Source organism: Benincasa hispida, chromosome 1 (genome assembly GCF_009727055.1).
Source record: "Benincasa hispida cultivar B227 chromosome 1, ASM972705v1, whole genome shotgun sequence".
Taxonomy (NCBI): domain Eukaryota; kingdom Viridiplantae; phylum Streptophyta; class Magnoliopsida; order Cucurbitales; family Cucurbitaceae; genus Benincasa; species Benincasa hispida.
The window spans coordinates 51024598-51096686 of record NC_052349.1 but is presented as its reverse complement, the minus strand read 5'-3'; the positions used below and the strand labels follow the sequence as shown (position 1 = coordinate 51096686).

The 72089-nt window shown below is 34.0% G+C and overlaps 1 protein-coding gene across 6 annotated transcripts; it reads right to left on the bottom strand.

Moving 5' to 3' along the window:
• Positions 1–33200: 33200 nt before the first annotated feature.
• Positions 33201–39938, bottom strand: LOC120068987 (uncharacterized FCP1 homology domain-containing protein C1271.03c-like). 6 transcript variants are annotated; one of them, XM_039020672.1, is made up of 7 exons: positions 39506–39925; positions 34986–35348; positions 34808–34889; positions 34594–34660; positions 34220–34405; positions 34007–34067; positions 33201–33783 (listed from the first exon to the last, which is right to left on the bottom strand). In XM_039020672.1, exons 2-7 carry the CDS (start codon positions 35323–35325, stop codon positions 33611–33613), a joined length of 909 nt encoding a protein of 302 aa, XP_038876600.1. In that variant the 5' UTR covers positions 35326–35348; positions 39506–39925; the 3' UTR covers positions 33201–33610. The 6 variants fall into 6 exon arrangements, with proteins under 6 accessions (XP_038876600.1, XP_038876594.1, XP_038876587.1 ...); XM_039020666.1 differs by adding an exon at positions 38621–38740 and having other exon boundaries at positions 33606–33783; positions 34007–34405; positions 34986–35378; positions 39506–39938; XM_039020659.1 differs by adding an exon at positions 38621–38743 and having other exon boundaries at positions 33606–33783; positions 34007–34405; positions 39506–39937.
• Positions 39939–72089: the final 32151 nt, after the last annotated feature.

Genomic DNA, 72089 nt, shown 5'->3' with positions numbered 1-72089 from the left:
TCAGCTGCAAAGTGGTTCTTTTAAGGGTGGTTCGGTTCGAGCAGTTCAAGATCCGATTCACCTGTTCCAAACCGGTTGACTCAAATTTTGTAATAGTTAGCCTTTTATTCTCTCTTTTTTAGTGGTCCTATCTCAGTCCATTAACTGTTAGATTAAATATACACGTGATGTATGTTTTTTCTCATATGTCATAATGTATGTCATATAGTTTTAAAACCCACCATAGGTTATGCATTTATTTTCATGCATCATTTATATTATAAGTGTTATAATATATGTATATGCATGATTTAATTTATAGCATGCTCATGCATCATATAATATAAGCATTATACTATATGCTTGCATACATAAATAACATAGTCATGCATCATTTATATTATAATCGTTATAATATATAGTTTGAATGTATGCATGTGTTGTATGTTATTTAATTTCATTACGTTGATATATATAAGTGTTATGTATATGTAGCAATGAAATGAACATTGCATGATGCATGACATTACTTTAGTTAATCTTATAAGAATTATAATTTTATAAAGTATGTCAATGCTTGCAATGTCGGTTTTAATTTGTTTCATTTACTTTATAAGAGTTATAAATAAATGAAATTAGAAATTAATAATTAATAATTAAGAGTTGCATGCAAACTTAGGTAAAATAATTTTTTAAAATAGTTTTAAAATATGATTGAGATAGACCAAAGTTCACGAATTTCTAATGAGATTAGAAATTAAATTAATCTTTTAAATCGGTTTAATAAGATTAAATTGATTTCAATAAAAGATTAAATTTGTAGCAAATATATCTATAAGGGTCCTTTTGTCTTGACCTTGAGGTGCCCTGGGAGCGTTCCCCTTCAGGTGGTGTTTGCATGGGTCAATATCAAGGTGAATGGAGAGAATATTTATAGTAAATGGGAGAAGGATGTGTGTCAACATGTCCTACGGTCTCTTTCATTGGTTTGCATTGTAAGACCTTCTTGCACAGCCTCGAGGCACCCTGGGAGCGTCCCCCTTCGGATGGTTTGTGCAGTTGGTCAATATCAAGGCGAACTCCAGAAATGGATAGGATCGCTTTAGTTTTTTCCCCAATCGATTTTTCTCTTGCCTCATTGGAGTAGAACTCTAGGATCTAAAATGAAGAGTCACACTTACGGGAAATTATTAAGCAAGTTAATGATTTCTTGACCAAATAAATGATGATTGATCATTATAGAAATAAGAGTTATTTTAGTGTAATGATTGGTTGAGAGTGTCTCAATTCAGTGAAGGGAGAAACTGACTACCCTTCGGTGGCATTTGTCCTAAATCACTGAAGCGTCATTGCAAAATTAGATGTTAAATGGGGTTCATTTAGATTTTGCTAAAATTGATTGGATTTTTTTATTAAGAGTTATACTAAAATCTAATATAGATCAATATGTTTGTTTTTTAAGCAAAATGTCAAATAGAGATTTTCCGTTAGTTGCCTTTTCTAGTTTGACCAATTTCAATTACATGACATGGAAAGAGTCTTAACGGTTTTCGTGGTACACGACCTCAAAATTTTCATGAATGAGGATTGTTCTCAAGTCCCAACTCCTGATGCACCACAAAATATTCGTAATGCATATGAGGTGTGGATGAAGGCTAATTTGAGGGCCCGAGTTCACATTTTGGCAAGCATACCTGATGCATTGTCCAAAAGGTTTGAGAACATGGTCATTGCACATAAGATCATAGAGTTGATGCGAGAATTGTTTGAACGTAAGTTCTCACTATTCAATAAAAACGAGATTGATGACAATGAAACTAGTAGTTTTAGTTCCCAAAATAATTTCCAGTCCATATTGAATGTCAAGGGACTAACAGAGAAAGCAATCGTTGCTAACTCTGATGAAGTTCATCGACGAGGATTGTCCTCTGAGATGAAACTTGGAACTTATGATATAAGTTCTGGTACTGATCCCACTACTTTCTAGAAAACGAAGAACTCAAAAGAAAATGAATATGATTTATTTGTCTTAGAGACGTGCTTAGTAGAGAAGGATGATTCTGCATGGATAGTTGATTCAGGAGCTACTAACCACGTGTGTTCTTCCCATCAAGGATTTAGTTTCTGGAAACAGTTGGAAACTAGAGAGATGACTCTTAGAGTTGGTACTGTTGAGGCCATTTCAGTTATTGCTGTAGGTAAGTTTAAGTTATTTTTGGACAAGAAACGATATACGTCATTAGATAATGTATATGTAGTTCCTCATATCAAGAGGAACCTAATTTTTGTTTCCTGTATGATTGAACAAAATTATTCCATATCATTCTATGAGAATAAAGTATTTATTTTTAAGAATGGAATGGAGTTAGGTTTTGGTTCAATGGAAAATAACTTTTATATACTAAGGTCGTTAGTCATAAAAGCTGTGCTCAATACTAAAATGTTCAAAACAGCAACAACTGTAAAAAGACCAAGAATTTCTCCTAAAGAAAATGTCCATATTTGGCATCTAAGGTTAGGTCACATAAATCTCAATAAGATTGAGAATTTGGTGAAAGTGGACTACTAAATGGTTTAGAAGAAAACTCTTTACCAGTATGTGAATCATGCCTTGAAGGCAAAATGACCAAACGACCTTTTACTGAAAAAGGCTATAGAGCCAAAGAAACCTTGGAGCTTATACATTCTGACCTCTGTGGTCCGATGAATATAAGAGCACAAGGTGGGTATGTATATTTCATCTATTTCATAGATGATTAATCTAGATTTGTGTATCTATACCTAATGCAACATAAGTCTGAAGCTCTTAAAAAGTTCAAGGAATACAGCTTGTTAGGTAAAAAGATAAAAACACTACGATATGATCGTGGTGGAGAGTATATGGACTTAAAATTCCAAAACTATATGATAGAACATGGAATCACGTCCCAACTCTCAGCCCCAGGTACACCTTAGGAGAATGGTGTATCAGAAAGGAGAAACAGAACCTTGTTGGACATGGTTCGGTCTATGATGAGTTATGCTCATCTTCCTGACTCGTTTTGGGGATATGCAGTAGAGTCCACGTTTTATATTTTGAACAATGTTCCCTCAAAGAGTGTTTCTGAAACACCTTTTGAGTTATGAAGAGATTATAAAGGTAATTTACGCCACTTCAAGATTTGGGGATGTCCAGCCTATGTGCTAAAGGCAAACCCCAAAATGTTGGAACCTCGTTCAAAAGTGTGCCTATTTGTAGGTTACCTCAAGGAAACGAAAGGTGGATACTTCTATGATCCAAATGAGAATAAAGTGTTTGTGTCGATAAATGCTACCTTCTTGGAAAAAGATCACATGAGGGATCATAAACCACGAAGTAAACTTATTTTAAATGAGATTTTTAATGAGGCTGCTGAGACTTCAACAAGAGTTGTTGAACAAGCAAATAGATCAACTAGTCATCCATCTCAAGAGTTGAGATTTCCTCAACGTAGTGGGAGGGTTATGAATCCACCTGTATGCTATATGAGTTTAACAAAATCCCAAAACATCATATCTGATGATATAGTTGAGGATCCATTGTCTTATAAGCAAGCAATGGAAGATGTTGACTAGGATGAATGGATTAAAGCCATGAATTAAGAAATGGAGTCCATGTATTTCAATTCTATCTGGGAGCTTATAGATCAACCTGATGAAGTAAAACCTATAAGGTATAAATGAATCAAGAGGAAAATAGGTGTAGATGGAAAGGTACAGATCTTTAAAATTAGACTGGTGGAAAAGGATTATACCCAGGTTGAGAGAGTGGACTATGAAGAAACTTTCTCACCTGTTGTCATGTTAAAGTCTATCAGGATTCTCTTATCCATAGCCACATATTATGACTACGAGATATGACAAATGGACGTCAAGACTGCTTTTTTGAATGGTAATCTTGAAGAGACCATCTACATAATTCAACTAAATGGATTCATTGAGCAAGATCAAGAGCAAAAGGTTTGCAAGCTTAATCGGTCCATTTATGGACTGAAACAAGCATCTCGATCTTGGAATATAAGATTTAATACAGTGATCAAATCTTATGGTTTTGATCTGAATGTTGATGAGCCTTGTGTTTACAAGAAAACCATCAACAGCTCAGTAGCTTTCCTCGTGCTGTATGTGGATAATATCCTACTCATTGGGAATGACGTAGGTTTTCTGACTGATGTAAAGAAATGGCTAGCCGCCCAATTTCAAATGAAATATTTGGGAGAGGAACAGTTTGTTCTAGGGATCCAGATTATAAGAGATCGTAAGAATAAAATGTTGGCCATGTCTCAGCCATCGTATATTGATAAGATGCTTGTCATATATTCGATGCACAATTCCAAGAAGGGTTTACTATCTTTCAGGCATGAAATTGTATTGTCTAAGGAACAGTGTCCTAAGACTCCTCAAGAGGTTGAGGAAATGAGACGGATACCCTATGCATCGACTATTGGTAGCCTTATGTCTGCAATGTTATGTACTAAACCTAACATTTTCTATGCAGTAGGGATTTTCAGTTGATATCAGTCCAATCCAGGATTAGATCATTGGACGGCGGTCAAAACAATCCTCAAGTATCTTTGGAGAACGAGAGATTATATGCTCGTGTATGGAGATAAGGATTTGATCCTTATAGGATACACAAACTCTGACTTTTAGACTAATCGGGATTCTCGAAAATCCACATCAGGGTCAGTGTTTACTCTTAATAAAGGAGCTATAGTCTGGCGAAGCATCAAGCAAGAATGCATCGTAGACTCCACTATGGAAGCCGAATACGTAGCTGCTAAAGAAACTGTTTGGCTTAAGAAGTTCCTTACTGATTTAGAATTTGTTCGAAATATGTCTTTGCCCATCACACTTTATTGTGATAAAAGTGGTGTTATGGCAAATTCTAAGGAACATAGGAGTCACAGAAAAGGCAAGCACATAGAATGAAAATATCATTTGATTCGGGAGATTGTGCATCGAGGTGATGTGATTGTCACGAAGATTGCTTCGGAGCACAACGTTGCTGATACGTTTACAAATGCTCTCACCACTAAAGTGTTCGAGGGTCATCTAGAAAGTCTGGGTCTACGGGATATGTGGCACATTGTCTAAGGCAAGTGGGAGATGTTATTGGGGTATAGTGTATGCCCTAGTTTATTGTATTTTTATACTTTATTTGTATTATACATTAGTCTCCCTAAGCTTTAGGACAAGTGGGAGATTGTTGGGAATGGTGTCCTAAATCTCCTTCTAATCTCATAGTTTGTAAACATTGTATAAACATATTGTTGTTAATAAAATAAATGTTATTTTATGAGCATATACTCAATCCAATAAACTTAGATCCGAGGTTATTCCGAGTAATTTAAACAAGTATGTAGAAACATACAAGTGGATCTTTTTTGAATAATAACCTAAATGGTCTTTAGTAGATGGATAAGGCTGGGTACCTTATCCAGGCGATACTATGGATACAACTCATTTTGTAGGTGTTACAAGTGTTGTAAAATGGTATAAATGATCTGATCCTGATCATTATGTAGAGACATGCGAGCGGGGTATCCTATACAAAGAGTTTGTATAAGACCGGACCATGAAATGATTCGTCTCTTTATATAACGCCGTTAATAATAGAGACTTACGTTTCACTAGGATGACTATAGATGACATAACATGAATCCTGAGTGAGTTGTGAACTTCTCCTGCTCATGAAGACGGTCCTTTGATTTGTATGGGTGAGAGTGACCAGATTGCCAAATCAACAAGCCTACCATTTTGGGGATTCATCTGACTGGGGAGCTGGGAACTCAGCTACACAAGACAGAATTCACTTCTTCCCTGATGTAGGAGTAAGTAGATAAATTACTCTCTTAAGGGCTGATTCCGGGTCTTGAACATAGTGGCCGCACCCTCTCCTGGCCTGAGAAAGACTTGGTCATAGTGGGACTATAACTTATTGTTCATTAGAGGAATCAGTGGTACTTAAGAAGTTAAATGTAACTATAGAGGCAAAACGGTATTTTAGCCCAGCTGTACTTACGAGCAATTTGTGAAGGTCATTGCACTATTGACTGGTTATATTCAATGGACACAAAAATTTATCTGTAGTGCGAAAAGTACAGTTGTTGGTCTTTAGTGGAGTGACCAGCAGTTAACGGATGTTGAAAATTTTATTAATTATCCGAGAACCGTTGGAGCTTCAATCTACAGGTCCATCAAGTCCCCTCTATAACTTAATAGGGATTTAATCTTTGGATTAATTTGAAGTGTTCAAATTAATTAAGAAATTAATTATATATGGTATAATTAATTATAATGTATTTGATACATTATAAATGAGATGAATTTGAATATGATTCAAATACCAATTAAATGACTGAGATTCATGTAATTAAATATAAATATGATTTATATTGAGAGGAATAAAATATTTGGATATGATCAAAATATCATTTATATGGATGAGATTCATATAAGTAGATTTAATATAAATGTGATTTATATTAAATTCCATATATAGTTGAGAGAGAATAAAATTTATAGTTTATGTTATATTTGATGCAATATAAAACTATAGGTTATATGTTATATTTGATATAACATATAGTGTATATATATTATAAAGTAGTTATTATTATTATTATATATATATATATATTCTATTTTATTAATTTATTTGAAATTAATAAAAAGGGAAGGAGTTATAACTCCCTCCTCTTATTCTCTCAATTAAAAATACGTGGGATTCAAATTGGTTGTAAATAAACATCTTCTTCCTAAATTCTCTATAAGAAGAGTTCTCTGCAAGAGAAAGGTTCTCTGAAGAAACATTCCTCTCCTCCTCTCCATATCCTTCCCTCTTCCAAGAATTCAAGCAAAGCTCACAACTCTTGTTTGAATCCTTTAATCCCAAGGAGAATACAAAGGGTTCTGGTAGTGTCCTCGTGAAGAAAAAGATCCGCATGGAGAAGGAGTTCAGTTCATGGCTTGTACGAGGGATTCCTTAAAGAAAGAGTTCTTCAAAGGTAAGGGTTTCTGAAACCCTTTGTATTTGTTTGAAACATGCTGTAATTTTATGTAAATGCATATCTTGTTGTTGTTCTACTGTAAACTTTATGTTCAATAAAAATGGAATTTGGAACGATCTTTGCTTCTGCTCAAAGGATCTTTTACGAAAATTTCCTTCAGTCGTGACCTCTAACAATCGTGAAGCAGCTACCCACTCAACACAAGGCACACCAGCAATAGCATTTTCCCCTATTCGGTGTGTTTTGACACTTTCCCATTGAATTTTGACAACGGATTTGAAATACCCACTTCCTAATGCCTCCAAATATGTAGGATTAAGTGAGTTCGGACAACAACCAACGAGGTTTTGTGTCGTTTTGGGTCTTATCCATTGGGTATATCACTCTAAATCCCTTTTCGAAATAGTTTAAGGTTCTTTATATTGGTCTCTAACATTTGGAAGCTTTTAATTGTAGATTTTGAATGGTTTCAGGGTTATTTGAACACCTTTCAACATGGACCCAAGCCTATTTTGGTGAGTGTTAAGCGTTATTGCTATGTTTAGAGCCCTTGCAACCAAGTTTCGATGGTGTAAATTAGCTTTTAACTCTTCGTTTTTCCTTGTTTGTAGTTTAGGCTTGATTTAAGGTTTTGGATTGAGGTTTATAGTCGCTTTGGATAAGTATACTCGTTCTGAATACTATTTTAGATTTCAACCAAGATTGCGAACTCAATTTTAACCTTTGGAATTGTATTTTACTATCTCAGGAATGACTACACTTTTGTTTTTCTGAACGACTACAATTTTCACCTTGTTTGTAATTTTATTTTTTTGGCGGGCTAATGACTCTAAATTTCTTTCCGAACTAGCTTAAGGTCCTTTAGATTTGTCTCTAATGCTTGGAAGCCTGTATTCGTAATTTTGAAACAGAACCAGAACCATTCAAACACTTTTCAGCAAGAGCTCAAACCTTTATTGGTGAGTTTTAGATTGAAGGAATCCATTTAAAGCTATCCCAATTAAATTTAGATGCTCTTTTAACTCTTGGATATGCTTTGTTTGTAGTCTAGGCTTGATTTGAAGTGTTTGGATTAGGGTTCAAGGTCGTTGTAGGAAAGATTATTCATTTTGAACACTATTCGAGTTTTCGATTAAGGTTTTGAATTCTTACATTGGGAACTTGAATTTATAATTCTAGGAGTGTCTTGATGAAGTGTACGGTGATGATTGTCTTATTTCTCTCAAAATGTAGTGTAGGTTGATGGTGCGGATTTATGTTGTAATTATGTATATTCCTATCATATTCAACCATCGATTTTCTTGGACCAAATCTGTGCATTTCTGGTTTTCCTTTTTTATATTCAGATTTGGTGGTATTCAACTTCTTTTTTACGTGATGTTTTATCTTTGGGCTTTGTTTGTGTTATTTGAGTTATAATTTTGGTCTAATATTGTGTATTTTTTCAATTTGTTTATTCTTTTTTTTTTTTTTCTTTATAGTCAGGCGTATCTTGGACCTTAAAAATGTACATTCATATGTGTGTACATTTCCTCACTTTTTTCTTTTCTTTTTTTTTTAAAAATTTAGATATGTTAATTCCATTGTTATAATTTCTATATCTGTTATTTTCTCTTTCTTTTCCCCCTTTTTTTAGCTTCTCTATTTCATGTGTTTGTCAAAAAAAAAAAAAAAACTTTATGTTCTCTCTTGACACAGGCAATTTTGCAAAACAACAAGAAATATTGTAAAACTTATAATCGTAGAACAAATTCTCAAATTTAAGATTGATTATTTTGAATTTGAAGCACTCACATTGAGGTCTTTATTTATTGTCGACTTTCAAGGTACTGATGTAATTCCTCTTTCTGGTTCAATATTAGAGGAATTTTATGTGAAACCATTGTTTCCATTTGATTCATGTGCTCATTGGACTTGATTTTTAAGAAGTCTTCCATTGCATCTTAGTTTTATTTTGTGAATTTGGGCAAAGCATTCTTGACCAGGTTAAATTTAGTTGGAAAATGAACAGTAATATTGTAATGTTCCAATTAACTACAAAAGGTTCAAGTATTTGATGTTCTTTTACAAGTGATCATTGGGTTTAAAAAGAGTTTAGTGTTGTTTACTTTATTTGCAATATTACAGCTTCTTGAATGGCTTGACTCTACTCCATTTCCCATTAGCCAAAAAGTGGAAAATAAAAGGGGGGAAATTGATTTTAATGTTTGTTTATGTGTGTGTTATTTTTGTAGTGATTCATTTTATGCGAATATCATTTTGGTTAGGTGTTTTTGTATGGGGCTTAGGTGATTTCTTGGAAGAACGTATTGGGAGAGGAATTTCCTTTTGTGACCACAAAGGTAAATATATGTTGGTGATAGATAGTTCCATTGTATATGTATTGTCTGTGTTTGAAAGTTTGCTTGACCAAATATTAATTTGAGGCCCTATTTCACAAAAGGTAAATTATATGTTGGTGAAACAAACTTTGCAGGTATATTTGTCATCATTATTATAGCAGTTCCTTTACTTTGATATGTACAATAAGCATGTGAATCCGTCATTGACTTGACCCCTTGTGATTATGAGTTATTTTCTCATACATCAGTTTTAAGATTTTATGATATGTTTCTAAACACGTGTAAAATTTAATATTGGTTAACTTGAGTTCATAACATGTCCGAGATTCATATATGTTATTTTGCATAGATGTTCCTTGTGTTGATTTTAATATATAAAACACATTGAAATACTATTATGTGACTTGGGGGATATGAGCATGTTGTGGAGTTGTTTGGACATAGATATGGTTAATGTTGAAGAGCATGTTATCATTTATGTGGTTTTATATAAAGCATGTTTAGAAGAACATCGATGACCTTGTTTTTAGAAAGTGTAATATGTTACCTTGTGAGTTTGTGTACAGAGCAAGTCAGGTGGGTATGGGGGGCCATGGGTGAATTTTGGTTATTTTGAATATTTGGAATTTGAAACTATTTTAAATTTAAGTTGGTTCTTAATTAGTTTTTTTGAGTTGAAAACTTGTAATAGGTATTAGTTTAGTTTGCTTTAGTTGTCATTGAATACAGTTGGTTAGTTTTTATCAAGTTTTATTGGATTTTGTTATGAAGTGTTGAATATTCGTTTTTTGGTAATTCTAGTACTTTTTTGATGCACATGAGTGAATGATTAATTTCTCTCTTGACTGCCAGACTTAGTTCCAATCTTCATCTATACGGCCATCAATTCTCAAGGTAGAAAGATATACAATTTCAATCTTTGCAAGACCCATCTAAGTAAGGTCTACCTTTGATTTTTTCAGGGCTTAGAAATTGGGTCTATATTTTTCTTATGGGTTGTCTTCCCTATATTCAACTATTGAGCTTTCTTGTTTTGCAGGTGCAACAAAGGAGTAAAGATTTGGTATCGCAACCTTTTTGTACTTTTCCTTGGAGAACTCTTGATCCAATACATTATGTACTTGAGCTTTGTGGTTTTTTTCTTTTTTTAGATCTCAAATAGAAACATTTTTTTTCTTCTTTAGATGTCAAACTATAGTTTTGACCTTTGAAAAATTTATATCTTGTGAAAGGTTGTTGGTTGTAGGTTTGGACTAATTCGAACCCTCCAAATAGACAACCAGCTCTCTCGAACTTCAGACTTTCGAGCTTTATGTATCAATATCAATATACCTTGCTAATAGGTTACTTAGTTAAACAATTTATTATTTTTTTTTTTGTTGTGAATTAATTAACTTTTGTTTATTGTTGTATACATACAAGCAGTTAAGATTTTATTTTATGTATGTACAGGTAAGAAATACTATTGATTTACACGTGCGCAAGCAATGTTGTTATATATATATATATATTATATATATATATATATATATATATATATATATTATATAATGACAAAACGATGATAGGCATTAATAGCGAATTATTTACTGACAAAAAGTAGGTGAAAATCGACACTAAAGATAATATTCAATGTTGGTTGAAAATCGACATTGAAAATAGTATTAAATGTCGGCTGAAAATTGGCATTGAAGATCACTGACATTGACATCTTGGTCATTTATAATGTCGGTTTAAAAATGACATTAAAGACAACTAGCATTAAAGACCTTTTATAACACGATCTAATGTCGGTTGACATCCGACATTAAAGATCGGGGAAATGGGGAGTTGTGCTTCTTCTTTTCCCTCTAGTTTTCACAGAAACTAACAGAACAAAACACAGAGAAAACATAAGAGTTTTGAATTCTTCTCTTCCTCTCATCTCTCTCAAAATCCCTCTCTTCCAAAATAGCCAGAGCCCACAAAACTCCTGGATTCTCATCCAAAGAATACTGAGGTAGCTTCCGTGGTTGTGTTCGTTCCGTTCAAGGGATTTCCATTGAAGATCAGTCTTCAAAGATAAGAGTTTTCTAAACCCATTTTCCTTCTGTTAATTTCTCTTTGCATGCTGTAAAATTAATTAAATGCATATGGTTTGTGTTTCTTGTTTCTGTAAAATTTTTTATTCTGTAAGTTTTGAGATTTGGGTCCGATCTCCGTTTTCGCTCACGAACCTTAACCATTTCCATCATACTTGACATTTTTTAAAGTTAAAAAATTTAATTGACATAAATTTGAATGTTTAAAAATCTATTTGACATTTTTCTAAAGCTTAGAGGCTTATTAGACACAAAATTGAAAGGATCATATCACTGTTAGACACTTTTGAAAGTTCAAGGATCAAATAGACATGAAAATTTATGAATTAAACTTGTAACCTAGTCTTTAAAAAAGGATTAAAATGTTCATTTTTATCAAAAATATTTTTTTGTTTGGACATTTTGATGGCTACTTTTGTGTCTAATATATATATATTTCAATTTCTCCTAGAGGCAAAAATATTGAAAAATGGATGGTAAATTATTGCCTATTATTAAATTTAGAACCAATTACAAATTAACATATATCTTGAAATTAAATTTGGAGCCAACAAAATGACAAATTTCAAATAACGCCACATGTCTTCATGAATAAAATGAAATTGGTTCAAATGGTATTTGGACTCATGAATAAATGATAGTTTAGCCCACAAGCATTAAAGCCCCAACCCAAATGGTTGGGCCCATGAGTCATTTAAGCCCAAGCTCACACCATGCCCATGACAATGTCCATGAGACCAGCTCTCCATCATCCCCTTCATATCAAGATTCACAAGTTAAAATCTAAAAATGAGAGAGTATTCAGAGAAAATTCCCTAGAGACATACTTCCTCAAAATTCTTTGAAGATTTTCTAGAAGTAAAATTCATCATTGAAAAATGGTTCTATGTCGCAAGGGGCATTTTTTTTTTTTTTTTTTATAGGAAAAGTATATTTTTTAGTCCATAAATTTTGGATTTAATTTCTATTTGATATTTAGATTTTAAATTATTATACATTTGGTCATTAAGCTTTGAGTTTTGTTTCAATTTAGTCCCTAAGTTTCAAGATGTTATAATTATACCTTTAAAATTTGAGTTTTGTTTCAATCCAGTCCCTAGGCTTCAAGATTTTTATAGTTTTAACCTCAATTTTTCACTAAATACTCACTTTCAATCATTACATCAATTTCAATTAATTAATTAAAAATAATTATGAAGTTAAATTTTAATTTTAATTTCAAAACTAATAAAAAAAAATAGGGAAACTTAATTAATTACAATTATTTTGATTATTCTAATTTATTAACATAAATTAACATTAAAGACAAAAAAAATGGGTATTTAATAATTAATCGAGTTTAAGAGAGTAAATCTTGAAACATAGAAACCAAATTGAAGCAAAACTCAAATGTCAAGAGTAAAATTATAACATTTTGAAATTTAGGAATTAAATTGAAACCAAACTCACTAATACGTAACATTTTAAAACCTAGGGATTAAATAGAAAGCTAGACCTACAACCTAGAGACGAAAAATGTATTTTCCCTTTTTTTCATTCAGTTATAACACTTTGTTTTGAAGAGAATAATCAAACTAAACACACATAGCAATGGCCTTTGATTTCTTTTTTTTTTTTTATTTCGAATTAAACATAAATACAAAGGGTTAAGCAAAATTTGGTTGAATATATTATATTATATTGAAGATGTTTTGGTAGGGATTTAACCTTCTTTCTCCAACTCTAATGAAGTTGAAATTCCAATTCCATAAAGCGTACTTGTTATGATTCGAATATAGGACCAAGACTTGTTGGATGCTATTGAAAAAAAAAAAAAAAAAAACTTGATGATCGAAAAGAAAATGCGAACAATCCAATTCACCCGATACAATTTTAAGTTGAATTGAGTTCAAATAAGTGAAAACTTGATGGATTTTGTTATTTGTTAGTGTTTGGATTTACCTAAAATTGGTTTATGTTAAACATAATCAACCTGAAATTATTATTAATTTTAAAAAACAACTTTTTACTTACAATACAACTATATATGTATTTTAATTTTTTTTATTATTTATTCTCTAAATACTCTTAAAAATAACTTTTTAAGATTATGAAATCCAATTCTTTAGAATATATTATTTTCAATTGCAATTTACTAAATAATCTTAAATTGCAAATCATTATTTACAAATTACCGATAAACTATTGTCTATTATTAATTTTGGAACCAATTACAAATTAAAATATATCTTATATTTAAATTTGGAGACAACAAAATAATAAATTTCAAGAAAGGCCACATGTCTTCATCAATAAAATGAAATTGGTTCGTATGATATTTGGACTCATGCCTCAATGATAGTTTAGCCACAAGCATTAAAGCCCCAATCCAAATAATCTTAAATTGCAATTTATCATATATATATATATATATATATAAATTGAATTGCAAATCTTAATTTAATTAATTGAAAATAATTAAATAATATTTTACATATTAACATTTTATTTCTTAAAAAAATTAAAATTTAAATAAATAAATAGAACCAACCCAACTCAAATATTTTTATGGTTGAATTTGATTTAGTTCATTATTTAATAAGATCAATTGTTTGGACTAAAAAAGTTTACAACCCGAACAACTGGCATATGAGAAACAAAAAAAAATTCAACCTAACCCAACATATAAACATCTCACGAAGAAGCTTAAATTCTCTATATAGAACAGATGTAGGATGTGATAGTCAGTGAATCAGTTATATTTATAAAGAAGTGGGACAATTCTTTGTTGTAATTAGAATATTGTACTTATTTTGACCTAATTAAAAATTTTCATTAAAATCTTCAACAATATATATTAGGATAATTGTAAGGAGTGATAAAATTGGTTGTTATATTTATAAATATGTAAATAAATAATTTGCAAATTTAAAAGTAAAGAAATCATACACCCAATACAGAATCTTCCCCACCCAACACTTCCCTCTCTTCTAATTATTGTTCACATGGGACTTTCCTCAAACACCATGGCTACAACATTTCTGATGCCAACCATGGCAATTCTGATTCTCATTCTGCTGTTCAACCCAGCAGGCTACAACGCCGCCTTCAACGAGACAGCGTCGGAGTGGTGTGATGGGTCCGAGAATTGCCTCATCAGCGACGAGAGCTCGGATTCGGAGTTTCTGATGGAGACAGAGACCAGCCGGATGCTACTGGACTTTCAGAAATTACAAACTCCGAGCACTAACGACGCTAACAAACAATCGGTTGCGGAATGTGGTCGGCCGCCGCGGTACGACAGCTGCACTGGTGACAAAAGGAGCATCTCCAAGCCTGAAAATTGCGACCCCCGAAATCGAGTCAATCCATGTTAGTCCTCCTCTTTTAGCTTTGATCGGAAGCCATTGTGATTTCCAGAAAAAGAAATGTTGTTTAAATATGTATTGTGGAAGATTAGTTGGCCTTCAATGTTGATAAGGAAACGTCCTCTTGTTTTTATTTTTATTTGAATAATGAATTTCAACATCTGTTTTAATCACAATCACCTGTAATTGTAAATCTTGGGATAGGTTTTTAATTACTTTGATGGTACATCCTTTCAACTATGTTAAAACCTATGAAGTACAGATATGGATACAAATATGAGAGATAGATACGAAGGATGCATAGATACGTCAATTTTTAAAAACTAAAATATCGATAGGTTGAAGATAGGTTTCTTTTTCTTAAAAAAAAGAAATTCGAGGATATAGATAAATTTAACATACAAATTAATGACAATAGTACAAAATACAATACGGATATCAAAATACAATACAAAAAACAACATCTAAATATTGAAGTAAAATAGTCGATAAAATGTAATAAAAAAGTGACTCTTATTGATCAGAAAAGAAGAAAATGAATAGAGAGAAGCATAAAAATAAACGGAAAAGTTCTTCATTGAATTGGATATTCAAATAGTTTATATTTTGGTAGATTTTGTAGGACTCAAATGTAAAGATGAATATTAGATTTCTAAGATTCGGTCTTTTATTATTATTTTTTTCTTTTAGTTTTAGACTCAAGTAGTAAGTTTTTTAAATAGGTCATCTAGTTTTAAATTGAGAAAGATTAGATGAGTCGTTTATCTTTTTTCTTTTAGAAAAATGTAAATGTAAAAATAAATACGTATCGGAAAAATATCTAAAAGTATCGATATCTAATACGTATTTTTTGTCTCGTATAAAGTATCTGTGTTTCATAAGTTAAAACGATCCATAACTCATTATTATCATTTCATTTACAACCTTTTATTCAAATTTCGTTAACATGATTTATAACATAATTTACAAAATCTAGTTTTACACCGTGTTGTGATATTGTAAGTTCTGTTTGGTATGTCTTCTCATATTAGAAATATAAAATATGAATTAATTAAAATAATTTTATCAACATGTTTGTAGCTTAGCTCCAACTTTCCCACCTGATCAATTCTGATCATCTTTGTAATTAAAAAATAATAATCATAATTTTTTTTTTAAAAAATATTATATATGATAAAATCGATGAAAATATTTACAAATAATAATACAATATCATAGTATCTCTGATAGATCACCATAGACTGCTATCTATATCTATCATGACATGAATTAGAGATAGATTGTCATAGACTGCTATCTGTATCTATCATAACATAATTGTAGTTTGATAGTGGTGAAACTTTGTAATATTTGTAATATTTTAGTTCACTTTGAAAATAATCTTTTTCTTTATTATTAATTTGCATAATTTTTTTCATTTTCTTGAATGAATGTTTAATTGGTATTGATATTTTGCCCGCGTACCTTTTAGGCATACCTTTTAACCTTACCGTTTAGATATTTGATTGTAATTTCAATTGTCTAGTTTTAGTATATTCTTTCAAATAATATTAAAAGTAGTTTCTAGAGATAAGTTTATTATGTTAATATTTTTTTTAAAAAAATAAAATTTTAAAAATAGTACGTATTAAACTTTTCTTTATAAATGGTAAAAATATATTTGGGTTATTTTTAAATATAAAAAAATGAACCAAAATATTTACAGAATATAGTATAATTTTAGAACTATCAATAGTAGACGATGATAGACACTGATAGATAAGTGTCTATCAGTGATATTAATAGACACTGATAGAAGTCTATCAGCGCCTATCAACATCTATTATTAATAGTTTTAAAATTTTGCTATATCATGTAAATATTTTCAACAGTTTTATCATTTGAAATAATTTTTCAATATATTTTAATAGCATATTTTCCTTATATGAAAACTATTATTATTATTATTTAACTTATTATGATATAAAAAATTAATATAAAATGAAGTCCAAAGTATCAAAAGGTGTTTTAATCTTGATAAAATTGACATCCTTACATGTTGTTTGTCATCAGTATTTTAATTTCGACACTAATAGTATCTAGATTTTGTTTTATGTTTTTTAGATTTATTGAGTTCGGTAAATATGTGTCTAGTGGACAACTCTAATTTTACTTTTAAAAATTGTTTTCGAATTCTATGAGCCAAATAATATAAATTCTGGAAGCAACAACTAGTTTCATGATATATAAATATAATATTAAATACATTTTAAACAAACTATTTAAATTAAAATCCAATTTCTGAAGCTATCAAGTATATATATGAAAACACGAAATAGATTTCCTACTAAACGAGCCCTATAAAGGACTGTTTGAGAGACTGAGATATAATCAGGATTATTGGAAATTAAAAGAATATAGAAATGTATGAAGAACTGAGGGTAGAACATAAATGAATTTGTGAAACATGAAAACGATAGACAAATGCATTAGAATAAAAACCGTGAAAACATAATATGATATTATAAATCTGACCCAAAATACTCTATTCGAACATAAATTTCAAGTTACATAACATTACAAACTCATCCATGACCATTTTACAAACAACCCGAGTGAGTAGACAAAGGTTTGGAAATTGTGGGTTTGAAATTGAAGACGACAAGATGTGGAAAGTGTCGGTTGAATATTAAATTAATTACTGAATATTATATTAAAATTCTGAATATTTTGAAAAATGAAATCATTTGAAATTCTAAATTCTTATATAAAGACAAAATTTGAATAATTGCGAAGTTTAAAATTTAAAAAAGAGTACTATCACACCTCTATTCAATTATTGCAATTATTTCTATCAAACTATACTTCTTTTATTAATACAACAAATGTGAAGGTGAGGGAGGGGTTTTAGTTCTTTAAGTTATACTCGTGACCAAAGACAGATCACGTAATCAAATACAGCCAATATATATATATATATTTTGAAAGGTACCCCTCAAATTATTTATTTTTGTTTGAAAATCAGACTTTTAAGTATTTGTAAATTTGGCTGCTTTCAAGAAAAAAAAAAAAAAAAACCTAACTTATTTTAAAATATAGCAAATTTTACTATTTATCGATATCGTATATTTCTATATTTCAAAATATTTTGAGTTGTTTTGTCATTTAAAATAATTATCTTTAAAATTTTTCAAATTTAGATTTAATGTATATTTTCTAAGGGGGATTACCAAATATAGAAAATTGGGCAAAATAATTACAAAAGTAGCAAAGTCCATAAAAAGGCCAAACCAAGTTACATAGTTAAGTCCACCCAATGTAAAATGTCAAAAAAAAAAAAATCACGCAAAATCTCTAAACAAGTGTCCCGTGATTAATGAAACCCAAGATCGCCCCGACCTGCTATTAATTGCTTGACCCATGCGAAATGATTCTTCTTCAAAGAAATTGAACCGCGAATGCCAACGCTTCAAAGAAATTATTCTACTTGTTTCTTCCTCTCTAAATTAGAAAAGCCTAGAAAAGAGAAAATGAAGACGAAGGTATTAAAACTTAGAGCATGCGCATTAAGTCCTAGAGTTCTAATGTGTTGATTAGTTAGTTGGATAGTCTAACCAATTAACCAATTTTCCTTTAACCTAATTGAAACATGCATTCTAAGATTCTAGTCTAAAAATCTTAGCATACAATATTCAATTACATGCTACTTGTGATTATAGCTAGATGAAGGAAAAGACATCATGCAAGCTATTAAATTGATTAGCTATGACGTACATTCAATGGTAAGGGCATCAATCGATACAAGAAACATACATCAACAAATTTAAACATATTCAAAGAGACATAAAATCTCAAGTAATTACATAGGATTTACTCCCAAAACTAGATTAACACTTATCTCCGAATCTCCATAGACAAAGATAAAAAGGAGGGAATAGCTTCAAATCCTAATTACAATTCAAAATATCAAAAATCTAAGCTAGGATGTAAAAAAGAAAAAAAAAAATTGACTTGGGTTGGTTTCTTCTCCTTTCCCTCCATAATTTTTCCCTAAAAAATTGAGAGGGTATTTAAAAAATTGACTTGGGGTAGGACAGCGTAACTACACTAGCTTTTGTTGTCATAGGGTAACGCAGGACATAACAAGGTCCTGCCCTCCAAAACATGCATGCGCATTTGTTATGTTTTTCAGTCAAACTCTAGAGCGTAGCTACGCTCCAGGACAACGTCACTATGCTCCACGAATTATCATCAACTACTGCCTTCAAGCGTAAGGTAAACGTAAAGTGCAAAGTTGATATATTGTTCCAGATGCATTTTTGCCTTTTCACCTTCCAGTTGTTGTTAAGTGCTCCGTTTCGATCCGAATTGCACCCGAAAATGTCTCGATGCTCTCCTTTACTCATTTTCCTGTCAAAATACTCAATGAAACATTAAATTCATGAGAACTAATATGATTTAGGTGAAAATAAATAGCTCTTTTGGAGAGCTATATCAAAGAATAACTTACACATAAATTTAAGAGTAACCTAAATAGACACTTAATAAATGGAAGGAGAAGAATAAAAGAAGAAGAAATTGAACTTGATTACTGATAACATGCCGATAATCAAACTTGGTTGTATTACCGAACTCAATTGCCAACTGATTGATGTTCAAAAAGTATAGAGAAAGAAGAAGAAGAAATGGCCGAAGAAAACACGCAGAATTCGTTCAAAATATTAAGCTCAATTTTGGTATGTTAAAAGATTGAAAAGGCGCGTATTCTCTTTCCATGTTTTTGCTAATTTTTTGCCATATTTAAATACAGTTTCACGTGTTTGCTATTTACAATAATTTCCCATTTTCTTATCTATTTAATTTTATCTCTCCACAATTATTCTCTTGATTTATTTTGAGGAAAATTTTTATCGATAGAAAAAATGTCAAACTATTTATAATAATAGAAAATACTGGTATACACTGATAGACTTCTATCAGCATCTATTAGTGACAGACTTCTATCAATTTCTATCATTGATAGACACTGATATACTTTATCAACCTCTATCAAAGAAGGTTAAAGTTTTGTTATTTTGTGTAAATAGTTTCCTTTATTTTTCTATTATTGAAAATCTCCCTTATTTTAATTTATTTTTCTATATTGTACCATCCGTACTTTTCTTTTCATTTATTCTTCGCGCTCTCGTTGTCTGACTCTTCTTACTCTCTCAACCTCTGGATCTTTCTCTTGATTTCTTCTTTTTTTTCTCTCTCTTTTGCTCTCTTTTATCTCGTTCTTTGTTATCTCGCTGTCTCACTCTCATTCTTTCTTCTTGGTCTCCTCTCTCTCACACACTCTCGGTCTCTTCTTGCTCTCTCACTCTCTCACTCTCTCACTCTTTGCACTTTGCTATCTAACTCTACTGCATTTGACATTTCATTGATCAACAAAACATGGAGAAAGAAAAAATGGAGAATGACCAACACAAATGGAGGAAGAAAAATTGTGAAGAAGAAAAGGAAGAGGAAAAGAGAAAATAAGGGTAGTTTTGTAACCTTTGTTGATGACAATGTAAGGGTGTATGAAAAGCATGTTTGCTTAGTTATTATGCTTATATATAAAACTAATGTATAGTAATGACCGGACATTGCATGAAGCTTGACACATAGGTTTCTTTATAAGTGTTATAAACACCTAGTTATGCGTATGTGTTTTAGTTGTTTCTTTTTAATGGTTAAAGAGAAACTAGAACTAAAAGCAATAAAAAAGACATGCATGCTCATTTAGGCTTAATTCATGGTTTTAAAATGTTTAAAACTTGGATAACATAGATCTAAAATCACAGTTCTAATATGATTAGCAACCCTTAGGCTTTAATCTTTTAATCAGTTTAATAGGATTAAATTGACTAATAAAATATTAAAGTGTAACAAATCTATCTACTGGACCTTTTGTCCAAGGCGGGTTCTATCTAGGTTGGGGTATTTAAGTTGACGGAAATGTAACACCCTTACCTGGGAACCTACCTAGAAAGGTGAATTAGATAGATTTGATGCATGCATGCAAGTTAAGGATAGTCCATTAAAGTGTTTAAATGTGACTACTTGAACTTGTTCATAATTCATAGACAAAGGTTGTTTATGAGCGGATTTAAAAAGATGACTTAGACTAAAATCAGTAGCCGGATTTTCTAGGTTAATGAACCCCTAGGAAGAACATTCAGTGGGTAGGTCAATATTAAGGTGGATGGAGAGAGTGTTCATAGTAAGTGGGAGCGGGAAGTGCGACAGCATATCTTTCGGTCTCCCTCGTTGGATTGAATAAAGTTTATGCGCATCACCTTGAGGCACCCTGGAAGTGTCCCCTTTTAGGCGCGTTTCTTTATTTGATCTCCTGTAAGAGGATAAGGTTACTTAGTCTTTTGACCTAATCTGCTTCTTCCCTACGGTGAGCTCATTAGGGTGGGACTTTAGCACCGAAAGCGAGAGGTCACACTTACACAGAATTGTTAAAGGTTAACAGTTCTGAACCAAATAAATGGTGGTTGTTAGGATCAGCTCCAAAAGTTGGTTCTGCTTAATGGTTAAGAAGGTTGCATCCCAGTGAAGGGGCAATTGATCACCCCACCAGTGACATTTGTCCTGCTTTATTAGGGCATCATTGCAAAATAGAAGTCTTTCACTTAGGTACCTGAAACTGTTTTAAAAAATTAATCGATTAAAATGTGGTTTAGCAAAATCTAATAAAAGTTTTGTTCGTTTTTCATCAACAATCTTTTGAAAATGTCCATAGCTACATTAGCTTTTCTTAGCATGAGAAATTAACTGGCAATAACTTTTCAACATGGAAACACATGATCACAACGATACTAATCATCGAGGATCTCATGTTTGCTCTTACAGAAGTCTATCCTTCTATTCCAACTCCGAATGTCTCTCGAAATGTTCGGGAGGCATACGAGTGATGGACATGGGCGAAAGAGAAGGCTCGAACCTATATCTTGGCAAGTCTTTCTGAAGTCTTGGCCAAGAAGCATGAGCCTATGGTCTCAGCGCATGAGATCATGGAGCCTGTGGGGAATGTTTGGATAACCGTCTAAACAGCTCATGCACGAGGCTCTTAAGTATATATTCAACTCCAAAATGGAAGAAGGCACCTCTGTTCGTGAACATGTGCTTAACATGATGGTCTACTTCAATGTGGTAGAGTTGAATGGGTCTACCATCGATGAGGGCAACCAGGTTAGCATAATCTTGCATTCTTTACCGGAGAGCTTCCTACACTTTGTTAGTAATGTGATTCTTAACAAAATGAAATACAATCTTACAACTCTCCTCAACGAGTTGCAGACTTACAAATCTTTATTGAATAGTAAGGAGAGGAAGAAGGCTGAGGCAAATGTTGCTTCATCTTCTAGGACATTCCATAGAGGTTCGACCTTAGGAACAAAGTCTGCACCTTCTACTTCTAACTCTGCATAGGGGAAGAAGAAGAAGGGTGGTAAGAGAAAAGGAAAGGTGCCTGCTAAGCCGCTGCCTATCACCCCAAGAAGGCGTCCGCAACTGGTTGAAAAGAGAAAATGTTTCCACTGGAAGAGGAACTGTCCTTGCTGGCTGAAGGAAAGGAAGGTCGCCAAGGCTAAGGCTAAGGCAGATAAAGGTAAATATGATTTACTTGTACTTGAAACTTGTTTAGTGGAGAATAATGATTCTGCCTGGATAATTGATTTGGGCGCCACTAATCACATTTGTTTTTCTTTTCAGGGGATTAAATCCTGGCGATAGCTAGAGACTGGTGAGATGATGATGCGAGTAGGCACTAGGCACGTCTCTCAACTGTGGCAATGGAGGGATCCAATTAACTTTACAAAATAGGTTTATAATTTTGAATGATGTATATATTGTTCCTAAACTTAAGAGGAACCTTATTTCTGTAAAGTGTTTGCTACAATGTAAATACACTATTTCGTTTAATGTGAATAAAGAGTTTATTCATAAAGATGGTGTTAATATTTGTATACCGTATCTGGAAAGTAACTTGTATGTGCTAAGGTCATTAGCCATTAGTTCCCTCCATAACACAAAATTGTTTAAAACTGTCGTAACTCAAACTAAACGTCAACGTATTTCTCCAAAAGAAAATGCCCAACTTTGGCACCTTCAATTAGGGCACATCAATCTCAATAGGATTGAGAGATTGGTGAAGAATGGACTTCTAAGTGAGTTAGAAGAAAATTCTTTATTGGTGTGTGAATCTTGCCTTAAGGGTAAGATGACTAAATGACCTTTTACAGGAAAAGGTTATCGAATCAAAGAGCCTCTTGAGTTAGTACATTCCGACCTTTGTGGTCCTATGAATGTGCGAGCCCGAGGTGGTTATAAGTATTTTATCAATTTTACTGATGATTACTCTAGGATGGGTATGTTTATCTTATGCAACGAAAGTCTGAATCTTTTGAAAAGTTCAAAGAGTTCAAGGCTGAAGTTGAAAACACATTGGATAAATGGATTAAAACACTTCGATCGGATCGAGGTGGAGATTTTTTGGACTCGGTATTCCAGGACTATTTGATAGAATATGGAATCGTTTCCCAACTCTCAGCGTTGGGTACACCTCAGTATAATGGTGTAGTGGAGAGGAGAAATAGAGCCTTGTTAGACATGGTTCATTCGATGATGAGTTACGCTTCCTTATCGGACTTGTTTTGAGGTTTCGTAGTGGAGACTGTGGTATACATACTTAACTGTGTTCCCTTCAAGAGTGTTGCGAGAACACCTCTAGAGTTGTGGAACAGACGTAAAGCTAGTTTACGTCACTTTCGCATTTGGGGTTTCCCTGCACATGTGCTTGAGGTTATGCCTCTTTGTAGGCTACCCCATAGGTACTCAAGGGGGTTATTTTTATGATCCATCAGAAAATAGGGTGTTTATTTCCACGAACGCTACTTTCCTGGAGGAGGATCATATTAGGGAGCACAATCTACAAAGTAAAGTCGTGTTGCGTGAGCTTTCCCATGAAACTACTGAAACTTCACCAAGAGTTGTTGAAGAGTCTGCTTCATCAACAAGAGTTGTTGATGGTAGTTCATCTAATAGGTCGGTTCCACCTCAAGAGTTAAGGGGACCTCGGCGCAGTGGGAGGGTTATGAACCCGCCCGTTCGCTATCTAGGTTTCACAGAAATCCTTGCTATGGTAGTAGATGGTGACGTTTAGGATCCGTTGTTTTATCAAAAGGAAAAGAAGGATGTCGACCGAGATGAATGGGTCAAAGATATGGATCTCGAGATGGAGTCGATGTACCTCAACTCAGTATGGGATCTTATAGATCAGCCTGGTGGGGTAAGACCTATAGGTTGTAAATGGATCTACAAGCGCAAACGGGGTGTTGAAAGGTATGGACCTTCAAGGCTTGACTTGTGGCAAAGGGTTATACCCAGTTAGAGGGAGTCGACTATGAGGAGACTTTCTTGCCTGTTGCCATGCTAAAGTCGATCTGCATCCTTCTATCCATTGCAGCTTACTATAATTATGAGATCTGAAAAATAGAGTCAAGACGGCCTTTCTGAATGGAAATCTTGAGGAGACCATTTACATGGTACAACCCGAGGGATTCATAGCCTAAGGTCAAGAGCAAAAGGTTTGCAAGCTAAATCGGTCCATTTATGGGCTGAAACAGGCGTCTAGATCTTGGAACATACAGCTTGATACTGCGATCAAGTCGTATGGATTTGACCAGAATGTTGATGAACCTTGTGTCTACAAGAAGATCATCAGCGCTTCAGTAGTCTTCTTAGTGTTGTATGCAGACGATATACTACTCATTGAGAATGATGTAGTTCTACTGACTGTAGTTAAGAATTGGCTAGCGACCTAATTCCAAATGAAAGATTTGGGAGAGGCTCAGTTTGTTCTAGGTATACAGATCTTTCGAGATCGTAAGAACAAAGTGCTAGCACTGTCTCAGGAATCGTACATTGACAAGATGTTACTCAAGTACTCGATGCGGGACTCTAAGAAGTGCCTCTACCATTCAGGCATGGAGTCACTTTATCTAAGAACATGTGTCCTAAGACACCTCAAGAGGTTGAGGAGATGAGACGAGTCTCATATGCGTTTGCCTATGGTAGTTTGATATAGGCAATGCTCTGTACTCATTCAGATATCTGCTACATTGTGGGCATAGTCAGTAGGTATCAGTCTAACCCAGGCCAGGGTCACTGGACTGCAGTGAAGAACATCCTTGAGTATCTTCAGAGAACGAGGGACTACATGCTCGTGTATGGATCTTGAGATTTGATCCTTATTGGATACACGAAAACTGACTTTTAGACTGATAAGGACTCTCGCAAGTCCGCGTCAGGGTTAGTCTTTTCTCTTAACAGAGGAGCTGTAGTATGGCGAAACACTAAGTAGGGGTGCATTATCGACTCCACTATGGAGGTAGAGTACATAGCGGCTTGTGGAGTTGCTAAGGAAGCTGTCTGGCTCAGGAAAAGTTCTTGATAGAACTGGAAGTTGTTCCAGATATGTTTAGGCCCATTACCCTCTATTGTGATAATAGTGGGGTTAGTGAGCGAAAACTCTCAAAGGAGCTAGGGTCACAGGGCGCAGCATAAACCACATAGTAACGAAAGTATCATTCTTGATTCGCGAGATAGTGTGCATTCGAAGGGATGTGATCATCATGAAGATTAACTTCGGAGCACAATGTTGCTGACCCGTTTACGAGGCTCTCACGACTACAGTGTTTGGGGGTCACCTTCAGAGCATGGTCTACAGGATCGCCCACGGTGCGGACTAGGGCAAGTGGGAGATTTTTTTGTACTGGGCTTTTATGCCCTAGTTTATTGTTTTGTACTAGTTTTATGTACACCCCACTTTGTTTTTAGGACAAGTGGGAGATTTTTGGGGTTGATGCCCTAAAGTCTCGTGTCCTGTTGTAGTTTGTAAACAGTTTGTACAAATACTTGTGATGATATATGATATTTACTTCACTTCTTTGATTTTGCTCAGCTGTTTGTTTTATTTGCTTTACCACAAACTAATAAACCTAAAATCCCTGGTTATCTGTATGTAACTTAAGTATGTATGTTGTGACATACAAGTGATCATGTCTTAAGTGATAACCAAATGGTGTAGTATATGGATAAAGGAGGAAACCTTATCCTGGTAATGCTACGGATGCAACCCCTTTGTGGAATGGTCATAAATGTTATGACTTGTCACAGATGGTCTGATCCTGATCATTCGTGTAGGGGACATGCGAGCGGGGGCGTCCTATACAAAGAGTTTGTATAAGACCTGACCATGAAGTATTAGCGTCTCGTTATATAACATCGTTCATGACAAAGGCTTCACTTCACTAGGATGACCATAGGTAACATGACCTCAATCCTGAGTTAATTGGGAACTCTCTACCATTGAGGACGGTTCTTTGATTTGTGATGGTGCGAGTGGCCACGTCGCCGACTCAAATCTACCATTTTAGGATTCGTCTGATTTGGGAGCTGGGAACTCAGCTACACAAGATAGGAATTCACTTCTTCCCCGAAATAAGGCCAAGTAGATAGATTGGTCCCTTAAGGGCTGATTCCAGAGCTTGAACTAGGGTGGAATCGGTTCGGTTCGGTTCGGTTTTGATGGCCAAACTATCGAACCGCTTTTGTTTATACATGAAACCGAACCACACCATTTGTGTGGTTCGAACTGAACCAAACCGAACGATTCAATCCGATTCGGTTCGATTTCAAGAATCGGTTTAGTTATTTACCTCTGTTCAACAAAGAAAAGAACAACGCTAGAAAGAAGAAGTGAACTCTGGTTTCATACAAAGAGAAGTGAACGGCCTTGGTCGACGAAGAAAGAACCAGATGGTCTGGTTGAGTCGTCGACGAAGAAGAACCAAACGAAAGAAGAACTCTTGGTACAGATCTGATTTCGTAAAGGCGGTCTGGTAATGAAGATGAATGGGGGCATCTGATAACGAAGAAGAACGACGGTGGTGCGACAAGAAGAACGCAAGAACAATGGCAAGAAACCTAGTTGGTACAGATCTGATTGGCGAAGGGGAAGGCGATTACGAAATGGAAATGCGAAATCGAATGCTTGAGTCGTGAGGAGGGTGTGAGGTCAGCGCTCGAGTGCTAAAGTGAGTTTAAATTAGGTTATTTATTTATTATTAAATAAATATTAATATTACAAATATATATTATTAATTTTATATATATTTATTATATAAAATGGTTCGGTTCGGTTTAGAAATCGATTTTCAAGCTTTGAATAGAACCGAACCAATTAAATTTGATTTCAACAGCCCAATGAATCGCATTGAATCAGAAAATTTGGTTTTGCTTATAAATCGGTTCAGTTCGATTCGGTTTTGCAATTCGGTTCGGTTTGAGCAATCTTTTTGTCCACCCCTAGTTTGAACGATTGGCACCACACACCTTCTCTTGGTCCGAGAGGTGTTCACACATAGTTGATCTCTATTGTATTGTTCATTAGAGAAACTAGTGGTATTTAAGGAGTGAGATGTAACTACAGGGACAAAACAGTAAATTGGCCCAACTGTACTTACGAGCATTTGTGAAGGGTCATCGTACTCATGATTGGTTATATCCAATGGACATAGAAATATATCTTTAGTGGAATGTCTAGCAGTTAACAAGATGGGGATCTCGTGGCTAAAGAGTTTTAGTCAGTTATTCATGTACCATTTGGAGCTTCGAGCCACAAGTCCATAAGGTCCCCTTTGGTAGCTTGGATAAAATCGAGAATCATTTTTTGGGTCAATTTGAAATGTTCAAATTGACAAGAGGGAGTTCGATTATATAATATAATTGAACTGTTAATTATATATGATATAATTGACTAAATGTATGAGATACATTATTTTGGAGGAAATTAGATATAAATATGATTATATCAAGTAGAGGAGAAATTACCATAGTAGATATATGAATTCAAATTATAGGTTAAGAATATAATATGATTATATTCATTATTTATTTAAAATAGGTGGTTATGAGATAATTGGCCGGGATTTCTCCTGAATCGTTGCGATAGTGGGAAGTCAATTTCGGTTATTGTAATTGAAGAATAAAATGAAAATTGTTTTTCATTTGTAAAGGTTGCGAAAAATCACTCACAGTGTGGAAACTTCACGATCGCTTAGTTGAGAGCCTGAATACTGATAGATCGTAACGCCAAGCTTCTCCATGCTAAACTGATCGTTCACTGAACCTTCCGTCAAACAGTCTAATAAGACTGACTGGACTTAATGAACGCACACATTCTCTAAACGATCACTCACCTTCCCTAAACGAGCGCTTAGCGTGTCGAGTTTTTCTAAACGATCGCTTACTAATTACTAGACGATCGCTTAGTAAAACTTACACGATCGTGTACCTTTCTCTAAGCGACAAGCACCCGACTATATGATAGTCACCTACTATCTCCCAATTGCTTGTCATTCTACGTGATTGTCTTTTCCTCCTTCCTCTACCAATTCCGTCAAAGTCCACTCTTTGGATTCTCACTCCGAGAATACCAAGGGCTTCAAGTGGTGGTGTCGTCCCCACTTGCTACTTGTTCGTATGCTGCCGTTCGTGTAGACGATCGTGCTATTAGGCGACTGATTGCTGAGCGATTTGGACCGTAGAGGAGTTGTTTTCGCTGGATTAAGTTCAAGTGAAGACAGTTTTCAACTGGTACGTTTACTCAATCTGTTGTATTTTATTTGTCAAAGCATGCCTATAATCAGTGTTACAATGCATATCTGTTTGTTAAAATATGTGTGTGGTAATTCGGCCACAATGAAATAGGAAAGATCCGAACGCGCTCATGGATACTCTTGTTTAAGAGTTCTTTAAAAAAAAAAATCAATAACATTAGGGGCAAAAAAAATCAAATCACTTATTAGAGATTATTAGAAATTTTAAATTCTCCGAACAAACTTGGAATTGTTTATTAAATTAATCAAAATTCGTGCTTAATAAAGACTTTGTACTTTGTCCTCTAATACAGGTTATTGTTTTGGATTATAAGTTGATCAAAAAAGATTTATTTTTAAGAATGAATAAAGCATGGATTAAACTAAAGAATAAGTTGTCAGTGGAGTATAGAGAAGGAGTATCACAGTTTTTAGATATGGCGAAGTTTCATGTTAATGATTCTAGACGAATAAGATGTCCATGCAAGAATTTAATGAATTCAATTTTGGGAAAAATTAGATATCGTGGAACGACATCTATTAACATATGGAATATCTCCCTCATACTGTGAATGGGTACATCATGGAGAGCCAGTAAACTTATCTAGAGGTTTTAAAAGTCATACAACTTATTCAATACGCAATGTTGAAGTAGATAGTATAGAGGGTAATGTTGTCGAAGAAAATGAGATGTTGAATCTTATAAACGATCTACAAGTTCCAATTGAAAATGAAGATGCGAATGAAGAAGGGATTGAGAATGAAATGTCCTCTAATGGTCAAGAAAGGTCGAGAAATAGGATATGTTGACTTATTTAGGGAAACATCCTCTAAAGGTGGCAAGTTCATGAGCGTAGCAGTTGAAAATGCATATGTAACATTTTTTGTTTTACTTTCATGTTGTTTTTCATTTCTAACTTTAGTCGCTCATACTTACATATTTAATTAATATGTCCATAATCAAATGTTAGAATTACAATCCAACTCCACTCCAGAAGGTTCTCAACCATTAATAGGGGATGAAATTTGTGAGATGGTTTTAGGTAGACGACCCAGATATTCAAAAGGCGTAAGTTGGAGCCTTATACCTAAGTCAAGAAGGTGTAATAGCTCATCGAATTCATCATCTACTCAAGGAACAAAGAGGGAGGTGAGGGAATTGAGAGCCAATTTCGAACAGTCTTAGTCAAAGATTAAGGAACTTGAATACGTTTAAAAACAAACGAAAGAGGATCATGCAAGACAAATGGAAGAAAGGAAAAAAAATGATTGAAAAGACAGATACGATCACAGAGAGAAGGGCCATCGAATTAGGTATGATTACTTCATTATTTAGCTGTCTAATATGTTGCTATCTTGCAGTTATAATAGCAAAGTAGTTATGTCTTTGTAGCTTTATGATAAAAAATTGTTGGCTATCCTGTAGTTATGGTAGCCAAACAATTGAATTTTGATGTGTTTTTTGTCGTTTTGTCGCTTTTGTGTGTTTATAAATGTTTATGAAGTTCGAATGTGTTGTGGGAGATGGGTTGTGTTTGGTTTAAATTGTTTTGGGTAGAAAGTTTGAGTTTTATGTGTGTTCGTTCTTGTTTATGATGTTTGAATATGTTGTGGGGGTGAGTAGAGTTTGGTTATAATCGTTTTGGAGTTGAATTTGTAGGTTTTTATGTATTTTTTTGATGATTATGGGAAGTTTCATGTTTGTTGTTGAGGGTGGGTAAAGTTTGATTATACTCGTTTTGCTTGTTTTGTCGTTGAACTTGGAGTTTTTGTGTGTTTATGAATGTTTATGAAGTTCGAATGTGTTGCGGGGGGTGGGTCGAGTTTGGTTTATATTGTTTTGGGGAGAAAGTTTGAGTTTTATGTGTGTTCGTTCTTGTTTATGAAGTTTGAATATATTGTGAGGGTGGGTAGAGTTTGATTATAATCGTTTTGGAGTTGAACTTTTAGGTTTTCGTGTGTGTTTTTTTTTTTTTTTTTTTTTTTATGTTTATGAGCGTTGGGAATGTCGTGAGGGTGGGTGGAGTTTGATTATACTCGTTTTGCTCGTTCTACCATTGAACTTGGAGTTTTTGTGTGTTTATGGATGTTTATGAAGTTTGAACGTGTTGTGGGGGGTGTGTTCGTAAGGTTATAATCGTTCGAAGATGAGTTGGAAGATTATGACATTTGTGGATGCTTTTGTTTATGAAGTTTGAATGTGTTGTGGATGTTTAAAGATTATGACATTTGAATGTTTTTGTTTTATTGTAGGATGTTGTTCGGAGATGAGGTTAGACGATTGTTCAAGATGCTATGTTCTAGAAGTTGTTTTTTTTTTCTGTATTTATTGACGTTGTTTTCATTTTATTTCTTCCATATATTTTTGAAAACAAATTTCTTTTATTTAGTATCGACTTTGTTTTATTGTAGGATTTTGTAACTTTTCATTTATTTGTTATAGTATGGACTTTTTTTTTTGTTTTATTTATTATGTGAATCTGTTTGAGTTGGTTAATGATGCTTTACAGGTTATTCAGATCAAATTTAAAAAAATTAAAAATTAAAAATTAAAAATATTTAAAAGCCAATATCAACCATTGAAGAAACTCCCCATGCATATTTTAACGCGTCGGGAGCTCCCGTAACTCCCGACCAATATAACAAACTCCTGATGCATAGAATAGCGCGTCAAGAGTTTCTAGAACTCCCGACGCATCAAATAGGCCGTCGGCCCGACAACCTGTTTTATGCATCTGGAGATCCTCTCTCGACGGATTTTTCCCAACCAAACTCCCCATGATCCATCTGTCGTCGGGAGAGGATCTCACGATGCAGTTTCCACCCTTTCCCGACTATTCCTGATGATTCCCAGCGATTTGGGACCAAACTCCCGATGATCTATCTGTCATCATGATTTGAGTTGGTATAATATATCAATTCAATGTTTGGTCCACCAACTTTAAATGTTGGTGGAGTTGAGTTGGTATATTTTACCAACTCATACCAACTCACCTTAACTCTTACTTCTTCCAGTATTTTCAATAGTTCCACCAATTGGCCACTATCGACCACTATTGTTGCCACACTTCGAGAACCAACTCCAAACTCTGACAATCACCTTCAATGAAAACTCCGACGACCAACTCCAACGGTCAGTTCCAGGCTCCAACAACCACTTCCGACGATAACTCTAGTGACCAATTCTGGATTTCGGCAACCACCTCCGATGTGCTCTGGTCGGAGAATGGATTGGAATCAATTGTAAAATTAGATTAGAAACATCGAGGGCAACAGAACAGAGAAGACCTGTGAAGACGAGAAGTTAGGGTTTTTTTGTGTATACAGAAGCTTCTCAAAAAAATTTTGAAAAGGAGGAAGAAAAAACATTTTTGATCTAGAATTAATACCAAGAATTAATGAATTAACACATATATTTTGGTAAATGAAAATGTTTAATGGTAATAAAACGGTAACCTTTTTTTATAAAAATATAAAAAGGATAAATATTAAAAAAATTATTTATTTTTCGCACAAGCACGGTTATCCAAACTCACCCATTTGACCAAATGAATAGCAACAACGCAAGCATGGTGAGAGTATTATGCTTCCACCACCACCACACTTTGGAAGCTCCTTTGCAAGCATTTATGTACGTCATTTGCCAAACCTAAATCTTCCAATGTAGTACAACTTCTACCTCTTTTCTTGATGACTGTTAAAAGTATGTTGTAGGATTGTTGTTTATATAAATATTTTTGTTTATATAAATAATAATATTTTGTTTACATTAAGTACAGTATTTATACAAAGAAGTTTGAAAATATATTTTTATTTAAGTACATTCACATATCAAATAAGTATTAATAATATTTGAAAAAATATGTACATGGTTGAATAATATGTAATGTAATAAAAAAAAGATCCCCACAAAATGAAGGTGTTTTTTTTGGAACATGTTTGGCAAGAAATAGTGAAAAATGGAAATTTGTTCTTTGATGATTATCTAAATTTGGAGGAATTGAAAGTGAATTTTTAAAGAAATATGGTGGGATTCCATTAGCTACTAAGATGATGAAGGAGATTTAATTAAAAAAAATTCTTGCCAAAGTAAAATACAGAACAACATGAAGAAGGAAAAAAAAAAAGAAAATGATAAAATTCATGAAGAAAAATTAGAAATAAATTTTTTTTATTTTTCTTTGATTTTTCATTTTATTTAATTATATTCATGCAAGAAATATAGTGGATTAATTGTTGTTCACTATTCAAAAAAAGAAAAAAAATAAAACTTTAAAAAAATAAAAGAAAAATTATAATCCATATTTTATTTAACACAAAGATGGATAGAATTATTAAATAAGAAAACTTCAAAACAAAAATAGTCATCATAAAACTAAATTATTTAGAGTTCAAAAAACTGCAAAACAACCCGAAGTATTATGATTCTTTTGTTTGAACTCTACTCAAATATATTGTTACATTAATATTGTGCATGCAGTTAAATCTTATTAAATATAAATGTTATAACGATATTTAATAGTTAATTATAATTAGAACGAATTTATTAATTAGTTATGTAATATTTTTAATTCAACTGTTGGTACTAGTAAACCTAGTTTTTGAGGTTCTATGGATAAAATTGAAAATTTCACCAACAGATAAATGTCTCTGAAAACTCAATGAGACCTATGAAACAAACATAACTGACTAAGATAAAAGGACTAATGATAATTGAAACAAAGTGGTTGTAAGACCGATATTGCAATTGCAAGAATATGAGAACTCTTTCATTTCGGTAATAAAAGATAAAAGTCCATTCATAAGTCCATTCATTCAAATTAATACAAGATTGCTTCACAACTTACACCCTTCCAAATTAACCCAAAAAAGAGGATTAATTACAAAGTTGCTCCCTACAGTTTGGAAAAAAAATTGAATTTAATCCCAAATGATTTTAAAAGTTACATTTTTTTTTTTATAAGAATTTTAAAGGTTTGAATTTAGTCCTTATGGTTTGATAAAATCTCATAATTAGTCCTTATGGTTTGATATAATTGCCATAAAGTAAGGACAATTTATGAGAGTTTTATCAAATCATAGGTATTTAATTCCAACTCTCTTCTAACCACATAGCCCAAATTTACAATTTAACAAAAAAAAAAAAAAAAAAAAAAATCAAATAGTTGATGGAATGGAGTGATAATTATCCAAAACCATGTGATAGAAGTCCCAAGATGCACTTCCTTCTGATATTGGCCTTTGACCAAATGGATTTTGTCCCACATACTTTTGTACATTTTCAGCCTCAGCCAAGCCTTCTAGATAAATTCTAAGATCCCCTCTTGTACCTGCCACACACACCAAAGCCATTTATATTGTGCAAGAATTTAGCATGATTCTCAAACTAAGTAAACATAATCTTAACTTGGTAAAGATAACACTTTTTCAAGTTAATCATGAAGTTTGAGATATATGGTCAAAATTACTTTAAATGATGCATTTAATTAGTATCAATAGACTTCACTTAAAAAATCATGCCAACTTCATCCTAAAAATGTAAATGAAACTCACTAAGTGAAGTATCTTCTTCATCCAGAAACGTGTAGGAATATGGAAAAACTGCAGTGTTTGGCTGCAAGAATGAACATTTAGCGAAGAAACAATATCAGAGAAAACTTGTGTATCCAAATCACTTATGAGAAAAGGCAAGATAAAACGTGATTGAAACATGAAGACCATCCATTGATTATAATCTTTAACGATCCAAAAAATGAACGAACATACAGGATTAAGCAACGATTTATATGGAGAATCATCCACCAACACTGTATTCGATTCATTATACTCTCCCTGTTTCCACGGAAGATTTGGGTCCTGCTTCTCCCAAACTTTTCTCAGTTGCTTGAAAACTAGTCGTTTATGCTTCTTTTCCACAGTATAAAATTCTGAAGCAGTACAGTGCGACAGATCCTAATAAAGTGAATACAAGAAGGGAACGTCACTCGTACTATATTAAAATAAACAGTCACGTTCTGCACAATGATTAAATCACATTAACAATCTAACATGGAATGCGAATAAAATATATAGTCCCAAATGTAAGTCTAGAGTACAATTTCACAAAAGAACTTTTGAGATAAGGAAATTTTAATCCTCACCCAACAAAATAACAATCCGTGCTTCATGTCTCCCATCAAATAATCAACCATTCTTGATACATTCTTCCTTCAAAGGATTAAGAGGATAAGTTACTTGTTTGATATAGTTCATTACCGAACTACAACTCTTAATTTCAATATTACAGATATAATTAATCTAATAAAGGAACAAAGAAATAAATAACACTCGAACACACAATTAATCCAACAATACCTGTTTCTTGATGACCATATGCCAATTTCAAATCTTTCAAAGCAAAACTTCATGAAATCTAAATAAAAAGGTCTTTTGAAAACTGAAATTCAAAATCAGAATTTAATAAATAGGGTCGTTAAATTCTGAATTAATATAACTTGCACTGAATTAGTATAAAATGTTGATCAATTCTCACCAGCATGTCGAGCAATATTAATGTCTGCTTTCCGTTCCTTGGGAGGAGGAGATACTATATCAACAAGCACACCATTTATATCAAGAATGAGAAGCTTTTTTCTCATCTGACAATTATGTGGTCGTGAAAGAGGAGGTTTCAGATTCAATATCGACAAGCCATTAACTTCTTCATGGACTCCAAAGGAAAGCTGTTGAAAACTGGCGGCCAGTACTTCACAATTACTTTGATCAAAATGTCCAGGGGATGACATTCTACTCACATCTTGGGCACAAATCAGAACGCCCTTCTCATTTGGCTTATTATCTGGGTTCTCCGACTCATCAAGAGACTTCAACATTGTCTGTCAATTTATTACCTCTTCTGCCACAATGACGAATTTGACTTAAAAAACTGTATTGCGCACAAATGAGACACATAAATAACTGTAATCTAACCAGAGCTGTCATCTTTTATTATCATCTAAAATGAAAATGGACAGTAATGTTTCGAAACTTTTATGTCGTATATTTCAAGTTAAATATTAGTCAACAACAGTTATCCAACATCATAAATTTACCTTGTCAAGAGGAAAAAAGAAAAAAAAAGAAAAAAGAAAATGGTTTAAATGATAATTTGGTTCCTATACCTTTAGCTTTGGTTCAATTCAATCCATGTAAAGCTTTTATTCATTTTATTCCCTTCACTTTTAAAATGTTTGTTTTAGAACTATACTTCTTAAAATATGCCTACTTTGATCCCTATACACAATGAAACCTTTAATATAAAGAAAATATTAGCTAACAGCAGTTATCCAACACCAAAAGATCACATTTTAAAAGTATGGGAAGCAAAAATGGATAGTACATAAACCAAAATGGAAAAAGTTAAAAAAATACAAAGTCTAAAATGGTTGTTTTGTACATACAAGGACCAAAATGAACAAAAGAGACTAATATAGTATTTAAACCAAAATGATAAAGTCGTCTTCATTAAAACAAGGTATGATATCTTATGATACTTTAAAACTCTTCAACAATTCTACTGTGAGAACTCAGACAAAAAAAAAAAAAAAAAGAAAAAAGAAAAAAGAAAAGAAAAAGGACCAATGTGATAATCCATCGAAGTTTCAATACAAACAATTTTACAACTAAAAAGGTTCGACATGAGCCCACATGAACTTGTGGGCAAATTCCATACAAGTGTTAGTAATAGTGAACACAATTGCATTGACAAACTCCACAAGAATGCAATCTCAAATGAAACTTCTCAAAAGCTTGTAATAAGACAAACAAAAATATGTTTGATAGAACACCATCAAGGATAACCAATTTACAATTGGAAGGAGATAAAGTAAAATCACAGTTTATAGGTCCAGTTCTCCTTCAAATTCACTCAGCTAGAACCTTCCCAACTCCACTCCTCCATCCCCTTCTATTGATCATAACATAATTACAAAATTGAGGGCCCGGACATCACACAAAACCACACGTACCTCACATCTATCATGCCAACTAACATTTTCTTATTACATAGAATGATAAAAACCACCCCACTCCCCTAATAAGACTCATAGATCTTTCTCCTAGCATTCGTATAACAAATTGGAGGCTATCAATACTACGCCAGTGCCAATATAATCACTTCATCTTCGAGGTGAAGAGTCAAGAAATTCATCCATTCACAAGGATCCCATGGAGTCTTCCTCCAGACCTAATCATTTCCACTGATACAGGCACCTATACTACAACTTATCATAAGTAGATAGTAATTGAATTGGAGAGCAAGCATCCTTTACCATCCGCAATTGTTCTTGTTTTGTGAATGACCCATAAAACTTGGGTGCTAGTTTCTGATTCCTCCAATCAGCCATCTTGTATCTAAAAGGCTACTGCTTCAAGTAAATTGACACCCCAGCTTTGAATTCCTTATCTCTACTATACCCGTGTACTTGGGTTTTCGTAATTTGCAAAGTTTTGTACAGCTAGATCCCAAAGTCATCTAGGACACCATCTTATTCTAGCAACAACTGATCAATAGAAGAAATGGCAGAAAAGAACTTACTGCATCTAGTTAACTAGCAATGGGTGGAAAATTTATCTGAGGTTGGAACAACCTCACTAGCAATTTTATACCATTGTATGTAGGATAGAAAAACCAAAATTATAGTTGAACTGTGCATCTAAGGGTTTAAAGGAGGTTGTCACAGTGATGGCAACATCGAAAATTTCTATAGTACAAAGGATCGTACAACAATTAGACTTTTGTGGAGTCACAAGATGAGTTTTTTCTTTTTTCCTTTTCTCTGAATATATAGAATACACGAACATACAAAAATAGAAGCCCAAAAAAAAAAAAAGAGCCCAACAACAACACTACAAATAAGGGGACCAGTCCACTAAATTTATTCAACCCAACTTGTAGGTTTGTCCTCACAAAAACAATGAAGAAAAGTTCCAAGGCATCTGATGACCACCTTCATACTTTGATGACACCCGCTACTTAATAATCATGCATTGTTACTTAAAAACTCGTTCCAAAAATAACTCCTTCCAAGGTGTGTCTGGATTTAAAATGATTGACCAATGAACCTTATGTAATCGTACCATCTCCTTAACAAATCATTGAGCAACTATAAGGTCTGTGTATGGATGCTTGAGGGTGAGAAAATGCCAAATAGGCACACAAAATAAATGAGAATCCTTGGAACATTTTTCTCTCTTTTCATATATTGATGAAATGTTTGTTTCTTGTTAAAGAAAAAAAAATGAGAACCTTTCCCTTATGACACTGAAAGTTCCACATGGAATTCTATGAGAATGTCATCTTGAAGTAGCTTACTATAGTATGGGCAATAGCTTACAGGTTAGTACTGTAGGAACGCTGATGAGAAGAAAAAGATGTTATCCACTTGTTTGTTAGTTCTTCTAAATACTCATCCCTTACACTGGATGGAAGCAAAGTGACAAAGAAATAGAGCATCTGCTGCCTATTCAAGAGCCCAAATCAGTATTGAATTTCAAAATCATGGCATAACAGCTTAATCAACCCATTTGGTGCTCCAAGCTCACTGATTATTGTTCTAGAAGAAGGTTCAAATCCTTCTGGCTTGTACGTACTAGTTACAAACTGAATGCATAAGTTTGTTAGAAACTCTAATATAACCAAGAAACTAGGTCTGTCAAAAACCTTAAATCATTTACGCATCCATAGGAAATAGAATGTTCATCATATTATATGCCATATTAATTTGAGTTCTTTGAGTGTACAAACTCAATGCTTGCCCTTTCCAGGAGTTTGTTGCTCTCAAAGTCTAAATGAAGGCAAAAGGATTTGATGAAACTGGCCAATAAATCCAAACAACCATAAAAAGAGTCGTAGTAAACTTGATACGTTTCCCTTGAGTTCACCACACATTAATTATAGTGAACTCTTAGCACATGTTCCCAACTGGCCAAACATGGTTTTAAAAAAATAGTAATAATAAAAAAATAAAATGAAGCTTTAAACAAGATAGGCTCAGATCCAAAAGCCAACAAAAACAGAATCTAAAGCTGGTTTGCTTGAGTTCATCCTTCCCCATACACCATAAGAGCAAAAAGAGTACATAACCAGCTCATGGGAAAGAAGATAAAGAAAAGAGTGTGTAAAGCTACCTTACTCAATGCTCAAACAATCTGCCTCTATTAGATATTTGCAGTTTCCTTTCTTTTACTTTCCTTCTTTTCTAGCAAGCCCCAATGAAGATTCACACTCCCACGTTGGAATCTAAACCCCTACTTCACAACCAAAAGAAAAGACAACGAAGAAGATTATATTTGTATGAAGACTCATGGCCAGACGGCATTGCTCACCAACAGTCTTGGCCTTTCATTTCTTCATCCTCTGCTATCTCGTTTCCATTTTTCCATCCAGAAATTTACTTGCATTTTGAGTCTAACTAACTAACTATTAAATTCTCTTTGCTGGTCTGTTTTTAGCTTGTTCTGGTTCTACAACTAGCTGAGTATTAAATCTAACAATAGCTTGATTCCAATTGATACAAAAACTGAACTAAGAAAGGATAATAGACACCAAATGCAACTACACAGTTTATTGCACTCGTCAAGTTAAACAATCTTTTTGTAACCCTTTATCTAGCATCAAATTTATACCTATGAATATACAGAGAAATTGCACCATCTAAACAACATATATGACAGAGAAACCAATTGGATAAGTATACAGGATAATCGCGCTATATATTCTTAAAAATCTTCAACTTCAACACCTAAAAATCGATGGGGAGACTACAATCTCAACCTATAATAACCTAACATTTTAAGGGTAACAACATCAGCCTACTCTTTGGATTTCATTTCCAGCAACCTATTAAGCAATCATCTACCCAAAACTCAGCATGAGGTCACATAACGTCTTTGCCAAAATAAGTGGCAGGTTTCAATAGAAAAACGACAATATCAAAAGTGTTTGATGTTTAAGGCTTAAACTAACGAAGAATCATATAAACCCCCAATATAGAAAATCATCGAACAAGTTACCTCTTCCTGAATCGTGTCTCAGTGGTGCTGGACGTTCCTTAATCTTCGCTCACTCGATCAAATTCGCGGAACTGGAATAAATCACAACATGAAGATAATCGAACAATCGGGAAGAGGGTGATGATGATGGGAGAAAGGAAGGGAGATCGAGAATGAGAAACAGAAAGAGTATGGAGTTGAAATTGTAGAGATCGAGAAATTTTGAGGGTGGTTTAGAGATGCGTACGCGGGAATGCAAAGCGAACGAGGCGGCCGATTTTAAAGATTTGATGACGAACTTTTGAGCACGTAATTTTCATTTAAACCTTAAGTCTTTTCATACTGTCATGTTGTAAAAACTTGTTAGTTTGGGAATACCTTTTGCTTGGCCTAAATTGCGTAATTTGTGTCAAAAATATCTTAGGGATTTCAAAAGTTTTAACAATATTTCAAAAAAAAATTCAGAAATGCTCTATCATCACTATCTGGCCGAACTTCCTAATACTTATTTAGAAGATATCCTTCAACAAAATTGGGAAATTACCAAAAATAGGTTTAAAGACTTTTAGGATGAGTTTTCAATTAAAAGGATTTTGGACAAAAAGGGCATGAAATATCCAAATTGCCCTTTACTTAAAAAAAAAGCTATAAAATTATACATATCTCCTTTCACGATCGGACTATCCAGCAATGACAATATCTATTGAACGGTAAAAATTATTGGGATTGTGAAGACAAAACTTTATAGAAAAACATATAATGATGAAAAATAATATATATATGTGTGTGTGTGAGAGTGAGATCTTGAACTAAAGTCAAAAAGCAAGTCAAAATTTAAGAAGGAAAAAACCAAATGGACGATGTGGATGCTTGGCCCATTATACACATTAATTAGGTTTTGCAGCAGTATATATGTGTGTGTGTGAAGTTAGGTGGATGAGGCGCTGTGAAAATTAAAAAGAAAAAGGGGAGCAAACCGACGGAAATTTTTGGAGTTGTGGCAGAAGAAGTTTTTCAGCTTTGTAGTTTTTTTTTTCCTTTCAATCCGTGTGTGGCGGTGACTGGAAAATAGAGTCCCGATTTTTCTTCGTTTCTCGAGGTGTTTCTCTTATTATTTATTTTAATATACCGAATTATAGTATTAAGAACAAATTTTTTTTGTATCTTTATAATTTTCATCATAGTAGAATTTACAGTTGCAGAAGACTGAACGTAATCTCGAATTTGGGCGAACTAGTATATTTTCGGTGTCGTTCTTTTTTTCCCTTCTCTTAATTATTGTTATTTTATGATTATTAATCTTTTTTGCTCTAACATGTAGAAATATAAATTTTAGGGGTAATTTTGTTATTCCACATTTAATTTATATCTTAGTATAAAATTTCAACAAGTGGTATAAGAGCTTTTGGTTTAAGAGCCATGGGATTATCAAAGTCGAGAGGTTTTGAAGGAATCATGAATTTGACGGAAAAAAATTTGGGTATTGGAAGATGCAGGTTAAGGATTTCTTAACTTACCAGAAATTGCATAAGGCATTAAAGGAGAGACCAAAAGGGATGTCAGATGAAGATTGGGTGAACTTGAATGAAGAAGCAATTGCAATCAATTGGATGTGTTTGTCAAATAATGTTGCTAGTCTTGTAGCCGATGAGACTAATGCAGTGAAATTGATGGAAGCACTTACAAACCGATATGAGAAATCATCTGCTAATAGTAAGGTTTATCTTCTTGAGAAGTATTTTAACATGAAAATGGTTGAGGATACTTCTGTTAATTCTTATATTAATGAGGTTACCTCTTTAATTAATCAGTTGAAATTTGTTAAGATAGAATTTATTAATGAGGTGTACATTATTCAGTTATTGATGTCTTTACCTGATAGTTAGGAGACCATAAAACTGTGATGTCTAACTCAATTGGGGATAAGACTCTAAAGTTTTCATAGATTTGTGATTTAGTTATATGTGAATAAATTTCTAGCAAGACAATAATAAAGATCTGTTGTGGGTTAAGATTTAGTAGTGACTAAAGGTAAAAGTCAGATAGACTTTGAAAATAATGGATCAAGTAGCAGTAATAAAAATTGGAAGAATAGGAATAAGAATATAGAGTATTATTACTGTCACAAGAAAGGTCACTTCAAAAATTAGGAAACTAGAAGAGAATTAGAAAAGAAAATAGAAGGTAAATCAGGTTGAAACTGAAAAAGTAACGATAAATCTGGTTGAAACTGATGAAGAAATAATTAGCAATGTCTATGCTTATGTTGATATTAATACACAAAATAATAGCCACTCATCTGAATAAACAATTGATAGTGCATCTTTTGTACATATAGTTTCGGATAGGAGTCTATTCACATCTTTTACATCAAGTATCATAGTGATCTGGTGAGGATGGGGAATAGTAGAGTTTCCAAAATTGTTGGGATTGGGGATATTAATATGAAGACGGAGTGTGGAGAAAAGTTAATATTATGAGATGTCATGTTTGTGCCTAGGATGAAAATAAATCTTATCTCTATTGGCAAGTTGGATGATGGGGGTTCCAGTCATGAGTTTTGCAGTCACCGGTCTAAACTCAATTTAGGATCTCAGGTGGTAGCAGTTGGCCATAAATTCCACACTGTACAATGTTGATTTTATGTTATCAAAAGATCAGAGAGATAGTGGATGCCAGTTAAAGCTACAGATGACAGGTGTAGAGGTACAGTTGAGCTAGTAGCAATGATAGCAATGTTGATCAGTCAGATCAAGATCCATTAGTTTAGAAACAATTGCGAAGTCCAAAAGAAAAAGTTTATGGTTATCACAAACTCCCATCTATTAGACAACCGAATTAATTGATGAAGTTGCAGAAGCGAATAAAGGCATGAAAGTGGAAGACCAAAGCAGTTACTAAGGTCAGAGATAAAGTCTTCAGCTTGGCAGGAGGTATGAAGGAATGAATCAAACCATTTGTAGAATTTGTCTTCTTCAAGAACAGGTGTTCAGGATTCAAAAAGATGGCAGTTGATACCACTTGGCTGAAGTGAGAGTATGTGACTGTCTTTTATATCTGGGGGACAATTCCATGTAGCTTGCCTATACCTTAGGGCAAGAACAAATAAACTATAGTTATTTTTCTGAGGGTTTCCTATTTTGTTACATTGTTGATTCTATGGGTTTTATGTTGAACCTTGGAGTTTGTCGAGAAAATTAGAAATAATAGCTATAGTGAAAGTTTGAGTCTTGGAGTTTCTCAAGATGATGAGTTTTTGTTGCAGTGGTAGGCACGATCACCGTTTTATCTCTAAGTGGGAGAATGTTGGGATTATGGAGGTAAAACTCCATAGAGAAGCACACAATGATGAAAATATGTATATATAGTTTTGACCAAAGTCAAAATTAGAAAGCAAGTCAACATTTAAGAAGGAAAAAAACCAAATGGATGCTGTGAATGACTTCTTGGGCTTGGCTGATCATACATATTTAATTAGGTTTTGCAGCAACTATATATATGTGTGAAGTTAGGAGGGGGTGGTGCTGCAAAAATTTAAAAGAAAAAAAGGAACAAACCGACAGGAATTTTTGGAGGTCCGACAGAAGAAGTTTTTCAGCTTTGTATTTTTTTTGCTCTTTACTCCATGTGAAGTAGTGAGGGAAAATTATAGTGAATATCTTTCTTGGTTTTGAGGTGTTTCTCTTATGTTTATCCCAATAAGTCGATCTCTGGTAATGAAATTAAATGGTTCATGTTGGACTATTTTAGAAGAGATTTGTAGCACAAACTGTTTTCGTATCTTTGTAATTTTTATGGAAATATAACCTGTAGTTGTAGAAAACTAGACATAGTCATGAGTTTAGGCGAATCAATATTTGATGTCGTTATATGTGAGAGTTTTTGAACCTAACTTAGATGGCCAAATAAAATGAAAACAATCAGTAGAAATAAATCGAAAGCAGTAAAGAATACCAAGATATATAGTGGTTCGACCAGTTTGGTCTACATCCACTTTGAGAACTAGGTTGAATTAATTTATTAATAAGAAATTTACAAATTACAAATAATCAACGAATTCACCAATCTGTAATTTCAGTATCCACTGATAATGAGAGATTCGCACACAACGTTGCAGAACAACCCACTGCAAAACAGCCCAAAACAGTGTGCTACCTGTGCATATCTCTCACACCGCCGACAACCGCTGCCGGACGCAGCCACCATGGCGAACTTTCCAGACTGGACCGCCTGAGCCCGACACTGATGGAAACCCATGCCCACGCCGGCGCTTCCCAGACCGAACCGTCGCTGCCTTGCCTGCACTCTGCCGGAGAGACCCACGCGAACGTCGACAGACACACCCAGCTGCAGTTCGAGCTGGCATTCAACATCTTTCTGGGCCACAACTTCTCTAATAAAATGAAATTTGACATCGATATGCTTAGACCGTTCGTGATAAGATGGATTCTTCACAAGATGAATAGCACTCTAGCTATCACAACGAACGATAGGAATGAACTCTTGCGACAACAACTCACCAACTATCCTTTTCAACCACATTGCCTCTTTCACAGCTTCATCCACTAACATATACTCTGACTCAATAGTAGACAGGCAACAACTGACTGTAGAGCAACCTTCCAACTGACCACATTATCAAACAAACGAAAAATTTGACCAATAGAGACCTTCTTTTGTCAAAGGCTGCAACATAATTTGCATCTGTGAAGCCTTCCAACAATGTTGATTTATCACAATCCCTGCTAAAACACAATGATACACTGGCACTACCTTTCAAATATCGAAGCACCCATTTAACTACATTCCAATGCTTCTTCCCAGGATTTGACATAAACCTACTTATCATACTCATAGCATATCCTAGAATCATATCATCTACATACAGAAGTAGATAAGTATATGTACCTTTCTGAGATAGTTTCCAGTACACGCAGGCAACATATGAGCTCCTGTGAAACCCCTGCTTCAGTAAAGGTGTCAAATCTGATATACCACTGTCTCGGCGATTGCTTTAGTCTATAGATGGACCTGTGAAGACGACAAATAATGTCTTCCTTTCCTTTCACCTCATAGCCCTTAGGTTGAGCCATGTAGATCACTTCCTCCAATTCACCATGAAGAAAAGTTGTGGTGATGTCCATCTGTTCAACAAAGATATCAAAGTGAACAACAATAGATAAAATTAATCGAATGGATGAATACCTCACCACCGGAGAGAAAATCTCATGAAAGTCAACTCCCTCCTTTTGAGTGTAGCCCTTAGCTACCAGTTTAGCCTTATACCTAGGCTTGCTGTCTCTTCCTGTACCTGGCTTGATTTTATAAATCCACTTTGATTGAATAAGTTTCTGATTAGGAGGCCTTGGAACCAATGACCATGTCTGATTCTTCTGCAATGAGAACAATTCTGCTTCCATAGCATCCTTCCACTGTTCCTTCGAATCAGATACAATAGCCTCCTCAAAAGTAAGAGACTCTGCTTTAATACTGCCAGCTGCACAAGTAAGAGCATAAGCAACTAAATCAGCATAACCATACCTCGTAAGAGCCTGCCTCACCCGTTGAGACCTGTCACTTATAAGCTGATAGTTCTGTAGGTCATTGCTACTTGAGCTTTCTTCACCAAAAGCTCCCTCATCAATCAAAGTCCTCTGTAGTTTAGGTTGTCTACCATCAGAACTGGATAAATATCACTAGAATCACCTGAACTAACTGATGGTCGTGCTTTAGAATCAATTCTAACCTCTGCCTCAACCTGATCAACTGTCTGCTGTTTCTACTGCTCTTTGACATGAAATGGCATCTATGTTTCATTAAAGGTCACATCTCTGTTGATAATGCATTTATTTCTGCCCTCTTCCAAGCACCAAAGTTTATATCCTTTTAACACCCTGAGGATAGCCAATAAGCATACATTTCAGTGCCCTCTTGTTTAGCTTCCCTTCCTTAACATGAGCATAAGTTGAACATCCAAACACTCTGAGATGATCCAACCTTGGAGCTTTCTCTGTCCATATCTCCTTAGAAGTCTTTAGGCCTAAAGTGGAAGACAGACTCCTATTAATAAGATAACAGGCTGTTTGGGCAGCTTTCCCCCAAAATTTCAAGGGTAATGAAGCATTTGTCAAGAGACATCTTGTACGCTCCACAATTGTTCTGTTGAACCTCTCAGCTAAACCATTTTGCTGTAGAGTGTACGTAACAGTGAAATGCCTCGTAATTTCTTCAGATTTTCAAAATTTATAAATTTATGATTCACAAATTCTAAACCATTGTCTGTCCTCAGATACTTTACCTTCCTGCTTGTCTGGTTCTCAACCTACTTTTTCCATTCAAGAAATTTCCCAAAAGCTTCATCCTTTTGTTTCAGTGGATACATCCACACCTTTCTTGAAAAATCATCAATGATCGACATAAAGTATCTCGAACCTCCCATAGAAGGAACCTGTGTACCCCAAAAATCTGAATGAACATAATCCAAAATTTCTTTGGTAGAATGCTTCCCTTTCCCAAACTTTCACCCTGATAGACTTTCCCATTATGCAATATTCACAAAATGGGAGTTCAATATCTTTAACTTTTCCAAGCAAACCTTGTTGTGAAAGAGCTTGCAAACCTTTTTCACTCACATGAGCTAATTTGTTATGCCATAACATAGATTTATCTGTTTCTTTCCAGATGCAACAGCAACACTACCTGAAACTGCATTACCCTCCAACATATAAAGACCATTCCTCAAGGTCCCCTTTAGCTTAACCAAAGATCCCTTGATAACCTTCAGAACTCCATTCTCAGATTTATAAGAATAACCTGTTCTATCTAATTCGCCCAGAGAAATTAGATTTCGTTTGAGTTATGGAACATACCTTATATTTGTAAGAATTCTGATCATACCATGATGTGTTGCAATTCGAACTGACCCAATTCCTTTTACATCACAAGCAGCATTATCACCAAGCAAAACTGATTCACCATCATTTTCCTGAAAGTCAATCAAGAAATCCCGATTAGGAGTCATGTGAAACGTGCACCCTGAATCCATGATCCAAGCATTCTAAATGTCACTACTAGACACCATCAAAACCTTTGCTAAATCATACCCACCAGTAACATTTGCTGCACTAGAATCCCCTGTATGCTTGTTACTTGATGCTTCCTTGCTCTTATTCAAAGGGCATTTTTTTCTAAAGTGTCCTTCTTTATGACATAGGAAACACTTTTTGGTTTTCCCCTTTGATTTCGATCTGGATCTCGACTCTTTTCCTTTTCCGTTCTTTTTCTCATTTCTGCCTCTGGTCATGAGTAACTCTCCATCCGTGCATTCCTTTTTAATCTCGAGATTTCTCATTCTCAAGGCATCAAACACTATATCCATGGATAATGAATCCCATCCATATTTAATAGCTGCCTTAACTTCTCGATATGATTCTAGCAAAGAATTCAGAAGAATAACTTCTTGATTTTCATCCGACATCTTCTCACCGATGTTATTGAAATCAACTATAATCTTCTGGAATTCATCTAGATTCTCTTCTAAGCCTTTACTTGAGTCCATCTTATATCCAAAGAATTTCTCCATTAGATATAATTTATTTGGCAAGGACTTAGTCAAATAAAGACTTTCCAATTTCTTCCACAACTCCACTGTAGTAGTGGCCTCATCTATTAGCCTAAGCACTCCATCTGATAGATACTGAATTATCGTCGAATAGGTCATCTCATCCATTCCCTTTTTTCAACTTCTGTAGGTCATCTCATCCATTCCCTTTTTTCAGCTTCTGTAGTTGTTGGTGGAAGATTATTTTCGTCTAAGATTTTGGCTACCTTTTGTTGAACCAGCCTAATCTTTTTCCTCATAACCCAAAATCACCTTTCCCACTTTTAACCGTGTAGACATCGAAGCCATATGTCAAATTAATTCCAACAAAATAATCCCTGAACAAAGAATATGCCAGCACACACTACTCCTTAGATCAACTGGAGCTCTGATACCACTTGTGAGAATTTCTGACCTAACTTAGATGGCCAAATAGAATGCAAACAATCAACGCAAACAATCAATAGAAATAAATCGAAAGAAGTAAAGAACACCAAGATATATAGTGGTTCGACAAGTTTGGTCTACATCCACTTTGAAAACCAGCTTGAATTAATTTATTAATAAACAATAAAGAAATTTACAAATTATAGATAATCAATGAATTCACCAATCTGTAATTTCAGTATCCACTAATACCGAGAGATCTGCACACAACGTCGACTTTGAAAACTGAGAACAACTCGCTGCAAAACAGCCCAAAAACAGTGTGTTATCGCCCTGTCTCTTATACACATCTAGATGTGTATAAGAGACAGGACCCACGTGTATCTCTCACATCACCGACAATTGCTGTCAGACGCAGCCTCCACGGTGAACTTCCCAAACCGGACTGCCCGAACCCAGCACTGATGGAAACCTACGCCCACGCCGGTGCTTCCCAGACCGAACCCCCGCCGCCTTGCTTGCACTCTGCAGGAGAGACCCACGCGAACGTTGATATACACACCCGGCTGCAGTTCCAGCCGGCGCTACTCTTCAAAGATGGCTACTGCCTCTTAGACGACCGCCTCTCTTCAGCTACGATGACTTCCTCACTGACGGCTCCCCCAGGCGGCTTTCGTGTTTTTTTTTTTTGTTTTTTCTCTTCAGTGGCGGCTTTCTGTGTCAAGAAGGGTTACACGAATTCCAGCCCTAAGTGGAGAAGAAAAGGGTAATTACAAGTTTACCACTTCTTATTATTTACAAGAATGCCATTGGGTCTTTAATTTTTCCAAAAACTCACTAAAAACCCACTTAAATATTTGTTATTTTCTACATTATCTTTTTCTCTTCTCTTATTTATTGTTATTTTATGATTGTTAATTTTTTTGGCTCAACTTATTGGAATAGGAGTTTTAGATATAATTTTGTTATTCCATATTTAATTTATATCTTAGAATAAATTCCCAACAAAAACGTTGCTTCAATCAGACGACGGCAGCACCATGTGATGGGCATGGTGACTTGGACGAATATGCAACTTCATACGTGATATGTAACCACACGCCAAAGTATGCGTGACCATCTCTGATTATCAGCACACGAAGACTTCATATGTGTTACGTTTTTGTAAATTTTCTTGTTTACCATTTCTAAGTGATGTGATTCTTAAGACTTTGAAGCCTCGATTCTGGCTTTGAATGCATTTTTTCTTTTTTGTTAAATTGACATTTTTTTTTAATTTATTGTTCCTTATTTTTCCCCCCATAAAGTTATAAGACTAGTATGGAGTAATTGTGGGTGAAGGTTATAGTGTTGGCAGTAGGGTTTTGAGTTGTCAAGGCATGGCTGAACTTCTGCCTTTTTTTAATTCGACAAGCAACTTTCTTAAGGCTACATTTGAAAACATCTTTAAAGTTTATGTTGTCTTAAAAATTGAGTTTGGATGGTTTTACACATATTTTTAACATGTGTTTAGGTACTGTTTTTTAACGGGTAAAATTTCGCAACCATCTCGCAACTTTCAAACTTGAAATGTCTAATCCCAAATAAATTTTAGACTTATTTCAAATTATTTAAGGCGGTTTTATACCTATTTTAGCATGTTTTAAGTACTGTTTTTTTTTTATTGCAATCATTGTGGAAGAGTCTCACAAACATCTCCTAACTATTTAACAACTTCCAAACTTAATATCTATCTCCAAATCAATTTTGTACTTTTTTTAGTTTACGATGGTTTTACACATGTTTTAGTAAGTTTTAGATATTGTTTTTTTATCTCGCAAATATCTCACAACTTCCAAATTTGAAATAATCACTAACTCGAAATTGATTTATATAATTGTTATAGGTGATTTAGGATGTGTAGGAACATGTTTTAGGGAGTTCTTGAACTACCGTTTTTTTATCTCGTAACCATATTGCAACTTTTAAACTTGAAATACCTCATCCCAAATCATTCTATACTTAGGTGATATAGAGAGGTTTTACACATGTTTTAGAGAAATTTTTAACTATTATTTTTTACCTCACAAACATCTCACAACTTCTAAATTTCTAATCACTAACCCAACAATTTTATATTTGTTTTAAGTGATTTATAATATGTAGGAACATGTTTTAGAGAGTTTTTGAACTACTGTTTTCCTTTTCTCGCAACCACCTTGCAAATATCGCGCAACCATCCTGTAATTTTCAAACTTGAAATATCTCATCTCAAATCAATTTTATACTTGTTTTAGGTAATTTAGGGTGGTTTAATACATTAGATTTTAGGTAATGTTTTCTCACGATTTTATTAGTGACCTCGTAAGTGTTGATAATAAATCCAATTTGGATTTGTGGTTGGTGCATGATAGTGAGGAGGGAAATACACACCTAGTGTTTATAACATTTTAGTTATTTTCATCATAGTTCTAATATTTGTCATATTGTTTGTTGTTGGAGATGTATTAAATACACACATAGCATTTGTCATATAGATGTGTCCCAATGAATTTGCAGAATTTATTTGTTGCAAGTTACTTTTCTAAGACACTTGCAATGTAGAGACAACGTAAAAGTGTTAGACATATTTAAATAGTAATATGTTTAATTAAAGTATGAGTTATGTATGTGGATTAATAATTTATCACATTGGATTATTTTATTAGATTGGGCCCTATTATGTGATCTAATTAATTAAGGCCCTAGGTTCCTAATTGAGTATGGACTTAATGGTAGAAGCCTATTCCTATTTAATTAGGGTTTAATGGGAACCCTAATTGAACTAGAAGAGACCTTAGGGCTATGGTCCCCAAGATACCAAAACAATAAGCACTCAGTCTTTCTTGAATCCCATCTAGAGAGAGATCCCACTAAGGGCATTCGGAGTTTTGGTTGAGGAAGACCATAGTCATCCATCATCATCTTGAAGCTATCATCAATTTTGCAATGGAATCTGATATGTTATTCTTGATAATTTAATATGAATGATCCTAGGGTTTATCTATTCAATATAGATATAAAGAATTTATGCTAACAAGTGCTATCAGAGCATGGATTTCCTGTTGGATTGTTAGTTTATGCATTATTGGCATTGTTGATTAAATTTTGGTTTCGGTAAAGAATTTAAAGAATTAAAAAAAAATGGTCGGCTTACTATACAAGCATTGTAAACTCATCGACGATAGGATGGAAATCTCGGTGGTCATTTTTTTCTTTGGCAATATGTGTTCTTGCAACCAGTATTCTTGTCTGTGGTATTTGGCATACCCATCACCGATTATGAATGATGTGCTAGTGGTGGATTTTTTTTGGTTGATTATTTTGATTGAACGTGGTTTCCTAAAGTTTTTTTAAGAAAAAAAAACATTAGTTCTATTATTGTCAAAATTAAGGATGTTCAGTTCAATATTCTTGACAAAAGTCCACCAATGTGATGAAATCCACTGGAAAAAAGTTAAAGACCGATCGAAGGACTTAGGTCTTTAGTTGCTGCAAGTTTTACCCATCAAGTCTTTAGGTTAATGACTGACTGGAGTTGCTGTTGGGCGAAGGTATCAGCCAATTACCGATTAAAGTATTGTCGGCGGTTCTTGGTTTTAATTATCAGTTTTTTTTCTTTAATTCTTAATGGATGACTATATGAGTTCGATTTTAAATTTGATTAATAATGGAAAAGTTAATGTTGTCGCTGTCTTTTTTTTTTTTTTTTTTTTTTTTTTTTAACTGAAAAGTTATGTTAATACTTAATTGATGAATATGAGTTTAAAAAAAAAAAAAAAAATGAATTGTGATCGATAATTTTGGACACTGGTGTTTTTTTTTTTTTAAGGTTAAAAAAATTGATTGAATTTAATGAATTTATTTTTTAATAGTTTGATAATATTGAATTTGTCAACTATTTGGATTAATTGCTGATTGAACTTCTTGCCCGCGTTTCTAAGTTTTATTGATTAATAACTTGGTGAAATTCTTGAAAAGGGTTCTTAGTTCTTGATTGATAAGTTTGTGAATTAAAATCTACAATTTGATTGTTTTTTAGATATTCACATGTTTATGTTACTTTAATTGTATTATGTGTATGCAATTATTAAGTGAATTTTGTAAAAGATTATTTGGTGTTCTTCCTCCTTTATTTTTTGTACAATAATATTATTATATTATTGTATCTTATATTTTAGATTGAATTGGTTAAAAATAATTTGTTACCAAAGTAGCCTCTATTATCTAGATCGTTTTAATTATGCAATATAAGATGTGCATATTCATGAATTTATGCGGATAATTATCGGCCCAAAGGAAGATAATTATTTGGTCAAATTGTGGGTATGCGGTAATGAGTATGTGGCAATTATAAGGATTGCTCATGTGAAAAGTAGTTGGTCCAAAGAAAGGCTATTTTTTTTTACAAAGTTAATTGTCAGTACTTTGATTACTACGTTGAGAGTACCATTTACAATTAGTGTTTTTTGCCCAAAGGCTGGACATCAATGTTGTGCTAGGTATATTGTTTCAGTTGGTCTTACCCAAATATCTGGAAATCTAAGTTCAATCCCTAAGTTGAATGGATCGAACTTCAAGATTTGGAAAGAAAGCCTAGAGATACTTCTTGGGTGTATGGATTTGGACCTTGCATTAAGGACCGATAAACCTACTTCTACTGAGGAACAGCCAAATAGGACTAATATAGAGAAGTTGGAATGGTCAAATCACATGTGTCTGATGATCATTAGACACTCCATTCCGGAGTCTGGTCAAATCACATGTGTCTGATGATCATTAGGCACTCCATTCCGGAGTCTTTTCAGGCTCTATCACGGAAAGTGAAAATGCCAATAAGTTCCTTGCTCAAATTGAGAAATATTTTGCTAAAAAATGAGAAAGGGGAAGCAAGTAGTCTTTTGACTTCTTTAACTTCTATGAGGTATAAGGACAATGGAAACATGAGGGAGTACATTATGGAAATGTCCAATCTCGCATGTAAATTAAAGGCACTTGATATCGAGATAAATGAAAATTTACTCGTGCATCTGGTATTTATCTCTCTTCCTGCATAATTCACTCAGTTTAAGATTAGCTATAATACTCAGAAGGATAAATGGAGTATTAATGAGCTTATCTCACAATGTGTGCAAGAAAAAGATAGGATTAAGAGAGAAATGACAGAAAATGCTCATTTGGCAATAGGCTCTCGTGATAAGAAGAAAAGGAGGATTGTGGATGCTGCAGAAGGGACATCTCAGCAGAATAAAAACAAGAAACAAGCTACTGAAAATCCTTGTTTTTTTCTGCAAAAAGAAAGGTCACTTCAAGAAAGATTGTCCCAAGTACACCAAGTGGCGTGTAAAGAAGGGTAAACTTCTTACTTTGGTTTGTTCTGAAGTTAATTTAGCTTTTGTACCTACAGATACTTGGTAGGTAGATTCTGGTGCTACTACTCACATAAGTATATCAATGTAGGGTTGCTTGTGGAGTTGGCCGCTAAGTGATGCTGAAAGATTCATCTATGTGGGCGATGGCAAAGCAGTTCCAGTTGAAGCTATTGGAAATTTTAGATTACTTTTAAAAACTGGTTGTTATTTGGATCTGAATGAGACTTTTTTTGTACCGTCATTTAGACGGAATTTAGTTTCTATTTTCAGTTTGGACAAATTTGGTTTTTCTTATTCTTTTGGAAATAATAAAATTAGTTTTTTTCAAGATTCTAAGCTTATTGGTACCGGTTCTTTAATTGATAATCTATATATACTTGATTCTTTTTCTTCATTTAACAAGGTCCTGTTATCTAATTCATGTGGTACAAAGCGTAAATTAAATGAGAATTCCGCTATGTTATGACATAAGCGTTTAGGTCACATCTCTAAACAAAGATAATTCAGAGACTTTTGTCAGATGGAATTCTTGATTTCCTTGATTTAAGTAACTTCAACGTTTTTGTGGAATGTATTAAGGCAAAACAGACGAACATAAGAAAATTAAGTGCCAACAGATGCTCAAACGTCTTAGAACTAATACATATAGACATTTGTGGTACATTCCCTACGGCCTCTTGGAATAGACAACAATATTTTATTACGTTCATAGACGACTATTCAAGATATGGGTACCTATATTAATTCATGAGAAGTCTCAATCCCTGGACGTTTTCAAGTCTTTCAAAGCTGAAATTGAACTTTAACTTGGAAAGAAAATTAAGGTTGTCAAATCTGATCGTGGTGGTGAATATTACGATTGATATGATGGATCAGGTGAACAACGTCCAGGGCCCTTTGTCAAATACCTAGAGGAATGTGGAATTGTCCTGCAATACACTATGTCAGGTAAACCCAACATGAATGGTATAGCGGAAAGGCAAAATAGAACACTTAAGGATATGGTAAGAAGTATGATTAGTCATTCTTCTCTACCAGAATCCCTCTGAGGTGAGGCACTAAAGATTGCAACATATATCCTTAATAGGATATCTAGTAAAGCAGTAACCAAAATCCCTTATGAGTTATAGACAAGAAAGAAGCCTAGTATTAGGCATCTTCACATCTGGGGTTGTCTAGCTGAGGCTAGGTCTTATAGGCCTAATGAAAGAAAATTGGACTCAAGAACTATTAGCTGCTATTTTGTTGGGTATTCTGAGCACTCTCGGGGTTTCAAGTTTTATGATCCCACTTCTAGATCATTTTTTGAGACAGGAAATGCTAGATTCCTTGAGGATGTTGAGTTTGGGGGGGGGGAAGATAACATAAGGAAAGTTGTCTTTGAAGAGGAATTGGTTTCTTTTCCTCATATGATTATAAATGATGTTCAGGCTCCAATTACTGACTTAATTATTGAACCAATTATAGAACAAGACAACATTGAAGTCCCTATTGTTGAACCTGAAGTTCAAACTCAACAACCTCAAGAAGTGCCATTAAGAAGATCTGCTAGAGAGAGAAGAAGTGCAATTCCAGATGATTATATTGTGTTTCTTCAAGAACATCAGAATGATGTGAGCATAATGGAAGATGATCCAATCAACTTCCAACAAGCTTTACAAAGTTCTAACTCTCAAAAGTGGATAAGTGCTATGGAAGAGGAAATAAAATCTATGAAAGACAATGACATTTGGGAACTTATCGAACTGCCATCAGAAGTGAAACCCATAGGTTGTAAATGGATATTTAAAACCAAAATGGATTTACATGGCAATATCAAAAGATATAAGGCTCATCTTGTTGCAAAGGGTTTTACTCAAAAGGAAGGCATTGATTATAAAGAGACTTTATCTCTGATTTTATTGAAAGACTCTTTTAGGGTAATCATGGCACTGGTAGCTCATTTTGATTTAGAGCTACACCAGATGGATGTAAAAACTGCATTTCTCAATGGGAACATAGATGAGACGATTTATATGGTACAATCAGAAAACTTTGTGTCTGATAATTCAAAGTCTATGGTGTGCAAATTAAAGAAATCCATCTACGGTTTCAAACAAGCCTCTCGTCAATGGTATCACAAATTCCATGAAGTCATTTGGTTTTGAGGTGAACATAGTGGAAGATTGTGTACATCACAAGTTCAGTGGGAGTAAATCAATCTTTCTGGTGTTATATATCGATGACATACTCATAGCTAGTAATGATGTAGGTTTATTGCATGACACTAAGAGATTTCTCAAAAGAAATTTTGAGATAAAGGATCTTGGTGATGCTTCTTTTGTATTAGGAATTGAAATACTGCGAGATCGTTCTCAAGGTATTTTAAGATTGTCACAAAAGAACTACATTGAAAAGATCTTAAGTAGATTTGGCATGAAAGATCGTGCGCCGGGAGATACTCCGATCTCTAAAGGTGATAAATTTCATTCAGGTCAATGCCCCAAGACCACATCGAGACTAAGGAGATGCAAAAGGTTCCCTATGCATCGGCCATTGGAAGTCTAATATATGCTCAAGTATGTACGCGTCCAGATATTGCGTTCATAGTTGGAGTGTTGGGAAGATATTTGAGTAACTCAGGGATGGATCATTGGAAAGCAGCCAAACGGTTATGAGATATTTACAGAGAACAAAAGATTATATGCTCACTTATCGAAGATCAGAAGTTTTGGAGATCATTGGGTATTCTGATTCTGATTATGTTGGATGTCAAGACACTCTGCGATCCACTTCAGGCTATTTCTTCATGTTAGCTGGAGGAGCTATATCCTAGAAAAGTGTTAAACAAACACTTATGGCTTCATCTACCATGGCTGTGGAGTTTATAGCATGTTATGAGGCATCCAATCATGGAATATGGTTGCGAAATTTTGTCACTAGGCTGCGGATAGTGGTTGGCATAGAAAGACCACTAAAATTATTTTGTGACAATAAGTCGGCAGCGATGTATTCCAACAACAACAGAAGCAATAGAAGTCGAAACATGTAGACGTGAAGTTTCTGGTTGTTAAAGAAAGAGTTCAGAATAGTCAAATTTCGATTAAACACATAGGAACAAACTCTATGGTGGCAGATTCATTGACTAAAGGTTTAGCACCTAAAGTTTTTCATGAGCATGTTGCTCACATAGGTGTTAGTCAATTTTCTGATTCCATTGTTTAGTGGGAGTTTATTATTGAAGATGTTCTTTGACCTTATTTTGTTTATTTTCTATATAGAATAAAGTTGATGGTTTATGTTTTATTATCTGAACTCGTTTATCATGCATGCAGTTTAGCATAAAGTTTTTTTAGAATGATCTCATTAAGGAATTTGGACCAGTTGGAGATAGGCATGATCTAGATCACTTTGTATGTAGTTTCCATGCTATCCATCCATACTTGATCTATGTCATTGAATGTATTGGAATTGGTGATCAAGGAAGGTTTAGTTACAAGGGTAGTGACGCAAGCCGCCTTGATTCCGTGCTAATACAAGAGATGGACCAGATTGAACTAAAGGGGAATTCTATTATTGAAATAACCTGTTTATACGCGCTTAAGGTTTATGTGATCTAATTATATCAGGTACACAGACATAGCCCAAGTGGGAGATTGTTAGACATATTTAAATAATAATATGTTTAATTATAATATGGACTATGTATGTGGATTAATAATTTATCACATTGGGTTATTTTATTAGATTGGGCCCTATTATGTGATCTAATTAATTAAGGCCCTAGGTTCCTAATTGAGTATGGACTTAATGGGTAGAAGCCTATTCCTAGTTAATTAGGGTTTAATGAGAACCCTAATTGAACTAGTATATAAAGAGACCTAAGGGCTATGGTCCCCAAGATACCAAAACAATAAGCACTTAGTCTTTTTTGAATCCCATCTAGAGAGAGATCCCACTAAGGGCATTCGGAGTTTTGGTTGAGGAAGTCCATAGTCATCCATCATCATCTTGAAACTGTTATCAATTTTGTAATGGAATCCGGTATGTTATTCTTGACAATTTGACATGAATGATCCTAGGATTTATCTATTCAATATAGATATAAAGAATTTATGCTAACAAAAAGATCACTTAGAAAAATGGTATACATATTATCACTGAATTCTTTAAATAATATATACATGAATTACAAGTCTTAATGAATCATGCTATTCATCATACTTTTTTCGCCTCTCATCCTATACTCCACCATAACAAACAAAAATCCAAACATGGGTCATCCTTAAATTATATATAAAAAAAGTCTTAATTCCTGCAAAAAAAAAAAAAAAAAAAAAAGGAAAAAAAAAAGATTAAAATTCAACAATCTCCATAATATGTCGTAGTATATGAAAATGATTTAGAGTGGGGCATTTCAAGTTTGGAAGTTTAAAAATTGTTGCGAGATATTGTGAGATAAAAGAATAATAGCTAATAAACTATCTAAAATATGTCTAAATTATCTAAGTCACTTCTAAATCACCTAAAACAAGTATAAAATTGATTTTTGGATTTGACATTTCAAGTTTGGAAGTTACGAGATGTTTGTAAGATAAACAACAATAACTAAAATTATGCTAAAACATATGTAAAACCATCCTAAATCACTTCTAAATCAGCTAAAACAAATATAAAATTGATTTGGGGTAGTGATTTCAAGTTTGGAAGTTACGAGATAGGAACGCGATGTTTTCTAAATGAAAAACAATAGCTTAAAATATGTGTAAAACCACCATAAATTATCTTTAAATCACCTATAACAAGTATAAATTGATTTGGGGTTGGTCATTTCTAGTTCGGAAGTTGCGAGATGCTGGCGAGATGTTTGCAAGATTTTTGCCAGTTGGTTGCGAGATAAAGACATTACCTTAAAACTTGCTAAAACATGTGTAAAACTATCATAAATCACATCTAATAAACCTCAAACAAGTACAAAATTAATTTAAGGTATGACATTTCAATTTTGAAAGTTGCAAGATTTGCGAGATAAAAAACTGTAACTATAAACTTGCTAAAACATGTGTAAAACCACCATAAATCGACTAAAACAAGCATATAATTGATTTGGGCTTGGGCATTTGAAGATAGGAAGTTTCAAGATGGTTGTGAGTGTTGGGATTGGTGCCATAAATCTCGTAGTTCTCGTAATTCGTAAATTGTATATACAAATTATTTATTTAATAAAATATGGAGTTATTTTATTTGACATTTAAATTGCATTAACTCAATCCAATAAACTAAGATCCAAGGTTATTTTATGTAACTTGAACAAGTATGTAGCAGATATATACAAATGGATCATGTTTAAGTAATAACCTAAATGGTATGTAGTATATGGATAGGGTTGAGTGCCTTATCCTGTTTGTAGGAGTGAAAGCCCTAACGTAGCAGATGAATACAGACCATTACTCGTGATTAATTTTAAGTATTCTAAAATATCAATACATTGGGAAAATCCAGATACATTATAGAGACCAAAAATAAAATAGCCTATTGTAAAATTATCCTAGGTTAAGCATGCAATTAATTTTTCTACAGAAAAAGAAGAGGAAACCTTACATTTGTAGACCAAAAAGAATCCAATTCTCCAGTTGATTTCATGAACATCGTCAAAAGAGTTACCTCCCTATCCTCTGAGAATTCTTAAGGTAAAATTGGTTTGTGGGAACCAAAATTGAATATAGGAAGAGAAAGGGAGAATTTTTGTTTCTGGAGAGAATTAGATTTCACATAACCTTTCTTGTAGGCCTGTTAACCAATAGGAGAGAGAGAGTGTGTGAACGTGGAAGAACCCACAATTCAGATAACTCCCCTTTTAATTAATTAAATTAATTAAAAATAATAATGAATTAAATCTTGTTTAATTAATGATTTCATTTAAATCATATTTAAATGAAACATCTTTCACATAACCTATAGTTTTAATTCATTTAATTTAATATTCAAATCAAATCAAATCAAATCAAATCAAATCAAATTAACTAATCATTTAATTCTCCAATTAAATAACTACCAAATTAAATATCAAATATTTAATTTAGCCTACATTTGAATCATATTGAATTGTATTTCTCTCATAACTTATAGTTTTAATGTGCATCAAATACACGTTAATTTTAATCTATAGTTTTAATATGAATCTAATTCACATTTAATTAATATTGGAACTCCTTCAAATATTTAATTCTCCAATAAATTAATTTTGAATATATCCAAAATTAAATTAATATTATAAAGTTTAAATAAAATATAGGAAAATTATTTTAAATGACAAAACTGCTAAAAGTATTTACAACTAATAGCAAAATATCTTAGTTTATCTGTGATAAACTGCTATAGACGATTATCTATGTCTATCTTTGTCTATCCATACCAGATAGATACAGATAGTAATCTATCGTCGTCTATCACAGATAGACTATGATATTTTGCTATTAGTTGTAAATATTTTGGTTCATTTTTCTATATTTAAAAATAGTCCTAAAATATAAACTTTATATTATAATGTATCATTATACATTATATTATTTCCCTAAGTGAATTTGAACCTTTCAAACTCAATTCAACACATAGTTACCTCAATTCCCTTTACAAGCTAAGAAAGGGACCTTATAGACATATAGATCAAAAGTTCCGATGATATGAGATTAATTGGTTGAACTCATTATCCAAATTAATTACAATCAATATTCATTAATCTTGGGTACATTCCACTAAAGACCCACAACTGCACTCTTCTCACTGTAGATATATTTTTGTATCCACGGATATAAACCAATAATAAAAAATTAGTCCTTCATGAGTGTTCGTAATACCAGTTGGATCAAATTATTGTTTTACCCCTAGGTTACTCCTCTATATCCTTAAGTACTAATGCTCCTTTAATGTACACGTTTATGGTCCAACCACTGAATAGAAATCCCTTTCGAGCAAGTGAGAGGATAGGGCCATTCGTTCAAGTCTCGGAGACACTATTTAAGAGAACACACTGTTGGGTTTTATGCCCAAAGACTCATAGATAGTAAATGTAATTAATTGACCATCATCAATAAAGAGTTATCTATGTTATTTCAATAAATGTTATTGATTGTATTATATTCTATTTTTCTCGATAACCCTAAATCGAATAAACTCACATCCTAGGTTGTCTTATGAGTCTTGAACTATATGTGGAGACATACAAGGATCAGTGTTTAAGATATAGCCTAAAGGGTCTATAGTATAGGAATAAAGTTCGGTACCTTATCCTAGTGATAATATGGATACTGAAGGAAATCTAAAATAGAGATCTCCATGAGCAGCGAAAGTTGATCGTTCCAAATTCCATTCCGAAATAAACACAACGATTATAGTTTTAAACGAAAACATACAAATAATGTATAAATAGAAATTATAGCATTCTATAATAGGATTCAAGGGATAGAATATGCGTACCTTTGAAGAACCATTCTTCAAGTATCCCTCGATCAGTGTCCAATGCATCCAACAATGCATTCAAACGCAACGACCAGAACAACACCTCCATGAACGACTTGATGCTCCTAGAACCCAATAGAGTCCAACTCGATTCACGAACTGAGTTAGAACACCACCACAAGTGTTACCTTGGTATTCTCGGTGTGAGAATCCAGAAGTTGTAGGCTCTGTATAATCTTGGATTGAGAAAGATAGAAGGTATACGATCGAGTAAGTGGGAGATAAGAACACTGTCTATCACATAGACGATGTACTCGATCGTTTAGTAAATGAAAGCCTATCGCATAAACTTTTCTACTCGATCGTGTAACAACTATCAATGAGTAACTATCATATAGTAAACTCTAAGTGATCGTGTATGCTTTCAACGACTATCACTTAGTAAAAACTATTTTTACTTGATAGCATTTTTCGTGAGATTCTTCTAAGTGAATCAACTTCTAATTTTGGAAAACCTTTTTTCCTTTTTTATCTCACAGTTACCATAAAACTTCCAATTACCTCCCATTCAAATCGATTATTAGAGAAAAAGAATTAATTATCATATAATTAATATATTATAAATAAATATGATAACCAACTTATCATATTATATTTATAACCTATAGTTTTAATATTTCATCATATGAAACATATAAACCATAATTCTTTTTCTATTTTATGGTACTTAATATAAATCATATTTATATTAATTTCTCCATTAATGTATCTAATACATCACACCAATTATATCACATATAATTGAATTTCCTCTTGTTAATTTGAACACTTTAAACTAACTCAAAACTTGATTCTCAACTTGAACCCATTGAGCTACCAAAGGGACCTCATGGACCTGTAGCTTAAAGCTCCAATGGTACGTGAATAACTGACTACACTCTTTAGTCACGAGATCCACCATCCGTTAGCTGTTGGTCTCTCCACTAAAGCCGACAGCTGCACTCTTCTCACTACAGATATATTTCTGTGTCCATATGACCAATCAACAGTATGATAACCCTTTATAAATCGCTCGTAAGTACAACTAGGCCAATTTACCATTTTGCCCCAGTAGTTACATCTAGTACCATTGATTCATCTAATAAACAATAAGTCATAGTCCTACTATGACTGAGTCCTCTCTTCCAAAGAGAGGGTGTGACCACTATGTTCAAGACTTGGAATCAACCCTTAAGGGAGCAATTTATCTACTTACCTCTCCTTAGGGGAAGGGGTGAATTCTGTCTTGTGTAGCTGAGTTCCCAGCTCCCCAATCAGATGAATCCCTAAAAAGGTAGGCTTTTTGAGTAGGCAATCAGGTCACTCTCACCCATACTAATCAAAGGACCACCCTCATAGGCAGAAGTTTCCAAAACACTTAGGATTAAGGTCATGTCACCTATGATCATTTTAGTGAAATGTAAGTTTCAATTATCAACGACGTTATATAAAGAGACTAAACATCTCGTGGTCTGGTCTTATACAAACTCTTTATATAGGACACCCTTGCTCGTATGTCTCCACATGAATGGTCAGGATCAGAAAATTTGTAACATTTTACAACACTTGTAAATATCTACAAAACGGGCCGTATTCGTAATGTCACCAGGCTAATGTTAGGATTAGTGTCCTACTTCTCCCGGAGTCTCGTTGTTTTGTAAAGATACACATTGTTCAATGAATAAAATAAGTGTTATTTAATTCTGGCATTTACTCATATCCAATAAACAAAGCTCCTTGGTTATCTTATGTGAACTTAAGCATGTATATGTGATATACAAGTGGATCATGCCTTAAGTGATAACCTAAATAGGTCTGTAGTATAAGGATTAAGGTGGGATACCTGATCCTGGTGATACTACGGATACGATCCGCTTTGTAGAGGTTTGCAAATGTTGTAAACTACTACAGATGGTAGATCCTGACCATTCATGTAGAGACGTGGAATGGGGGTGTCCTATACAAAGAGTTTGTATAAAACCTGGACCACGAGATGACTAGACTCTGTATATAACGCCGTTGATACTAGAGACTTACATCTCACCTAAACGACCATAGGTGACACGATCTCAATCCTGAGTGTTTTGGAAACTCCTACCTTTGAGGGCGATCCTTTGAGTAGTATAGGTGAGAGTGGCCAGATTGCCAACTCAACATGCCTACCCTTTTGGGGACTTGTCTGATCTGGGAGCTGGGAACTCAATCCACAATATTGAATTCTCTAATTTCCAGAAGCAGGGATAAGTAGAGAGATTGCTCCCTTAAGGGTTGATTCTACGGCTTGAAAATAGTGGCCACAACTTCTCTTTAGAATAGAAGACTCAGTCATAGTAGGACTATGATGTATGTTCATTAGAGGGATCAGTGATACTTAAGGAGACAAATGTAACTACAGGGGCATAATAGTTATTGTCCCAGCTGTACTTATGAGCGATCTGTGAAGGGTCGTCGCACTGCTGATTGGTTAAGATGGACACATAATACTCTATGGTAAGGAGAGTTTAGCTGTCGATCTTTAGTGGAGTGCTTGGCAGTTAACGGATGGTGGATCCCGTGATTAAAGAGTTTAGTCAGTTTTTCACGTACCGTTGGAGCTTCGAGCTACAGGTCCATGAGGCCCCCTTGGTAGCTTAATGGATTCAGTTGAGCATCAGTTCTTGGTGTTGATTTGAAATGTTCAAATTGACAAGAGGTATTTTGATTATATATGATATAATCGGTATGATGTATGAGATACCTCTAGTAGAAGATTGATGTAAATGAGATTTACATTAAGTACCATGGAATAGAAAAAGAACTATGGTTTATATGTTTCATGAGATGAAATATTAAAACTAAAGATTATAAATATAGTATGATAAGTTGGTTATCATTTATGTTTATAATAATATTAATTATTGGATAATTAATTCTTTTTCTTTTAATAACCATATGAGTGGGTGGTTATTGGATCATGATAATCGTGAGTTTAAAAGGAAAATGGTTTCCTATTTTCAAAAAGAAGCTTTTTTTACAAACGTTAAAGAGTTTTGAGTTTTCTCTCTCGGGCAAAAGAAACTCACATAGTCATCAAGTAAATTCGAATTTACTAAATGACGGTTGGGCGAGCTAAACAATCGTGCAGTATTTACTAAACGATCACATAGTTTTGCTAGACGATTAGTGGCCCAAGGTAAACGATCGTGTAGTGTCTGTAGGCGACAGACCGAGCTAAACGATAGACTAAACGATTGCATAGCTTTTGCTAGACGATTGCATAGCTTTATCTAAACGATTGGGCATCGATCTATACGATAGGTCTCCGCCATCTGCCATTTGCCTAGTCGTGTACGGGATCGTTGTTTCCTCCATTGGTCTACCTCATACCAAGTTCGAATAGAGCCCTCCCTCTAGATCCTCACACTGAGAATACCAAGGTAGCTTGTTGGTGGTGTCAGGCTCAACTCGACACCATCGAGGTTTTCTGAAGGCTGTTTTGTGGAGGTCGTTCGCTGTTGTGGAGGAGTTTGTGATCGAGGAGATCGTTGAGGATGAGCGCAAAGTGTTCGTGCTATGTTCGTTGCTGTGTTGCAGTCATGTAGATCGAGCGCTCGTGGTTACTGTTGTTCGATCAGAGTCGTGCAACAGAGCGTGGAGACGCATCCTCATATGTGCGTAGAGTTTGATCTCTGTTTATTTGAGTTTATTCATGCTGTAATTTCTCTGTATGAATTGTATAACCGTTTGTATTGAAGTCGATTGTAAATGCATTGTTTATTCATGATTGTAATTTGGAATAGTCTTGTTCCGCTACTCATGGAAATCTTAAATCCGATTTCCTTTAGATAAGGTATCCCTCCTTTACCTAATACTACAGACCATTTAGATTATTACTTAAGGCATGATCCATTGGTATGTCTCACATATATGCTTAAGTTATATAAAATAACCACGGATCTTAGTTTGTTGGATATGAGTAAATGCAAATAAAATAACACTTATTTTATTAATAACAATGTGTGTACAAAAAGTTTACAAACTACGAGACTACTGAGAGAATTAGGACTCTAATCCTAACATATACGACCCACTTTGTATTTGATACAAACGCAATGATCTAACATGTTCGTGTAGATGAAATGCGAGTGAGGGTATCTTATGCAATGAGTTGACATATGACCAGACCGTGAAATAGTAACCACTAGATGTCCAACGGATATAACCAATCAACAAACCCTTCACAGATCGCTTGTAAGTACAACTGGGCCAATTTACCATTTTACCCCTGTAGTTACATTTAACTCTTAAGTACCACTGATTCCTCTAATGAACAATACATCATGGTCGTGCTTCGAGGAAGGGGTGAATTCCATCTTATGTAGCTGAGTTCCCAGCTCCCTAATCTGACGAATCCCCAAAGTGGTAGCTTTGAGTCAGCAATTTGGCCACTCGTATCCATATAAATCAAAAGACCACCCTCATAGGCAGGAGTTCTCAACTCACTTAGGATTAAGGTCATGTTACCTATGGTCATCCTAGTGAAATGAAAGTCTCTATCATGAACGGTGTTATATAATGAGATTAAACACTTCGTGGTCTGGTATTATACAAACTCTTTTGTATAGGACACCCACGCTCGCATATGAGTGATCAGGATCAGTCTATCTGTAGCACTTTACAACACTTGTAACATCTACAAAGTGGGTCATATCCGTAGTGTCACCATGATAAGGTTTCCCTCCTTTATCCATATACTACTGACCATTTAGGTTACCACTTAAGGCATGATCCACTTGTATGTCTCCACATACATGCTTAAGTTACAACGACAACCAGGGATCTTAGTTTATTGGTTTGTGGTAAATGCAAATAAAATATCTTATATTTCATAGACAACAGTGAAGAAAATATCTCATATTATTACATCACAAGCGTTTGTTCATATAGGTGTTTACAAACTATAGGACCTTACGAGATTTAGGGCATCAACCTCAACACCTCGAACAGTTTAGCCATGAGAGGCTTTGTAAATGGATCAGCAACGTTGTGCTCCAACGCGATTTTTGTGACTATCACATCACCGCGATGCACAATCGCGTTGATCAAATGATACTTTCATTCAATATGCTTGCCTCTTCAGTGACTCCGAGGTTCCTTAGAATTTACCACAGCCCCGCTGTTATCACAATAGAGAGTGATCGACAAAGACATATCTGGAACAAATTCTAAATCTGTAAGGAACTTCCTAAGCCAAACTACCTCTTTAGCAGCTTCACAAGCGGCTACGTATTCGACTTCCATAGTGGAGCCCACGATGCATCCCTACTTGATGCTTTTCCAAACTATAACCCCTCCATTCAGAGTGAACACTGACTCTGATGTCAATTTTTGAGAATCTCTATCAGTCTGAAAGTCATAGTCTGTGTATCCTATAAGGATAAAATTCTTATCTCCATACACGAGCATAAGTTTCTCGTTCTCTGAAGATACTTGAGGATTCTTTTGGCCGCCGTTCAGTGATCTAATCCTGGATTGGACTGATAACGATTGACAATCCCAACTGCATAGAAAATATCAGGTCTAGTACATACATGGCATACATGAGGCTTCCAATAGCCGAAGCATAGGGAATCCATCTAATTTTCTCAACCTCTTGACGTGTCTTAGGACACAGTTCCTTAGACAAAATAATTCCATGCCTGAAGGGTAATAAACCCCTCTTGGAATTCGGCATCAAGTACCTGATCAACATCTTGTCAATGTATAATGCCTGAAACAAGGCCAACCTTTTGTTCTTACGATCCCAAATGATCTGGATCCCTAGAACATACTACGCCTCTCCCAAATCTTTCATTTGGAATTAAGCGGCTAGCCATTTTTTAATGTCAGTCAGAAAACCTACATCATTCGCAATAGTCACACCATTTTTCATAATGAACACTTTATTGGATGAAAAAGAAACTAAATAAGATTGTTCCATTAAATAAGAAATAGATACATGGTTCCTCTTAATTTTGGGAAATATATACAAATTATCCAAAATTGAGTATCTATTTCTAAAAAATAACTTAGCAGCTCCCACTGTATGAGCTAAAATGGTGTCTCCCATTCCAACCTTGAGCATCATTTCAACCTCCTCGAGCTGCTAAAAGTAACTAATTCCTAAGAACAAATGTGATTAGTTGCTTCCGAATCAAGCATCTAGGCATTATGGTCATTTTCCACTAAACAAGTTTCTAGAACTAGTAAATCATATTTACCTTCTTTCTCTTTCTTCTTCTCGTTGAGGTACTTGAGGCAATTGTGTTTTCAGTGACCATCCATATTGTAGTAGAAGCATTTGCCCTTCTCGACCACCTTGGTCTTGACCTTGGCCTTGCCTTTCCCATCAGCGGGAGCCTTACCCTTCCCTCCTTTCTTTTTTTGGATCTTCTTAGAACAAGAAGATGATGGAATAGACTTAGTTCCAAAGAATGAACCCTTGTGGAACTTCTTAGAATGGGCAACATTTACCTATCCTTCTTTTGGTCCTTTACATTTCATAAGAGACTAATAACTTTGTAACTCATTTAGGAGGGTAGTCATGGTGTACTCTATTTATTCACAACTGCATTGTTGTGGCATTGGAGGAAACTATTCAAAAGAGATTTCAAAATAAAGGACACCTGACTCTGCTCGTCGATGACTGCGTTGTTCATCTCAACGACATTGAAGTGGACCATCAGGTTGAGAACATGTTCTCTCATTGACTGGCCTTCCTTCATGCGTGCATTATAAACGTACTAGAGGGCCTCGTGCTGGATCTGAAAGGACAGTGTCCAAACATCTTCTAAAAGGACTCCATGATCTGACGTGCAGTGATCATGTCCTCATGTTTCTTAGTAAGAGCTTTATATAGACTTGCCAAGATATATCGAGCCTTGTCATTGGCTTTCATTCAGCAGTCATACACATTCCTTAATGTTTGGGAAGCATTTCGAGTAGAAATTGAAGAACATTCCTCATTAAGACGAATAATAGAACATCTATAACTAGAATTGTATTCAAGTTAAACTTCCATGTCATATAATTTTTCATTCTTAAGTAAGAAAATTCCTGTGGAAGACATGTTGAAATGAATAACAAACAATTGACCGTATTAGTTATATTTTTTTTAACCCATTACAAAGAAAAAAAAAACAAAAATCCATTCAATTCAACAAAAATAAAAAATCACAGAACCCTAATTAAACCATTGATTTAGTTTTTGCAACGATACTTTAGAAGTTTAGAGCAACAACTACAAAGGGTGATCAACTACCTCTCCTCTGAATTGAGACAATCTTATCTAATTACTAATACCAAAATAACTCTTATTCTTATAGTTCTTAACTATCATTTTTCGGTCAAGGATTCATTAACTACTTAATTTCATCTCATAAGTGTGACTCTACCATTTTGGATCCCAGAGGTACGCTTCAACAGGCTACCATAAGGAAAGACAATTGTTGAAGATTAGCCTAAGAAACCCTATCCATTACTGGAGTTTGCGTTATTCCGAATCCTATGATCAGACTCTTTGAAGGGATGGTCACTCTAGGAAGACATGTAGGCGGACCATAGAAATCCCATAGTGCAAACTAATGGAGGAGACTGTAGGATACGTTGAGGTTGGAATATACCATTGTGCAGTGGAAGTGACCAAGATTCATAAACACTCTAATTCATTAATTTTGGCAGAAATGAAAGCATGCTATATCAGAAATAAATGGGTTTCAAGACATACCTTTGAAAAACTTCCTCTAAGTTTGAAACCAACTGCAAATCTCCTCTGAATATTGTTGTAGACCACCCCAAGATCTTCCCTACTATCCTCTTGGTGCTCTAGATTGAGTAGTGGGACTCAAGATAAACCTGAATTAAGGAAATTTGGAGAATACTCACAGCAACAACCCAACGTGAAGAACACCCTTCTTCTACGAATTTTTCAGAGAAATTTTATCGGTTTCCATCCCTTCAAAACAATCCAATCTCTTTAATATATTGCAGACCATCATGCAAAGAGATTTGCTGCATGAGATGCAGCTCATGCTTGGAGTTAATGAAGCTTGAAGACTGGTTGTTAGTGACCTACTTGGAAGAAGACAATGGAAAAAGCCATTTTTTCATTTTGTGATTTTTCTTTCTTTTTTAATTTATCAAATATTGATTTCATAAATCAACTTTTTAATAAAATTGAAAATATTATTAATTTTACATAATTAATTTCATAAATTAATTTTCTTAATAAAATTAATAAATAATTATTTAAACAATTTGAATAATTCTAATTAATTTAATATCAAATATAAATTAATTTTACACAAATCCACCTTCATTTATTTAAATCATATTTAAATATTAATTTATCACATCTGTTTAATTCTAATTTGAATGTTTCAAATTAACTTATCACGCTACTTTAGAGCTAATCCATTTACGAGCTTGTAGGGGACCTCGTGGACCTACAAATCATGGGCTCCAACGATCCGAGATTAATTGGCTAAACTCATTAGACCGAATTAACCTCCATTCCTTAACTAATGGGTCACTCCACTAAAACCCATAGTTGAACTCCCCTCACTGTAGATATATTATGTCCACTCGATATAACCATGATTAGTAAGTTAACCCTTCACAGGTTGTTCGTATTAATGACTGGATCAAATCTCTATTTTACTCCCGAGATTACCTCTTGTTCCTTANTTTAAATCATATTTAAAAATATTATTTCTCCAAATTCATTTAATTTTAATTTGAACACTTCAAATTAACTTATCACGCTACTCTAGAGCTAATCCATTTACGAGCTAGTAGGGGGACCTCGCGGACCTACAGATCATGGGCTCCAATGATTCTAGATTAATTGGCTAAACTCATTAGACCGAACTAATCCTCATTCGTTAACTAATGGGTGATTCCACTAAAGTCCATTGCTAAACTCACCTCACTGTAGATATATTATGTCCACTCGATATAACCATGATTAGTAAGTTAACCCTTCACAGGTTATTCGTAATAACGGTTGGGTCGAATCTTTATTTTACCCCTGAAATTACCTCTTGTTCCTTAAGTCCCACTGATCCCCTAATGAAAAATTGATTTGTGATCCAATCAGCAAATCGAATCCCTCTCAGGCCAATGAGAGGGTGAGACCTCTTGTTCAAGACCTAGAATCAGCACTTGAAGGGAACAACCTCTCTAATAACCCTAATCGGGTAGAAGTAAATTCCGTCTTGCACCCTATGTCCGTAGCTATTCATCCGATCTTATCCCCAAAATGGGAAGCTAATTGAGTAGAGGCAGTTGGTCTACTCTCACCGTTTGCAGATCAAAGGATAATCCCGATCAAACAGGAGTTCATAGTTAGCTCAGGATTAAGGTCAAGTTACCTAGGTCATCGCTTTGAAATAGTCAGTTTTAAATAGTAAACAACGTTATAAAGTAAGAGTGACTAATTTCGTGGTCCGATCTTGCAAAAAACTCATTTTCATAGGATACCCCCACTCCTCATGTCCCAACATGCACAAATTAGTATCACTTCGTATGTAGCACTTTGCAACTCTTTGTAACAACTACAGAGTAGGCCGCATCCAATAGTGTTACTAGAATAAGGCATCCAACCTTATTCATATACTATAGATCATTTTGACTGTTTACGCGAAGCTGATCCACTCGTATGTCTCCACATAAAGTTCAAGTACTCATATAATAGTCAAGAGACTTAGGTTTATTGGATTTCTAAAAAACAATATATTCAATAACAACTTTTTGAATTTTTAGAATAAGTTCTATTGTTTAGAAATCACGAGTTTTAGGACATAAAAACCCAACAGTTGACACATGTCCTTCTCCCATTTACTATGAACACTTTCTCTATTCACGTTGGTATTGACCCATGAAAACACTTCCCGAAGGGAGGTTACGCCCAGGGCGACATGAAGCCAAGCATGGATCTCATTGTGTGAACTCTTAGGGACATGAGAGTTAAAAATTGATATATCCCATAGACAATTTTTATCCCACTAAAGAGGGTTTTATTATACTTAATTAATTTTTGGCTAATGAATCTATTTAAGTCTATGCCTATTATAACTCTTATGCACATGATATATGATTAAATTAAAGTATGTTGCATAATATATGCCATATAGATTTCCGATGCATCATATTTAATATAAGTGTTATATTATATGGCTGCATGATTTAATAGGCATGTCCTTGCATATATTACTATAAATATTATATTATATGGTGACATGTGAATTAATTTTATTAAATATAATGTAATTGTTATGTTGTTTAATGAAAATGGAAATGCAATGAGTATGAAATTACTTAGTAAATATAAGAGTTATATTTATATAATATCATTAGACTGCATGTTATAAGTTTTAATGGATCATTAATATATAAATGCTATATGATTATTGAGTTAGATTAAAATCTATAATAAAGAATTGCATGTAAACATAAGGTCCTAATTAAATTTTAAATGGTATAAAATTTATCCAATTAGACTTTGTGTTAAATTATTTCTAATAAGATTAGAAATAGGTTAATCTTTTATTTTTCTTTTAATAAGATTAAAATGAGAGAATAAAAGAATAAATTTGTAAAATTATTTGACTATAAGGGACCTTTGTTTAAGAAATGTTTGACTAAGCTAAGGTTACTTAAGCTGAGCGTAAAGGAATACCCTTACCTGGGAACCGACCTGGAAAGTGAATTAGTCAAATATTTTATAAGTTTTCAATAATGATTAAAAATAAAATTTATTAAAGTGTTTAATAAGTGATAATCATACATTGTTAAAGTATCCAATATAAATATTATATTGGGAAAATTAACAAAAACTTAGATAAATTATTGGCTGAATTTACCTAAGTAATAAACCATAGGTTCTAAAACACTTAGTGGAAGAAAAAAAGATGTATATGATATGTCGTTTTCCTTTTCATGCTCTTTGTTAAAGTTCACACCGAGATCTATGCTTGGTCTCATAGCACCCTAGAAGTGTCCTCACTTCAAAAGGTGTTTGGATAGATCAATATCAAGGTGAATGGAGAAAATATTTATAGTAAGTGAGAGAAGGACGTGTGTCAATACATCCTATGGTCTCCTTCATTAGTTTGCAAAGTGAAGTTTCATGCTCGGCCTCGTGGCACCTTAGAAGTGTCCTCCTTTCGAAAGGTGTTTGCATTGAATTAATATAAGGGCAAACTCCAGTAATGGATAGGGTCGCTTTAGTTTTTGTTCCAATTCACTCTTCCCTTCAGTATGCTTATTGGAGAGATATCCTAGGATCTAAAATGGAGGGTCACACTTATAGAAAATTATTAAGGAAGTTAATGATTTCTTGACGGAAATGATGGTGACTAATTATTATAGGAATAAGTGTTATTTTGGTATAATAAGTAGTTGAGAATGTCTCAATTCAATGAAGAGGTGAATGGTGGTTTTTATCCTAAATCACTGAAGCATCATTACAAAATTAGATTAAATTTGGGTTCATTAAATTTTTTCTAAAATATGATTGGATTTAAAAAGTTATGCAAAACATCAATTTGTTTGTTTTCATCAACCTTAAAAATGACAAGCACTGTAATAAATCTACTTGGTGCCGATAAGTTAACTGGCGAGAACTATACAACTTGGAAAAACACGATTAACACTGCCCTAGTAATTGACAACCAAATTAGTCCTTATTGAGGAGTGTCCTCAAGTCCTATCACGGGACATGCACAAAAGTAAA

Excerpts from the sequence above, each read along its gene's own strand:
- LOC120068987 (XM_039020666.1), bottom strand. The coding sequence starts at position 35,325 with ATGTTGAAGTCTCTTGATGAGTCGGAGAACCCAGATAATAAGCCAAAT. Across the intron at positions 34,890-34,985 it reads TAATATTGCTCGACATGCTG|TTTTCAAAAGACCTTTTTAT; the intron begins GTGAGAATTGAT and ends TTTGAATTTCAG. Across the intron at positions 34,661-34,807 it reads ATATGGTCATCAAGAAACAG|GAAGAATGTATCAAGAATGG; the intron begins GTATTGTTGGAT and ends AATCCTTTGAAG.